The sequence below is a fragment of the Rhododendron vialii genome, chromosome 3a (genome assembly GCF_030253575.1).
Source record: "Rhododendron vialii isolate Sample 1 chromosome 3a, ASM3025357v1".
Lineage (NCBI taxonomy): Eukaryota > Viridiplantae > Streptophyta > Magnoliopsida > Ericales > Ericaceae > Rhododendron > Rhododendron vialii.
Window position 1 is genome coordinate 13,342,606 of NC_080559.1, and position 72,089 is coordinate 13,414,694.

At 37.6% G+C, this 72,089-nt stretch overlaps 2 protein-coding genes and 1 long non-coding RNA gene across 9 annotated transcripts; all 3 read right to left on the bottom strand.

Annotated features, from left to right (window-relative positions):
- Positions 1-1,438: 1,438 nt before the first annotated feature.
- On the bottom strand, positions 1,439-5,100 carry LOC131318932 (uncharacterized). Its single transcript, XR_009197834.1, has 3 exons — positions 4,624-5,100; positions 3,349-3,487; positions 1,439-3,087 (listed from the first exon to the last, which is right to left on the bottom strand). It is a non-coding gene; the product is annotated as an uncharacterized LOC131318932 (long non-coding RNA).
- Positions 5,101-12,485: 7,385 nt separating this feature from the next.
- On the bottom strand, positions 12,486-40,658 carry LOC131318928 (ankyrin repeat-containing protein ITN1-like). Of its 4 annotated transcripts, XM_058348981.1 has the most exons (8): positions 40,217-40,647; positions 36,217-36,711; positions 24,596-24,730; positions 19,914-20,012; positions 18,947-18,994; positions 15,118-15,569; positions 13,016-13,389; positions 12,486-12,886 (listed from the first exon to the last, which is right to left on the bottom strand). In XM_058348981.1, exons 1-8 carry the CDS (start codon positions 40,584-40,586, stop codon positions 12,772-12,774), a joined length of 2,088 nt encoding a protein of 695 aa, XP_058204964.1. In that variant the 5' UTR covers positions 40,587-40,647; the 3' UTR covers positions 12,486-12,771. The 4 variants fall into 4 exon arrangements, with proteins under 4 accessions (XP_058204964.1, XP_058204962.1, XP_058204965.1 ...); XM_058348979.1 differs by having other exon boundaries at positions 12,486-13,389; positions 40,217-40,658; XM_058348982.1 differs by lacking the exon at positions 24,596-24,730 and having other exon boundaries at positions 12,486-13,389; positions 40,217-40,644.
- A 2,831-nt stretch (positions 40,659-43,489) lies between these two features.
- LOC131318933 (uncharacterized) lies at positions 43,490-49,093 on the bottom strand. 4 transcript variants are annotated; one of them, XM_058348987.1, is made up of 8 exons: positions 48,969-49,085; positions 47,637-47,746; positions 47,350-47,477; positions 46,844-46,895; positions 46,608-46,754; positions 45,051-46,520; positions 44,334-44,470; positions 43,490-43,867 (listed from the first exon to the last, which is right to left on the bottom strand). In XM_058348987.1, the coding sequence occupies exons 1-6, from the start codon at positions 49,051-49,053 to the stop codon at positions 46,374-46,376; spliced, it is 669 nt and encodes a 222-aa protein (XP_058204970.1). In that variant the 5' UTR covers positions 49,054-49,085; the 3' UTR covers positions 43,490-43,867; positions 44,334-44,470; positions 45,051-46,373. The 4 variants fall into 4 exon arrangements, with proteins under 4 accessions (XP_058204970.1, XP_058204969.1, XP_058204971.1 ...); XM_058348986.1 differs by having other exon boundaries at positions 43,496-43,867; positions 44,011-44,470; XM_058348988.1 differs by lacking the exon at positions 43,490-43,867 and having other exon boundaries at positions 43,925-44,470; positions 47,637-47,751; positions 48,969-49,093.
- Positions 49,094-72,089: the final 22,996 nt, after the last annotated feature.

The window sequence follows — 72,089 nt, forward strand, 5'->3', positions numbered from 1 at the left end:
GTATATTGATTCTTACTTAGGCTAGTTAACTTAATAATGTACTGTGTATAAGTATTTTTTTTTTAAAACCCAATCAGGATTGAATTAGTTATACAATGCATTTGTCATTTGTGAACATTAAAAGTTAACACTACATAACTAGAGAGACGTATATAGTGGAGTAAAATCCATATTTGAGATTTAGCTTGTAAAAGCAATAAACCATTTGGGGTAAAATCGAATAGCATACAAAGTCTAGGGCTCATAGCGTAATAACATCATATGGTTTCAAACAAAAAGAAACAGAATACGCAGGAGGAAAAGAAAACAGAGTTTCGGTCTTGTTCTGTTCTGGTTCAACATGGGTTTGATTTTTTTGTCATTTCTAAGTATTAAAACTAACACATACGGGTACGGATATACTTAGGGAAAAGTAGGAGAGCGATTATCCTACCTCGAATCCGGCCGAAAAAGCGATTAATGGGTTCGCAGGACTTCGGGGCTGCCTCGGAATGAATGGAAGGTGGGCTGTGGATGTTTGGTGATGTAGTGATTGATTGAAAACCTGAATTTGATGTATGGAGTAGTGTTATGTAGAAATCCGTTTTTTTCTCTCTCTCTCTCTCTCTCTCTCTCTCTCTCTCTCTCTCTCTCTCTCTCTCTTAAAACTCTTTGAATGAGAACTCAAGTTCTCTCCCTTTCTCTCTTTTTCTTTCTTTGGACTGAGTAGGAAAATGGAAATGAGTAACTTTGTTTTTTTTATTTTGATTTTCGGGATATATGGGTGTGTATAATAGAAGAGAATGAGATAGTAGGGGATGGGGTGTTGTAGACTTGTAGTGAGTTCATGGCATAGAGGGAGAAGTGGGGAGTTTAAAATCTACACATGGGGTGATGGGTAGCCATATTCTCGACTGGGATGGGGGAAAAGAGGAGTTGGTTAAGCGTTTTTTTTTAGAAAGGTAAATAGAATTATGAATGTATGTACAGTAAGTGTAAATTATCAAGTACTAACATAATCATAAATTTTAACTAATTAATTTAATTAATCATTGAATTTGAATTTAACATTTCAATTTTTTTTATATACTACTTATTTATTTATTTATTTAAATTAGGATTGTTACAATATACGTTAATCTTGCTATTTTATTCTTCCACCAGAAGTAACCAAATGTTTGTTTTATTATATCAAAATACTAGTGAATGTCCGTGCTTGAAGGCACGGCGCAATGCATTTTGAATACAATTAAAATGAATTATGAAACTATTGACCACCCCCGCCAACGAAGCTGATTTATACAGGAAGATTTTGTTATCTTAAATTAGGTTCATGCCCGTGCCTAAAGCCACAGCTCAAACGATCGCACACACAAATAGACATTGGACTCACGTGCAATATATCAACCCTTGCCCAACAAACCCAACTACAAAAAAAAAAAAGGAAAAACCAAGCATATTCGTAGGAATTCCCCCTGCACGCGACGTAATAGCAACTATCCAAAATTACAAATGGGCCAGACACAGACAAACTACAACAAAGTAAAAAAATGGTCCCGCCGCCTCAGACATGAACAACAGAAAAAAAAAAAAAATGGTCCCGTCGCCTAAGATATGAACATCAAGAAAAAAAACCAGTCCCATCGCCTGAGACGATCGAAATAGATACCTTAGAACCGATAATATGATATTATTGTGGCTTTCCTACATTCACCCAATATGACTCCCTAGCAACCCCTTGGCTCTTGGAAAGCACCTTAGTGCCAAATGTGATTGCTCTGTCCAGAATGAAATAGATTAATTTGCCCATTACCTGAAAATTAACACATACAATTGCACAGTCACGTTGAACACCTTAAATAGTAAAAGAGTTCAAATAGCACAATTTTCGATAGGATTTCTAAGGAGCTAGCAAACAATTAATTTCAGGAGATAAACAATATTTACCAACCGATGCATGACAAAGTAACACATACTCAAATGAGAAAAAGGTCCAACCTTGAAACTTTGCATATCTAACACATAAAATAGAAGTCAAGATCACTGACCCTCTTTTCCCTTGCCAAAGTCATTGAGAGTCCACCTTCTGAGAGGCTTTTAATGTCAGTCATTGAGAGTCCACCTTCCTAGTGGCATGCCCGTGACTAAAGGCATGGCTCGAATGACCAGCACATGCAAATAAATACTGGACTCGCGCAATATTTCGCGCAATATTTCAACCCCTGTCCAACAAATTTAACTATGCAAAAAACAATGACCCAAGCATATTCATGAAATCGCCCGAGCCTGAAGGCATGACGGGGAGATATTCTTGTAATTTATAAGTATAGGCTAGTACTTAACTCCTGGAAAAAATGCCAAATTTAAAGCCATCTAATTCATGAGTGTAGTACGTAAAGGATGTAAAGATTCAACTTGGCACATTGATCACGATGACGCCTGACAATTTTGTACATGAATCAACCAACCTAAGATAGTTTCAATTCACGATTGAAGAAAGATAAACGACTAACATGAAATACCTACAAATTCCAATAGAGAGAACATAATTAAATGAAAGGGTCAACTTGACAAAGCTACAAAAGGGTCAACTTGACAAAGCTACAAAAGGGTCAATAAGCAAACACCAAATATTCTACTATGATTGAAGCCTCAAGGTACATCTCCTCCCATTTTGAAGCCAACAATTGAACCTACACGATTCTAGCTTTAAGTAACAAATAAATCCCCAAGGAACAATCTTGATAAGTTAACTACATCATGTAGCCACAATGATACCCAAAAACACTTGCTCTTATAGGAGAAACTCACACCATAAAGGTGACAATCATACCTTTTCTGCAAAGTATGTTGTTAAGTGTGAAGTTCATTTGTTGTGGTTTGTCGCTGTTGTGCTGTTGTTCTTGTTACTCTTTGGTCTCAAATTTGGCTGTCACTGTTGCTGCTAATGAACTTCCATATGGTGTCACTAGCTTTCTGCTGCTATTGGGCTCTTCCGTGCTCATTTCTACTGCTATTATTGCCTTCTTTGGTAGCAAGTTCATTCTTATTGCCTTAAGAGGTGTTTTAAGGTGCAATTTTAAGGTGTCAAATAGTTTTCTTCAGCTGCTGAAATTTCCATGAAAGGAATCTAACCAATCAGGTGGTTTACAAACAAAGGGACATAAAGATTAAAAAATCATCAATATCTGAAAAACTCATGCATAATTGAGAAAGTCAATCATAATTCAAAATACATAGGAGCAAACCCAAAATAATACATATTTTCCCAGTCTCCGCGTGTTACTAAAACGTAGAATGCTCAGCACAATTCTACATCCTAAATCAATGATAGAGTCTTGTTATGATAGGGCCAAAATAAAAGACTACCTGAACAAAATTGCAATTTGGTAATTGGCTGACCATTGTCATCAAGAACTCTATAGCAGCGTACCCATTCCGTAGAGGATCGTGATACGAACTTCATTTTAGGGGTGAATTTAACCTCTCCTCCGAGAAAATTCAGGACCTGATACAGTGAGAGATTTCAGAAATATAGATAGCAAGACTTACAGTTAGTTACATACAATTGCACAATGTAAATCTCGATAATTTGACATAAATATGGAGTCTCATGATTCTTTGACAAAGTAGGATGATTCCCAACAAAAAAAAGGGCAGACTATAAGTCTCTAATGATTGAGGAGAAAAATGCCTCATTTGAACTCCAGCAATCAATTTCTCCAACAAAGAACGTGCCTGATTTGAATCCAACCTAATAGCAAACGAAAAGCCCCTAATCCAGGTTGATTCGTTGTGTAAATTCTATGTTACTTAAAAGGTCTTCGTATGATGTCCCTGCTATACACCATTTTTCCCGTTTATGTGGGATCGTAAGGGAATTAACAATCACACTTGGGACAAAAGAAATCCCAAACTCCCACTCTGGTTTTGCAGCTGGTTTTCGGAGCTAAAATGGAGTTGTGTTCAGCTGTTTTTCTGCTGGTTTTGGGATTGATTTGCAGCTGAAATGGGATTGGTCCAGTGGTGCTTTTCTGAAATGGGACAGCCTTACAAACTTTTCTTTCAAAGAACCTATACTCAGCCAAAGCTAAACAATCAACAGGTAAAATAAAAACCCAAGGATATGAATTGGTAAAATAGAAACCCCAAGAATACGAATGCCACATGTAATACAGCTATCCTTCACTATAAATGCTACACTTTCTCCATCCTACAACCATCAAAAAAAAAAAGGGGAAGCAATCCAGAAAGGACTAATCAATATTGCAAGACTGTAATATGGCTAACCAGGATTGTAATTTTTTGCACCAATTCAAAAACTTCAACATGCATCCAATAAATCCTGGAAACTTTTGTCCCTTTGGATCCTAATATTTTGATGCATTGAACTTTCTAAAACATTACCTTTCCGTACATTAAAACTACCATATATAGGGGGAAAAAATGAGTATTACCTTTCAAGGAATAAACAGAAAGTGGCATTCAAACCACATTCAAAGCTCTAATTCAATATCAGCTTCCTTGTTAATTCCTCGTTAATTTTTTTTTAAAAGCAAGTCGATCAAAATTTATTAACCTCAAACATTGCGTTTCCATTCTAACACATGCAAAACGAAGACCGAGCTAAGTAGAGGATTGTACCTGGAGTTGTTGAGGAGAAGCAGAGCGGCGTCGGCTGTTCGACGAGAGAACAAGACAATGATTGAAGTAAGGCGCCCCAACGATTTACAGATGGACCTAAACCATTGTGAAATTGAAGACGGCTACAACAAGTTGTGGATTTAAGCAGCGAGATAGCTAGCCATGGCTTCAATCGGAACCCTAGATTCACATAAAACCAGGAGGTGATTGAGAGAGAGAGAGAGGCGTGGAGAAATCGCCAATGGCTGGAGAGAGAGAGAGAGAGAGAGAGTAACTAGCAGGAGCGAGCGTGCGAGAGAGAGGCACAGTCGGAGGAGAGAGGAGCAGGAACGGTGGTGGTCGATTGAGAGGGAGACGAACTGATTGACGCAGTGAGGGAGAATGGGGGAAGCGTATAACTGGATGAGTTTTGATAAGGTGTAACGGTGCCGTTTCATATTAGAAAAGAGTTACCGACTAACTAGTTAGTCGGAAATTACCCAAATACCACCATTTTTTTTCGCGGAAATTTTAAGTTTGGCGCAAAAACCATATCGTCCCCATCTAAAAATTAATTAGTCGAGAATAATTCTTTTAGTCGGGAAGACTTTTACTGAGTCCAAAAATATTAAAGTCTTATAACACACAACCCAAGCTTCACTTGAGATTTTTTTGCGCAATCAGAACCATTTATCTTCTCTAATATCATCAGTTAGATCATTCTTACTGAAATTACAGTTGATCGTTTTCCGTTAGACAATTGATTGAACAAAAAATACTGTTTTTCTAATGAATTCACGTCTCGATAAAGGGATATTCTAAACCTGATAAAGCCGCAAATTTACGAGAATAAAATAATTCAACAAGTGCAACAAAATCAACGGTCTTGATCGTTAAGATTGTCTCGTGATCTTGTAGCTACTGCAACAAGTACAACATAAGACTTAGTTGATTATCAAATATATCAAACATATATATAGTTAAGGTAACTGCCGAGTCATTTTTTATAATGATCGATTTGAACCGTTAGGATTTCACGTCTTACTTATTATAGCATTGTCACTAAAATAGGAGGTCATTTGGTATTGACGACCACATTATCGAAAGACATTTAATGTGTTCAGAGACGTTTAAGTGTTATAGTGAACTAACCGAGCCCCGCCTAAGGTATTTTTTCACGATCGAAATCATCTATCTTTGACGTAATACGAATTTGAACATTCGTACCAAGGATGAAGTTAATCGCATATGGATAAACACTTAATCGGACAACAAAATTCTTTACATTTAAGAATTTCTGTGTTGATAAAGGGGCTTTCTTGACCCGATCGAGCCAAAATTTTATGAGAATCTCATGATTACGAAGGAAAAAAAATGAGCGGTAGTGATCGGAAAGGTTGCATTGTGATCAATGTAGTTGGAACAAATATTTCGTTTCTTTGAAATTTTAAAAAAAGGGGAAAAAGTAGTTATTCCATGACTAAAATATATTTAGTCGGAAAAAATGTAATTACATTTTCTATTTTATTACATTGGGAAAAATGATATTTCCCGACTAAATTTATTTTTAGTCGGCAAACAAAACAATTAACGACTAAATTTAGTTTAGTCGGCATTATTTTTATTTCATATTAAATGTATTGAATTTTTTAATTCAGATTAAATGATATTAACCGACTAGAATATATTTAGTCGGAAAAATGTAATTTCATTTTCTATTTTATTAAAGTGGGAAAAATGATATTTCCCGACTAAATTTATTTTTAGTCGATAAACAAAACAATTACCGACTAAATTTAGTTTAGTCGGCATTATTTTTATCAATTACCGACTAATTTTTAGTCAAAATTCCCCCTATCACGCGCGAAATTTCTTCCTTCGTGCCACATGCTTAGCCACTAAAAAATAATTTTAGTTAGGAAAAATAGTGTTTTCGGCGACCAAAAATAATTAGTCGATGATAGTTTTACTATTTTCCGACCAAATAGTAATTAGTCGGCAATGGTGTAAATATTTCCGACTAAATTTTATTTAGTCGGAAATTGTGTAATTTCTTGTAGTGAGAGAGAGAGGGGGGGGGGGGGGGGGGGGGGGAAGAGATTTTGTAGGGTCATGTTGTCGAGCTTGCAAATGTGGCAGGGTTTTGCCGCGGGCAGATACGTTGGCCCGGTTAACGGCCCAATATCTAGATGGATTTCTTTAATTACTAGATAATCCTTAGAAAATAGTTTCACTGCATTGTTGATTTGAACGGCCTAATCATCCAATCATCCAAAAGTTCAATGGTTTAAATTTGTTAAAAGATTATTAACTATTAACGGTGAGCTTTATTGGGAATAGTCATTAACAAATCTAGACCATTGGCCATTGTCGATATTGACCATTGATATGCGATTGTTTCCTCCAATTGAGTTTGGAGTATAGAAAAACTAGGTCCTAATTCTTATTCCTCACTTTGAATATTTTGTCAAAAATTGCAGGCATTATTATTTAATCCTAGGATCACTGTCAACTCTCAAGGACTTGGAATTAATCTGATATGATTGTATGATTTAAAAATTATGTGTTGTATATAAAGGATGTGTTGGCTTAATGAGTAAAGAACAGAGTTTGTAATAGAGTAGTGTTTGAAAGTTTAATCTAAAGAAGAGATTTTGAATTTTATTTTGACCATTTTAGCCCTTGTGTAGTATATTTGCTACTATTTACCTTTCTTGTTGTAACATTTAAATTAGCACTTATAGACTGTAGAAGTCAACTCTCTGGGATAATTCACCTAGTAAAGACCCTGGTTTAGGAAACAACAAGCAATATACTAATAGGTTTCTTGATAAAATACACCAATAGTCTCTCAAGTAGTTTGGTAACATTTTGTATAGGTCCCCAAAGTTAGAATTCGGTGTCACATTGGTCTCTTCAAGTTTTGATTATCCGTAACTATCTATCAAATAGGTGTTTTTATCAAGCTTGTCCCTTTGGTTGAATGGGCTTTGCCCTTTGGGTGTTTCATCCAATGTTTCATTGGATACTCGATGTACTCTTATCGAGTTTAATAAAATATATTTTTTACCGAATCAGACAAAAGTTTTGATTATCTGTATTAATTGTGCTCATGATTTTTTCCTTTTGTTTACATTCCCTTTTTGTTGGGGAAGAGTTTGTGAAAATTGTTTCTCTGGAGATTAAAATAACATGAAAATCATAATTGAGAGACTGTAGATGTATTTTATATCGATTTGAGGGCCAATTTGAAATTTTGACCAGATAGATACTACTAGTAATCAAGAAAATTTAGGGATTGGTTACAAATTCAAGAACTTGGCAAGTTACCCTACAACAATATTGCACGTAAGCAATCATCAGGGTGAGCATTGGGCATGCATAAACTCATCAGCTGGCCGCTAGAGCCCGTATAATTAATACTATTACCCAAAATATGACCCTAGACCAATGAGGTATATATAAGCTACGCGTGGTAAGTAAATGGCTCCATTTTGATTGGATGTAAAATTAATGTTATGGTTTCCAATGTTTGGTTGTTGAAAAATCCGGAAAATCAATTTTTTTGGGAAAATCTTTTACCACTTTCGGCGTTAAATGAATTACCGCAGTAAATCCCGTAAGTTATTTTACAAGTTCATCCCTATTGGATTGGTTGCTTGAAAATTCTGTTCACTCTCGCATGGCCACGTGAAAACATTTGCAAAAGCTTTGCAAAGTAGAATTCTCTCCGTGTGTGCGCGCAAAGTAGGATTTTCTTTCTCACACATACACCCCAAGAAGACTTCCTCTACAAAGGAATTTTCTGAAAGTGAAATTTCTACTGCTAAAGCCCAAGATGAAGAAGCCCATTTTAGTAACCAACTAGATCAACAAGTTACTGGATACAACTTCCCAACAGTGATTGGATCTGACTGCAACTTTCGTCCATCTCAACTAAAAGGTATTGAACTCCTAGTAGATCTCAACCCAAGTCAAAGTGCCATTAGGAAAACTATAAGAAGCTAAAACTATGAAGAATGCATGAGCTCAGGTGAAAGTGTGCATGAAGACTCGTTCATTTCTAACTCACAAAGGCAGGAACAATACATGATTGAAGAGGAACTTCAGCATACCATAGAAGTAGGGACAACGCTGGGAATATAATATGTAGACACTGATGTTTTGGCCGTTAGAATATCAAATCATATAAATATTGTAATCATATCTTTATTTGATTATGATATTATATGATTCTCTGGATTCATTTTTATTGTAATTGATTATGATTTGATTGTAATTAGGTTGATTTTCTTTCCATAATTAGGCTCTCTCACCTTGTATAAATAGGGACCTCATTGTACAGTTTCATTATCGAATTCAATACAATCTTTCCTCTCTTATAGTTTACATGGTATCAGAGCTACGGTTCTTGGCCTAGCCTCTCCATAGTCACTGTCATATTTTTTTTTCCTGTCGGCAGTTGCTCACAAATCAATTCCCCCATCGACTCTCACGTGTCGCTGGTACACCAAAGCCAAATCCTATATTCCTGATTGCCCAACCACAATCTTACATTCTACCGGCCACCAGAAAAATATACTCCTAATCCTTGCATAGCCATATCATCATCATCATAATCATCATTTATCACCATATCATTTTCCAAGTTGTCCAACTCGTTTCCAAATTCAACTCATGGTTTCCGCAATCTTGCTTCGGAACCGACTGTTTCTCTTCTATGGAGCATTTTGACATAACACCGAATGTTCATTGCATCTTAGAAGGTCTCAAGCAATATCCATCATCTACACGGTTTAATAAAAGCGACCTTCCATCGGTATTTACACATATTCTATCCAAATCTGGTCTTCTCTCCAAATCTGGTATGCATTCTTCCACCGTTTTGTCTACCACCTTAGGTACATCTTCCTGGTACTTTGATTCTACATGTTGCAATCACATGACATCTGATCCTAATATTTTTTTTACAAAACCTACTGATTCCCGTACCCCACCCATCCATACTGTTGATGGATCTACGATGCATGTTACTCATGTCGGCCATGTTTCTACTCCTAACATGTCTCTCTCTGATGTTTACTTGGTTCCAAACCTTGCCTTGAACCTCATTTCAATTGGTCAATTATGTGAACTTGGTCTCACTATCACCTTTTCTTCTAACGGTTGCCAGGTACAGGATCCTCGAACAAGACATACTATTGGGATAGGCCGTAAAATTGGACGTCTGTACGAGCTCATCAATCTTCACATTCCATCCCAAATGGCCTCCATTGCTCAATCTATTGTTCTAGCTCCTCCCACTCGTCCTGTGAGTAGTTTTCAGTGTTCTATTACCACAAATCCATCAACTTCTCTTGGTGTTTGGCATTCCCGGTTAGGTCATGCTTCTTTTGGTCAACTACGAATGTTAATTTCAAGTGGTCATTTAGGATCGGTTAAAGATAAACATGTTGATTGTCTTTCTTGCCAACTAGCTAAACAACCAGCACTGCCTTTTACCAAAAGTGATTCTGCCTCCAAAAGTGATTCTGCATTGAAAAAGATGATTGAGCTTGAAGCCAAGGAATACACTCTACTCCAAAAGAACAGATTTCCTCCACTCCAAAGGGGCAGATCAACCAACTGATTCAACCTCCTGCGGTTCTAATCTCTTATAATATTTGGGATTGGGGCCCAAAGTCAATGGCTCTCCCACCCTACATGTTTGAAGATTACCAAAGAAGCTTGGGAGAATTCACCAACCTATGGATGGGCAGGCTGCCAAATATCTAAGAAGCTCAAGGAGATGCAGAAGAAGCTCGTATCGTGGAACAAGCAAGAATTTGGAAAATATTAACTTGCATGTCACTTCAACATCAAGATGTATTCTCTGCTGTGAGCATCGGTTTCAATTTTTTGCTTGATGTAATTTCCTTTTTTTGTTATTTTCTTTTTGTCATTTTCCTTTTTCTCATCTTCTTAATGAGGCTTGGATATGACTTCTAAAAACCCATGATGTACTTTTTGTCGAGTTTTAATAAAAAAATTTGCCGATCAAAAAAAGAAGATGACGACTTCCTCTACCCAATTGCACGAAGCTTGCAGAGCCAAAACACAAATGATAAGTACACACCTACTAATCCTGAACGCCACCCCTCTCACATATGGGTGGGTCCCATCCAACTATTGTGAGAGGAGCTCACATATATGTGAGAGGAATGTGGTTGATAGGTGTGTATGTAACATTCCCGAGGAAAAAATTTCTCCATCTTTCTCCTAAACATTCTCAAAATACCAATGCTACAGTATGCCGAGTAGATGAGTTATTGAGTTGTGAAAATAAAATTGGATTCCAAACCGAACACCATAAAACAAATGAAAAAATCGTGAAAAATATTTTTAGGTGTAAAACATTTTACGTCAAACCAAACATAACCTAAATGTAGCACATTTATTCCAGGGAAACGCATTGGCTCAACTCAGTCAAATTTTTGACAGCTATATACATTATAGAGAGAAACTTAATCACGGTTTCGCACAATCTCGGCCGTTCCTTTCACCAATCAATGGTTGAAACCTGCTTTTCAATTTTGACCGGTAACAATTAATTTTTATCGGTCAAAATTGGTTTTCAACCCAGACCATCCAAAACACTTTTGTATGCACGCGATTGTGCGCCGTAATCTTTATTTTTCTGTAAAGAAGTTTTTCTCTATTGTACATTAAATTAAAAGGGTCTTTTAGTGGAGAATTCTAGGAGCTTCAGGTGGTAGTAATTCATTGGCCCTCACAAAAAGATAATAAAGATTAGAAGCAACATATGTGACGGACACAAGGAATCATTAATTTGCTGGTATACTACTATACTGTGAGGTATATATCCTTTCTTTTTTATGTGAACAAAATGAAATTTTTGTAAACTTGTAGTAAGAAATTGAAGAAGATAAAGGGGAAGGAAAAAAAAAAAAACTTTCTAAGTAAAAGAAAGAAAGGAAGAAGTATTTTTGCTTAACTATGCACCCAAGAAGAAAATGTTAGGAATCAAGATCAATATATTATAAAGAATCAATTAATACTTGAAGTACATATCCCTTAATTTTTGGATATGCTAATTAGATTCTAGCAAATCCATGGACAACCAAGTAGCTCAATGCATGATAATGAAGAATATCTGTACAGTACTACAGTGGGATAGTTATTCTTAACATCAGTTCAAGTGTTCAACGTATACTTCTTTATTTTCGTAGCAGATATTGTTATGATAACCACAATTTTCGGACCATTTTTCTACCATCTCTCCTAAAATCAAATGGTGGTAGAAAGGGTTTCAATTAAGTCTTTTATGATATTCGACATTGCACCCGCAAGTCTGTTTTTAGAGCGGTCGGTGGGAATGGCATTGTGTAATCAAATCCATGGGGGCACTCCAAGCCCAACAATCTCTCTCTCACGATGACGCTCCTGCGACTCAAACCCATGACTTCCTGGCTCTGATACCATTTGTTCGGACCGTTTTTCCACCACCAATTGGTTTTAGGAGAGATGGTGGCCGGAACAGCAGTCCGACAAGTAGTATCAGAGCGCTCGCAGAAAATGACATTGTGTAACCAAATCCATGGTGGCACTCCGAGCCCAACAACATTTTTATATCATCTCCTTTACCACCTTTTTCCTTTGTTAAAGGGCGGAGAAAATTTCATTAACCATAAAATCAAAAACCGAAATCAATCCAATAAGAAAAAATATGCATTGAGATGGCCGGGTTGCCACATTACACATTTAAGAATGTGTAATGTGAAAAATAAAACACAATGCAGAAAGAGGATCGAATACCATGAGCCCATAGCCATATGTACGTAACGTACTACAAGCCCGACAACCGATGCAATTAAAGCACTGTAAGTAGAGGAAAAATCTTAAATCATTACTCGGCGAAAGATTAGTTTTATGACCTCCCAATCATAGGTGTACAATAAGTGATCAACGTTGCTATATATCCCAGTTTGTATATAGGGAGTGAAATTAAGATACACACTAAAATCAAGCAGATCGATACTAAGCGAAGAAAGATTCGCACTCAATGAGGTACACGAAACACAAAAGGAATTCGTATGTCTGGTGAAATACCATTGAACACATAGCACATACTCAAATATGGTTGAAATACTAGCTACCAAATCTTGATGTTTACCCGATAGGAGCACGATCACTCTTCTTGCCGAAAATGCCTCGGCCATGTGTGGATTGGATCATCTCTACCAGAAGAGGAAATTGCAAAGCTCCGAACAAGGTTGCAGGAATACTGGCCAATGCGACAACAGGGATAAGAATCCAGGCCTTATTGTCTCCGAATACGAGATAGAGTATAGCACCAGAGGCTACCATCGTGGATAAAATGGAGACAAATAGGGTTATGAGACCGATAACTAACCTACTGGGTAAGGTATGTAGGAAATCTTCCTCTGCGTATCGAGAAGTCAGAATAAGTAAGAACATCAATACAGAAGTTATGGATGAGAATAGGGCAAGTGCATCAGATATGCCAAAAATTACGAACGCTTTTTGCTTTGAAAGTAAGGGATGGCCATTGTCATTGTTGTTTCCACCTGGCACTGTAATAGCAGCTGCAAAAGCCATAGCGGCAATGAGGGCAGCAACAATGGTGCATGATGTGGCTGTATCTTTCATCCAATGCTGAGCCTCCTTTATCAAATCTTGGTGTGTGTTAGAAAATACTTCTGCAGGTGTCATTCCATCTGCGTTCCTTACTTCTTTGAAAGCAGAAGGTGTAAGTTTTTCCACTTCCTGTATTAGTATCAGTTGATTAGGAATGAGAAACCAGTGTTTCTACATAACTTTCAAAAGATCAATGATCAAAGGTTTGCATGTTACTTTCGAGAGGATGTCCTGATACAAAAAAATAAAAAATAAAAACTGAATTGGTGGTGGTTGTGCAATATATATGGCCATAGTAACAGTTATATATAAAACAAACTAATATATATGTTCTTGCTAGATTGTTATACTGTGCGCGACAGATAACTCATCTCGACTCTTGAGGTATGCCTGACCAAATGGGGAAGCTAATGCCACAACCTAAATGATGTAGGCATTTAAGTGTTAATAATTCATTGGCCTTTGGGTGTTCTAAGTGGTTAAATATCATTGTTCATTTTCACCAAGGGGGAATGAGGTTCTTTTTTCAACTAACCAATATACTGGCGGTTTGAATTTTTGTTAACCTCCAGGCTCCAACTAACCCATGCACTAACAAAATTAAAGGTTTTTTTTTATTTTAATCAACACTAAGAAAATTAAAGGTTGATTGGCAATTGAGGCAATTTCAAACAAGCAGGTGGGGCAGAATTAGGGGAGACTTTATAAGGGTTTTTGTTGGAGAAAGTAAAATGTGCATATGGTTTCACATGTCGTTTCTTTTTCTTTTTTCTTTTTTTTGGGTCACACGATAGATGTCTAGCTTAATTATAAGGGGATGAAGAAGGGGTACCGTTAAGTGGCATATGGGTGGGGCAAACCCAATTGGCATCAACTACCACACTAAGCACTCGCGATTCTAGAAAGACTCGAACCCTCACATTCCTTGTGAAAGAGGTGAGAAAGTGTCATTGGGCTTCAAACCCGTTGGCCCACATGTCGTTTCTGTCTTGCAGTTTTGCTTTGATGTTTTGTTTACCATATGCATATTCTCACCAAGTTTGTTATAGGTTTTGGTGTTGGAGCAATGGGGTAGAGTTAAGTGGAGGTGTTTTGTTTTATTTTCTTGTTTTCTGGTCTGTGAGTGGGGTTATTTTGTTCACATCTTGCTAACTAGGCGTTTGAGTATTTTATTGGAGATGCTTCTGTTTTCTTCGTTTAGGTATTTTGTTCACGGCTTGCTTTCATTTTCGTTTCTCCTATTGGCGATTATTTATCGAAAATTAGTAAAAAATTATTTCGTCGTTCAAAAAAATTATTTCGTCTTTCTCTATCAATGCTGGTCAACGTTGGTTGACGCTGGTCAATCTTGGGAGGAGGTTTTTGTAAATCCTGAGCAGAATGTCCTTTAGATTTTACGAAAAAATATTTATGTCCTTATTATAGCAAAAACCCTTATTATGTCCTCTTACTCAATTTGACCAAAAAGAAGTGACCCCATGGTTAGAAAAAACAACTTGATTTGATGTCACATAATATCCTATTGTTCTTAAAGAATTACAAAATTAGATTTGAATGCAACGCCCTAAAATTTCGTACTCAACCAGCATCTACATATTAGCTGAATAAGTTGAGAAAGATGTAACTGTTCTTTTATCGCAAATCTAGTTCACCACATACAGGGCAAGTAGGATTTGATGATTTTCATTGACATATATACGTACTTTTAGAAAATATGAAAGCAATCACGAGCGTCCAACCCAAGTGGTACTGCTATAAAAGTCTAGTCATAGTCATAGAAAAGCATTTCTCAATCAATTAGTAGATTGTTTTTTCTTTAAATTTCCAATACAAGTGGTGCGGAGGGAGGAAACTGACCTTAAACCATTGCAATTCTCGCTGCATCTGTAGAACTGCAACAGGGACACTGGCTTTGAGATTGATTTGTTGCTCATGTCCAAAAAGTGCAGCCAAATGCAAACCATGGTTCAACGACCTGTCTTTCAGAGGTATTAATCTCATTAATCCAGCACCAACATCCATTTGATATATGAGGTTGAACACGCATTCACGACGCCACAAAATTGCTTCTTGGAATATGAGTCGTCGACTATCCAGATTCCTAAAATAAATTGCCGCGGGAAATGCAAGAACAATCTGTTCAACAATTTCAGGTATCCCCATACGTGTTGCATTTTGCATTGCTGGCTTAAATATGCATACCACTTTTGACAATTTTAATTTTGCGATTTCCGTGCAGAAGACTTTGAGTAGCTCAAGTGCATGATGATGCTTCAGTTTCTTTTCTCGAATGCATTTGATATGTGGCACTGTGAAATCATCAACTTTTTGAGAATACAATAACATACTTTGAATGAATGAATGCTAGTCTTGTTTTCATGATTACTCAGGTGTCAAGCCAGCCACTACAAGAAAAATGAAAATTAGTGACGAAAAAGTGGCGACGAAATTTAATTTTGCCACTAAATGAGTATATTTGGCGACGAAAAAATAAATTCGTCACTATTTTGATAACTTTCGTAACGAAATAATTTCGTCACCAATTATGCCTGTTTAGCGACGAAAAAAATATTTTTGTCACTAAAGGTACCCATTTGGCGATAAAATACATTTTTCGTCGCCGAAAGCTTAAAAAATGTGACAAAATTATTTTTTGTCGCCAAAGATAATCATTTGGTGACAAAAAATATATTTCGTTGCCAAATGTGAGCAATTTAGTAACGAAATATTTTTTTCGTCACCAAATGCTTAACTTTGGTGACGAAAAATAATTTCGTCACCATTTTAACGCTTTCAATGACAAAAAATATATTTCGTTGTCAAATGGGTACCTTTCGTGACGAAATTTATGAATTACGCTTTGTCACTAAATGTATTTCGGACATAACTCTTTACTAAAATCTCCGATTGAGATAATTCAAATTGGGTTTGAACAATAACTCAATTGCCTACAACTTTCATATTTATCAAAATTGCTAATTTTAATGTTTAAAGGTCCAAAATTACATTCGAAATATATTTTCATGTTAAACATATGTGTTATATATTAGATATTTCAAATATTTACTGAAAAGTGTGTGTAGTGCAGTTGGTTGGAGCTTGCGCGAGAAACTCAAGGGACTCGGTTCGAAACTCAGCAGGAGCAAGAAAGATGGATTTCTTTTCCCATATGAAAACATCTTTCGCAACGAAAAATTTCGTCACCAATGTGACCCATCGGTGACGAATTTTTTCGTCGTCAAAAAGCACAATAAGTGAGGAAAAAAATTTCGGCACCAATTATTCACTTTTTGGTGACGAAATATTTCGTCATCAAAAGGCACTATAGGTGACGAAAAATAGATTTCGTCACTAGGTAGGAATCCTCGACAACCTTTAGTCGACAAATTTTTTTTCGTCACCTATATTATTTGTGACGAAAAACATGCAATTTGTGACGATTTTCATTCGTCACCCAATTGAATTTTTCTTGTAGTGAGCTTACGTGTACCTCGATTACTTTTTGAGAACCAATCCCATCGTCCATGATCTGAACTCTTGATAAGCCCTCAATAGTGTAAATAATATGGCTTATCCCACTCATATTTGTCACATACAAGTACATAACTTGCTTGATTTAAACGATATTGCACGAAATAGGTGTTTTTTGTATTTTCAGATAAATCGTGTGAATAAAGCGTATTTGAAGGCCATGGATAGCCCCGAGGGTGTCCAAGTACCTAAGACCACGTGGCACTTCACGACCGAGTCCCAAAAGTCATGAAAAGAAGCTTTAAAGCATACTCGGGATGTCCAAGGGTCAAGGGAAGTGAGGGAGATGCAAAGATGTTATCCAAAGCAATTCATTTTCTGACTAACTAAGGGTAAAATTGTCATATCTTTTGATGTACAAAGTATTTTTGATCCAACCACTTAGGTTAGAAAATAGACTTAACAAACCTTCCAACGGTTCGAAAAACATCCAAATCCGAGTTTGTGATTGTCCGGAGCGAACCCGTGAAGTTATGCAGAATCCAGCAAGCAAGGGGATTGATCCCCCTATGTATGGGGATCGATTCCCAAGGCCCTTCACGAACTTTCAGTGGCATTTTTGTAGTTGTTTTATAAAGGGGGTATACATAGCACCTTTAGCTTGATTTTAGGGCATTATCCATTTTTAGGACTTCTCTCTCTACCTCCCTCTCATCTTCTCTTCTCTAGCTCTCTTTCTCTCTTCAAAGGAGGAGGATTGCTAAGGTTTTGAGGCATTTTCCTTCATAAATGTTGTAAGTATACTTGTATTCTTCATTAATATAGCTTTTATTTCAAGTTTCATCTATGTTTTCATTTCTCTCTATGTTTTCCCTTGTGTTTACACCCACTATGGGTGAGTAGTGATCAAGGCTTGGTCATGGGGTGATTTATACCCCATGATTTTGGTAGTTTAATGGCTTCTCTCAATTATTGTGCTTAATGTGATTTGTGAATTGATTAAGTTCGATCTTTCTTTATGTAACAAAATCTAGAGTTGTTAACCTTTTTTATTATATGTAGGCAAGGACTTAATCTCTTACCACATATAATGCTTGGAGCTATATCACTCTAAGCGTTTGCCAAAATGCCTTAAAAAACTTGTTAAGCTCTAATCTTTGGTCTAAACCTAGAGATGTTAACTTCTTTTATTGGGTATAGACAAGTCTCTTGGCACATCCAATGCTTGGAACCAAGGCTCTCTTTGTGTTCGATAAAATACCTAAATGAGTTTTCATCCATTTTCAAATCCCATTGTATGAGTTAAACTCAATTTTCATGGTTAAATCTTCCGAGTGAGATCAAATGACTTTGAATCTCACTTGAGTAATTAAAGAGAAGCGTTGAACGGCCTAAGTTATGGACGGAGTGAACCCTTAGACCTTGCCGCTTTTAATTTCTAGACAAACTTCATTTCCAATCAAGTTAGGAGGTAGAGAGAATTTCAGTCACTCAAAAGTTGGCCGTCTTAAAGCTGAACCCAAAGGTTGGCGGTCCTAACGCTAAAAACCCTTCGTAAATCAAACCTTCCGGCCTAGCTTTATTGGATCCCTGTGGATTCGACTCCGGACTTCTGGATATTATGCTTTCAACCGACCTAGCCCTATGCTTGGAACATTATTATTTTTGCACACAATTAGGTCACAAGAAACCCCAAGAAGTTGACAGCACTTGAATGATTTTGAACCTGATCATATCTTAGTTAATAGGGAAAGACTACAATATACACTTCTTATTTGGGTGTGTATCATTTGCACCCCTAAAATGTTATGATTTGTAGAGAAAATGTTACGAATTGTATAGTGAAAAAGTTACAATTTTAGTACAAAATTACGAATCTAAATGTTACGAATTGTATTGCTAAAAAGTTGTAATTTTTTAGTATAAAAGTTACGAGATGCACCAAAATGTTATGAATCATAATGAAAATATTATGAATCGTATTGCTGAAAGGTTATGAAAACTAGAACAAAAGTTACGAAACACACAAAAATGTTATGAATATATCATAAAATATGTGCATATGGTACACACTTTTAAGGGGGTGTGTGGTAGACTGTCAAGATTAACATGTCTAAGTCAAAGACCATCAGCCAGGCCAAACTCCTTGGGGTTGAATGAAATGAATACTAACTATCATTGGTGTTAAAAGGTATGTATATTCACAGACCCTTACCAAGTTTCTCGGCGACTTCCCAAAACATAAAGTGCAATCTTTGCCTCACTGCACAATAAAGAGTCAAGTACTCAATGGATTACGTGTTCACTTCTAACCGAATTCAACATGTACTCGTACGTCTTATAAATTGTAATAATTAACTTGTGTTTTAAAGTTTGTGCCAGCAACAAGCTTTCCACATTTACAAAATCAACCTTTTATATAGCTCAAGTATCTCCCATAAGAAACAAATTAATTAGCTCATAAATAAAGGTATTCTTTTTTGAGGTTCTATGATTGTTACTTTTTTTTGTGAAATTCCTAATTTTTTTCTTGAGTTATTAATTTGGTATGAGTAATTGATCCTACCTTTCCTCCCATCAAAGAAAGATCTTGCCCACTTAGTATTTCACATGATTTTTGCATGTGCTTGCACTTTGAATTTGTTATTTATTAATAATACGTATTTACAGTTAACACTCGTAAATTTATATTTCATCCGTCTCTTTTTAAGTGTCATATATTTCATTGTGGGATGTTCCTAAATAAGTGTCATTTTGTAAAGTTAGTGGGTAAAAGTTAGTACATTTTTTATTTTGTCCCTAAAAGTAGATTCACTTTTGAAAAGTTTGATGAATAAAAGTGTAATGATGATATCTTCATAGAGGGTAAGTATGAAAAGTAATATTTTGGAGGTACAATTATGTTGACTCCTAAAATTGCGTGAAAGTCAAACTGGAACACTTAAAAATGGACGAAAGAAGTATATCACAAATTGTCTTTTGTTGCCTATTAGCGCTTTAAACAACTATTGTGGTTGTAAGGATGGAAGATGTCATCCTTATAACAATTTTGTCATTCTTTCCCCGATTTCTCCGTTTAATCTCTTTCTGATTTTTTTTTTTGGAGTATATGACACTAATTAATTATTACTATTATTTTCTTGGCTGCAGAAAAAAAAACGTAGGCATTGTCATAGCCAAACCAGAGATGCAGCAATTGTCAGGACTCTCAATGTCTCCTCTTCTTCTTCCTCCTCCACCATTATGGCGGTTCGCAATGCTTTCTGATTTGATTGGAACTCCTACATGTGATGCAAACATAAAAATAAAGAGTTAGCTCAATGATGCTATAAACTGCATTTTGGGCTTTAATTTTGTCGATAAACTTAGATTTGCTGAAGAAAAGACAGTATGCATCTTCCCCATTACTAGGGCTTAGGGGGAATCAGCCAAAAATCGTCCCCTATAATCTTAAAATCAGAGTTACGCTGTACTCCCCACTAACTTAAATTAATGTTACTCACCCCAAAATAAAATTTATCTTAAATGTTTAGCACTCGATTGAGGTTGGGAAAATATGTGGTGGTTGTGTGGCGTATGCAGTAACGGTGATCATGGAAAATATGTGGTGGTTGGGTTGGGTTCTGAAACTTTGTTTGCTCGTTGTGGAAATAATTGTAAGGGTAAATTACATTAAACCCCCTCTAACTATCATTCATTTCCGAGTCGCCCACTTAATCTTTAAACTCAGACACTTACCCTCCTTAAAGTATGTGAATCCAAAATAGAATGGATGTCGTTAACGGAAAATTCACATTTACATTTCTACCCTTTAGCCTAACCAACACATCATCATCTAACTACAACCTATGCCAGAACTCTGTTACCTTCACCAGAATCACCACAACCCATACTCAACAAAATTCATAAAAGCAAAACCCTAAACTCTTTCTATGAAACACCAAATCCTTGAATCGAAAGCACAACCGATCTGGTGGGAACACAAAAATGTAGGAAACGAGTAAAGTCTCTTTGTTTCTCTTCAATTCCATTTCTCAACCAATCTACCTACCTCAAAAATTAATCCAAAAATCAAGAAGAAGAGCCTATCCATTCACAAATTCACCTTCTGCAGAAAAAATTACATACATATATACACACACAGATATATATATATATATATATATATATATATATATATATATATATATATATATATAGAGTCCGGATCCAATAAGGGATCTCTTACGGTACGGGACTCCCTTTTTCCGATCGAATTGCGACGATCCGAGCCGGTTAAAGTGTGTAGAACATGATTTTAAGGGTACGCGCGAGAAATCAGCAAAAAAAATGATCGGAAAGGGCTTGATTTGAGCAGTTTTTTACTGAACCGTTCAATAAAAAACTGTTTGGATCAAGCCCTTCCCGATATTTTTTTTGCGGATTTCTCACGAGTACTCTTAAAATCACGTTCTGATTACTTTGAGCGGCTCGGATCGTCGCAATTCAATCGGGAAAGAGAAATCCCGCACGGTAGCACCGTGCGGGATCCCTCATTGGATCCGGACTGCATATATATGGAGAGATAGAGGGGGTGGGGGAGGAGAATAAACAAGACTCTCCCTCTCCGACCACAAATCTACGAAGCAGGACTCTTGTGCAGCTCCACACCACCACACTACTGCCTCGAAACACCAACTCGCCGCCGCCGAAGACTGGGGCCGCACCATCGTCAACTCTCATACGATTTCTTCGCCGAAAGCGTCGACCGAGCTTGTGATACAATGAATTGGAGCCATTTCGTCATCAGTTGTGTGATGATTGGGTCGGAATTTTAATTCAGTATCAATGAATTGATTGCTAGTGTTGGACTCGTAATGATAAGTATTTTTTCTGTAAAAGGGTTTTGATCAAGTCAATAAATGGAGTAGTTTATTTGAGTTTTTTCAAAATTCATATTAACTATTCAAGACTTCAAGCTTCTGCTCCTATATATATGCGATTATTATGGGTGTTTTACACCACTATCATTCTGGGTCACACAATGTATTAATTTTTTATCTAAACTATTTGTTAATGTAATTGGCAATTTCCGGATGCGACAAATCGTTAGAGTTTGTATTTATTCATTTTCCATTTGGGTTTGGGAGATAATTTTATTTTGTCTAGATTAGATACTCCGCCCGTTGGTTCAAGAGTTGATAACAAAGGCCGTGCCGTGCATTTTGCTTGGAAAGGTATATGCATCTCATGTGCATTTAGCTTAATATTTTTTCATGCATCATTAAAGGTTTTCAATGTCTTAATCTTTTATGAAATATCGTGTATGCACTAACCTTATATTATTGGCCTTGTTTTATTTGAAGGAAAATTTTGTCTAAGGCCTTTTAAGTGCTTGCGCCTTAGTAGCGCCTTAGCGGCACCTTACCAGACTAAGGCCCTTGCACGCGTGTTAAGAGAGCCTTAGTAGTGCCTTAGCCGAGTGAGGCCCTTGTGCGCGTGCTAAGAGCGCCTTTGTAGGGCTCTCCAGGATTTTTCTTGCTTGGTCATATATAAGCTTGTTTTTCATTATTCTAGGGTATACAAGAGTGATATAGCCCACTTTAGAGAGAGAAAACATTATCTCTTTTGCTCTTGTGCTTTCATTTGCATTTGGATGATTTGAATCTAGCATTCAATCATCTTTGTTCAATCTAGAGAAATACTTTCTTGATTTATGTATTCTCTCTAGTTTGATTCTTTTGCATAAAAATCTTCACTTTACAAAATCCATACTTTCATGCCTATGATACTACTTGGCCGGATGATACCGGAGCCATGGTGAACGGAGATCGAGGTGGTGGCTATGGGATCAAGAAGGAGTTCAGGGAGCTACATCAAAGTGGTGGAGTTAGGGTAAGCTTTTGGGGTAAAGTTGTTATTCCTCTCTTAGCACTTTGTAAACCTTTTGATCTATAGCAATTTTGGTAGTTAGGCCGTGGTTTTATGCTTAGGGTGTGATTGACCCTAAGTAGTTTTCACGTATATCTCGGTGTTTACGTTCTTTAGATTAATTGCTTTTAACTTATATTATTAATTTGGATAGAATTGGCATGGAGTTTGGATAGTAGCTTGAATTGTTTAAGTTGGTGGTTGAATTAATTTTAAATTGGTCGTCCCATTCACCCCCCCTCTGGGACTTTGTAGTGCATTAGATAATTTCACTGTTCATCTTGTAGCCTGCAGAAGAGTATTTAAAAAATTAGCTTAGCTTCACCTAATATCAATAGGTGTATCAAAATTTAAATTTTGGTTTATAAAATGGAGGGCCATAGACAGTTTAACTTAACAAAATTTAAATTTTGGTTTATAATAATAAACGCATGATGGGGTCCACAATGGCTAGCAGTGAAAAATCCACCATTTCCACCGCCGGCGGGAAAAATTTAAATGGATGAAAGTTGAAGAATCTTTACAAATGCATGTGTATATCATTTGGGAAGCAGTACTGTTCTTGCTTTTTTCTTTTCTTGATCAAGGAAGACAGGATATATGATTTTTTCTTTTTGATCCGCAGGATATATGATTAATTCATCCCCAAATGTTGTAGGGTATTTTTGTCAAAGAATTTTGGTTAAACATGTCATGTGCTGATCACATGACATTTTCCATCCTAAACCCTAACATATTTTCAACGGAAGGTGTTAAATGATAAAATCCAAATACATTAAGGAGGTTAAGTGTCTGAGTTCAAAGTTTAAGGGGGAAACTCGGAAATGAGTAATAGTTGAAGGGGATTTAATGTAATTTACTCTAATTGTAAAGAGTAAGGAAAACACCTAAATACTAAATACTCTAAAAAAAATTTAAACAAAATTTTCTTCTCTCTTTCATACAAAACCAAACAATGATAAAAGGATTATCTTTTCTTTTCCCCCATTTCTCAAACTCCAACACTTGTTCGCTGCCAAGGGCTAGATCATATTGTTCAGGAACAGGCCCAACTTGAAGTGCATTTTGGTTCTGAGACTGATTTATGTAATTTAAGGTTTATTCGGCTAGTGTAACGTTTTATTCGGCAAATGCAACGCCCGAGCGTCTGAGTCTGATTCTGTCAACGTTTTTTAAGTTAAAATGATCCAGGCCGTCAATTTTATAAACCAAGATTTAATTTTTGGTATACCTATCGATATTTGGTCAAGTTGATTTTTTACTTACATGCACTATTTTGTGCGCTCTACAAAATGAATGATTCAAATATTGCAATAAACTGTTGATGGGACCCACACATGACAAGGGTGTAAACTCCAAGTTTACAACTTTACTGTAAACAAGTTAATCTCAAAATAAAAATACTTATACTTTAAAAGCTTTACTTTTCGATTCTTCTTGTCGAGACGAACCAATATTATATAAAAGTTTGGCATAAAATTAACGAACACGAAAAAAATTGAATAAGGACAAAATCCAAATTAAAGTTGTTGTCTACAAGTTTTTGGTCGGTGAAAACACCCTTTATAGAAAGAGCCATACTACTTCCACCGACCAAACCCATACCGATGGGGTACCGAAGGGCATGCATGGCTCACTCTGGGTCCTGCATGGATGATCTAAGCCGTTCAATAATTTAAAAAAAAATCGAGTGGGCCTGCGATTACTAGATTCTGAAATCTGAATAAAAAAAAATAGAAGATTGAATTGAGCATTCACACATATCAAATTGAGTTGATTTCTCACGAGCCCACTCGGGAATTTTTTTTTTTCAATTATTGAAAGGTTTGAATCATCCGTGCATGACTCGAAATGCGCCCCACATGCCCGTCAATATCCCATTGATATGAATTTCATCGGTCCCCTTAAAGATTAAACTTATAGAAACCCGAGAGATAGGGAGGGAGAAACTAACCCAAATAAATTAAATTCTTCCAGAAGTTGAAGGAATTTCCACTCGGAAACGACCCCTTTCTGCGAAGTTCTTCAAAAGGAGTGGGGTCCACGCTTGCCAGCTCAGGTTTTCGCTCAAGCAAAGTTAAAGCAATGTCTGTAGAAGCATTGATGGTAGATAACAGTTAGGCATTCAAATGTTGTTCTACATTTAATATGGGGTGCTAGGATTCCGGATATGCATTGAGCAAAGTTACTATTGAATTGCAGTCAACAATTTCAGCTGTCTAAAAGTATTTAAAATAGTCCGAAAGAGTTTAAAATCAGAACGCTGAGATAGATGTGGCTACAATTTTGTAGTAACTTTGCTCACTACAGGGTCCCCTGATCCGCTAATTTTATAGAAAGTAAGAAAGAACATCTCCAATTAGAGTCCATCTATAGCACATCAAAATTTTTGTGTATGGTTCTACATCTTGAATACTTACAATTGCACTGGAAAACTTAGCACTCCATATAGAATACTTACCGCAACTCATTATTGGGATACTTACAGTAAAACATTATGGAATACCAAAGAAAAATTCCTCCAACCAATAATTTGACATGGCATGCCAAGTAGATAAATTAATATTTGAGTGAAGTCCAACTAAGATGTCAATTGTCTTTTCTTAATAGAAAATTTTGTGGAATATGATAAATTTGGTGTATACGTGCAAATTTGGAAATTTATCATGTGCGAATCCCGAAATTTCTTGTATATATGCGGATACCAATGTTTATCAAAGAAACCAACTATTTTGTTTTCTGTATTTCAGTTGTTGTAAACTTATTGTACTTGAACTGCTTTATTGTGTATGTTTATGGTAAGTTTTGTAGAGACCCGTAAATTTCCTATTTAATTTTTAATATTTATAGTAAAAGAAAATAAAAGAAAAGAAAAGGACGAAAATGGTTTAATTATGAATGTGGGGGTCTTTTGTGTAAGGAGTTGAAAGTTATGGGGTGTTGGTGTAATTTGTGCATGTGTGCACGTGTATACCAGGGAAATGTTTTCTTTTTTTTTTACTTTCATTTTCCATTTCTTATCTTAGCTCTCTCCCGATCTCTCTCACTCTCTCACCCAACCACCCAAAAATCCATACCAATCAACTCCCAAACCATCTTTAATTTGCATATTCGAGCTTGTATCGTGTTGGACAAAGTTTGGTTCGGAGTATTTTCGCTTGATTTGAATTCCGGAAGCTAGGGTTTGCATAATCTCTTTGATTCCGGTTTGGATACTCGAGGTAGGGAATTCTACCTTTCCTTATATGTTATTTGGGTTCTCTTATGTCTTGTTTGAGTATTTCCATACTTTGTTTGAGCTGATATTGATTGTTGTTTGGTCTGGATCAAAATCTGTTATCTGATGAAAAATCGTCAAATTCTGGATTCCTACCGGTAGGCCCGTCCGTTATACCGGTAGAACGCTGTTGTGTTGCTAGAAAAATTAGCTTCCTACCGGTAGAACTTTTCTCCTACCGGTAGCCTGTCTCAGATTTTTCCTCGTGCAAAAATGGTGGCCTTTCTGTTTTGCATTTGTACCGGTAGGACTTATTCCCTACCGGTAGGATTGTTAATTTTTTTCCCACCTACCGGTAGTATTTTTATCTCTACCGGTAGAACTCTTACCAGCTGAAACTTGCACCCACTGTTTACAATTCCTACCGGTAGCTCCATGTTCCCTACCGGTAGACCACCAGTGAAAAGCAAAACTTCTCCTGTACCGTTCCACTTTTCTTTTCCAAGCCTAAATGCCTTTCCAGGGGCTACAATGATTTGTTTATTATATATGATGATGGCTTGGGTAAATGCATGGTACCATGATCATTGAGACATCCAACTTGGTTTTGTCCGAAAATGTAAATTCTTTTGTTGAAATGTTAAGGATGAGCTTCGAATTGCGCAATGTTTTACGAACGATACACTTGAACTTGCAAATGACGCGCGAACATTCAGGGCCCATCGACGGGTGGGTGCCTGGCAGGGGATATCAGGGTCCCATAATTAGCCTGGCAGGAGCTAATGCTCAAAATATTTTTTTCAAGGCCTAACCTTCAAGGTGGGTGCTTGGCAGGGGATATCGGGGTCCCAAAATTAGCCCGGCAGGAGCTTCGGCTCAGACACATAAATGACACGACATGTTGAGACACGATTTGAACGGATATGATTTATGGGTTGAATAAAAGAAAATTTGGAGATTTTGGGACACTTGTTCATGAAAGTTGTGCTTCCTCCGTTGTCTTGTGATCTTTTATCATTTGTTCATTCGTCTCGCTCATTTGCATATAGAGTTTGCGTAGACTTTTCTACTGGGCTAGTGTAGCTCAAGCCTTATATTATTTTCAGGTGCTAACCCGGAACCCTAGCTTGCATTGCTTGGCGTGCTTGGAGTGTGGTCATTATTTTTGAAAGCTAACCGAAGGAGTTACTTATTCATCTTTGTAAATTTATTTTGAAAGATGTATTCGTAACTTAAATTGTAATTCTTTTGATTTGGAATATTGTAACCCTTAATCCTCCTTCGACATTTGATACTTATGTTGATTTGGGGCCGTTGAGCCTATATTATAATATTTTGGAAACTTTGTGAATTTGGAAGCTTAACTAAGGAAATGAGAACACAGTGATCTTTTGGGTACCGTACGGATATTTGTGAGTATTTTTATTATGTAAATCATTTATAATTATGTTTAAAATCGAGGACGTGACAACTTGGTATCAGAGCATAGGTTTAGAACACCTAGAGACCATGGGGAGACGTTTTGTCTCATGGGTTCAAAATGTCGCGCCTTCTAACATAATTTGTGCATGCTTGTGTGACTAACATTCATGTGATTACTTGGCATTGCATTTTCGTTATCGTAGATTGTCGTAGAGTTATTAACCTGTGTTAGGAAGTTAAGGGCTTCGACCTCATAGTAATCATGTGGTTAATGGTTTCTTTTCTTATATCGTGTAGTAAGATGCCTCCGAAGACCCGTGTCAGACTAGTTGGGGCTGGAACCCGGGGTGGTCGAGGCCGTGGTCGTGGCCGTGGGGTACCTCTTGAGGACGAGGTTAGTCAGCATGGGGAGAACCCAGGTGGGAACCCGGGGGCTGGGGCCGGTCGAGGTGCAGGTGTACCTCCTGCTCAGAACCAATTTGCTAGGGATCTCGTCGCAGCACTTACAGCTGCAAATCTTCTAAACCAAGCACCTAGGGAGAATGTTGAGGATCGAGCTATCGTGGCGATGCGAGAGTTTAGCCGTAGAAACCCTCCAGTGTTCGATGGGACTAGTAGCGACCCTTTGGTAGCGGACCATTGGCTAGCCCAAATCCGTAAACTTTTCAGAGCTCTTAATATCACAGAAGATAACATTAGGGTAGGTATCGTGGCGGTGCAACTAGTTGGGGAGGCCGGTGAATGGTGGGAATCCGTTCTTGAAAGCAGGAAAGACGCAAGGAGAGCGGCAAGGACCGCGGCTCAAGTAGATGAGCCAGACATTGAGAATTTGACATGGGCTGAATTTGAGGCGTTATTTGAGGAGCAGTATTTTCCAGAAACTAGCCGTGAGCAATTGAGGGACCAATTCGAAAAGTTAGAGCAAGGAAGCATGACCGTGTCGGAGTACGCACAAAAATTCCAATCTTTATCTCGCTTTGCGCCAGAGTTGGTGGCGACGGAAGAGAGGAAATGTAGACGCTTTGAGAAAGGACTGCACAACACCGTAAGGAGGATGGTAATGGTACAACGCAAGACAAAATACGCCGAGGTAGTTGAGTGTGCGAGGAGCATTGAGATACCGAAAGAGGCGCAACGTAATAGAGGGGTTTGGGAACCACGACAACCAACCGTGAACACGAGTTCTTCATCGGGGAGCTTTGGAAGCCAAGGGAGGAAAAGGGCAAGGGAACCATCTCAGACACCGCAGGGTAGTTCGTCGAACTTTAGGTCGCAATCTTCTTCTTTGGGGACTCGGAGTGCTTTGTCTAGACCTCCAACCGTGTGCTATAAGTGTAATCAACCGAGACACGTTCGTGTTCAGTGTCCACACATTGACAAGACTTGTTTCGTTTGTGGTAAAGCGGATCATTTCGCAAGGAGTTGTCCTCAGGGGTCGGGAGCGCGCAGTGAGTCAGGTTCTGTGCAGCAGCCGGGAACGGGGCGTAATGTGGGCCAATCGTTTAGGGGTACTCAGAGGCAGCAGCAGCCTTACTTTCGTCAGACTACGTCAGCTCAGAGTTCCGGGGTTGATAAGGGAGCGAGTTCTTCCGCGCCTGCTCAGGGTTCTGGTCAGAGAGGGGGTTTTATGCAGGGTCAAGGTACCCAGGGGCGAGTTTTCAACATCACTTCTGCTATCCCACCTACCACTTCTCAGGCTCCGGAAACTTCTGTTGTGAGGGGTACTTTTCTTTTGCTCAACTCATTTGCTAAAGTACTCTTTGATTCTGGAGCATCGCATTCTTTCATTGCTACATCATTTGTGTGTACTTTGGAATTGGAATCGGAAACTATTAGCCCTCCTTTGTTTGTCGAGACACCTTTAGGGGGTAGAACGCCTCTTGATCGTATTTGTCGAGATTGTGAGTTGAATATTCGTGATCGTCGTTTCGTGTTCGACTTCATCGTTTTGGGAATGTCGGGGTTTGATCTTATCTTGGGGAAGGATTGGCTATCCATGTTTCATGCTACTATCGATTGTTTTAAGCGTCGAGTTCGTATTTGTCCACCCGAAGGTCCTTGTTTTGAATTCTTTGGGGAGCGTCGAGAACCATTGGAACCTTATTTATGTGGGCCTCGTGAGCTAGGGTCGGTTTATTCATTGTTGGCGAGTTTGACGTTAGATGAGGATGCCTTCATGCGTGGGGAGTTACCCTTAGTGGTTTGCGACTTTCCGGATGTATTCCCGGAAGAGTTACCTGGTTTACCTCCCGAGCGAGAGATTGAGTTCACCATTGATCTACTTCCCGGTACCGCTCCTATCTCCGTACCTCCGTATCGTTTCGCACCTGCCGAATTGAGAGAGCTAAAGACTCAGTTACAAGAACTGGAGAACCTAGGATTCATTCGTCCAAGTACGTCTCCGTGGGGAGCACCGGCTCTTTTTGCGCAAAAGAAGGATGGTTCACTCCGTTTGTGTATTGACTACCGTAAGCTAAACCGAGTCACCATTAAGAACAAGTATCCTATGCCTAGAATCGATGATTTATTTGATCAACTTCGGGGTGCCACTTGTTTTTCTAAAATCGACTTGAGGTCCGGTTATCATCAATTGAGGGTTCGTAGAGAGGACATCCCTAAAACCGCTTTCCGCACTCGTTATGGCCATTATGAGTTCGTTGTTATGCCTTTTGGACTAACGAACGCTCCAGCTACATTCATGGACTTGATGAATCGTATTTTCCGTGCTTATCTTGATTGCTTCGTCGTCGTCTTTGTGGATGATATTTTGATCTATTCGCCTACGGAAGAGGAACACCAAGCCCATCTCACCATCATTCTTGAACTTTTGAGAGAGCACCAGCTATACGCTAAACTTAGTAAGTGTGAGTTTTGGTTATCCGAAGTTAAATTCTTAGGCCACGTGGTTTCGAAGGGTGGAGTGTCTGTTGATCCAGGAAAGATAGAGTCCATTATGAATTGGCAGCGACCAAAGAACGTATTCGAGATTCGAAGCTTCTTGGGTTTGGCTGGGTACTACCGCCGTTTCGTTTTAGACTTCTCTCGTTTAGCGGCACCACTGACTAGATTGACACGTAAGGGGACCCGATTCGTTTGGAGTGACTCGTGTGAGACAGCCTTTGAGGAGTTAAAGAAGCGATTGACTACCGCGCCGGTTTTGATTGTGCCCGACCGTGGAGTTGGCTACTCTGTGTATTGTGACGCGTCTAAGGAAGGGTTGGGATGCGTGTTGATGCAGGCGGGACGAGTGGTAGCGTATGGGTCACGACAGTTGAAAACACATGAGCGGAATTACCCGACACACGATCTAGAACTTGCAGCCGTCGTATTTGCTTTGAAAAGTTGGCGTCATTACTTGTATGGTGAGAAGTTTGAAGTCTTTTCCGATCATAAAAGTTTGAAATACTTATTCTCTCAAAAGGAACTTAACCTTCGTCAACGCCGTTGGATGGATCATTTGGAGGATTATGACTTCGAATTACAATACCACCCGGGGAAAGCGAACGTTGTGGCTGACGCATTGAGTAGAAAACCGACACATCTAGCGAGCCTAGCGATTCATGAGTGGAAAGCAATGAACGACTTGGGCTCCTACGCCATGCACTTTGAGGAAGTTCGGGAAGGGGTCACGTTATGCAACTTGACGGTACAATCGACTTTATCGACGAGAGTGATTGAGGCCCAGCAACATGATGAGGAAGCAGAGGAACTCCGTACTAGATTCCTTAGTGGAAACGCTCAAGAAGGGTGGATGATTCACGCCGACCGAAGCTTGCGCTATCAAGGAAAGTTGTTCGTACCCGTTTCGTGTCGGGAAGAAATCTTACGAGAGTTTCATCATTCTTCGTTAGCCGTTCACCCGGGAGGAACGAAAATGTATCATGATTTGCGTAGACAATTTTGGTGGTCCGGAATGAAGAGGGACGTTGTGATTTTCGTGTCCAAGTGTCTCACGTGCCAACAAGTGAAAGCCGAACATCAACGACCCGCGGGGGAATTGCAACCATTACCAGTGGCCGAGTGGAAGTGGGAGCATGTGACCATGGATTTCGTTACGGGTTTACCGAGATCGCCAAGGGGGCATGATGCTATTTGGGTAGTTGTGGACCGTTTGACTAAAACCGCTCATTTCCTACCCATTCAAGTCACCGATTCCGTTGATGCGCTTAGCCGTTTGTATATTCGAGAGATCATTCAACTTCATGGGATTCCCGTGTCCATCGTGTCCGATCGAGATCCGAGATTTACCGCACGTTTTTGGCAGAGTTTACAAGCTGCTTTGGGCACTAATCTTCTATTTAGTACCGCGTATCATCCTCAAACCGATGGGCAATCCGAGAGAACGATTCAGATTTTGGAAGACATGCTTCGGGCTTGTGTGATGGATTTCCGGGGTAGTTGGGAGGACCACTTGCCATTAGTTGAGTTCGCGTACAACAATAGCTATCAATCTAGTATCGAAATGGCACCGTATGAGGCTTTGTATGGAAGACCGTGCCGATCGCCTGTGTGTTGGACCGAATTGGGAGAGGCTACGTTTGTAGGACCGGACATGATTAAGGAGACCTCCGAGAGCTTGAAAGTAATTCGTCAACGCCTTAAGGAAGCTCAAGAGAGAACGACCGAACAAGTGAAGGTGATTCGCCAAAGATTGTTAACCGCGCAAAGCCGACAAAAGAATTATGCCGATCGTCGTCGTCGCCCGTTGTCATTTGAAGAAGGGGATCATGTATTCCTCAAAGTATCGCCGCGTAGAGGTTTGTCTCATTTCGGGAAAAAGGGAAAGCTATCGCCGCGTTATATCGGGCCGTTCGACATCATTGAGAAAATTGGGGAGGTTGCGTATCGTTTGGCTTTGCCACCAAGGCTATCGGGTGTTCATAATGTGTTTCACGTGTCTATGTTGAGGAAATACGAACCGGATCCGTCGCATGTGTTAGAATGGTCCGAACTCGAGTTAGAGGCCGATGCGTCTTATGGGGAAGAACCGGTCCGTATCCTAGATTCGCGCGACCAAGTGTTGAGGGGTAAGACGATACCGTTAGTGCGAGTCTTATGGAGAAGTCAGGGTAGCGAGGATCAAACTTGGGAACGAGAAGATGAGGTTAGAGAGAAGTATCCGTATTTATTCCCGGAGTAACCCAAAGTGAGTACTTAAGATTGAAGTATTTTGATGATTTAGCATGTTGCATAATATTTGTGATTGAGGTTTTGCATGCATAGGTGATATGTGTGTTAGCTAGTTTTGGCTTGGAAAATTTCGAGGACGAAATTCCTTTAAGGAGGGTAGGATGTAGAGACCCGTAAATTTCCTATTTAATTTTTAATATTTATAGTAAAAGAAAATAAAAGAAAAGAAAAGGACGAAAATGGTTTAATTATGAATGTGGGGGTCTTTTGTGTAAGGAGTTGAAAGTTATGGGGTGTTGGTGTAATTTGTGCATGTGTGCACGTGTATACCAGGGAAATGTTTTCTTTTTTTTTTACTTTCATTTTCCATTTCTTATCTTAGCTCTCTCCCGATCTCTCTCACTCTCTCACCCAACCACCCAAAAATCCATACCAATCAACTCCCAAACCATCTTTAATTTGCATATTCGAGCTTGTATCGTGTTGGACAAAGTTTGGTTCGGAGTATTTTCGCTTGATTTGAATTCCGGAAGCTAGGGTTTGCATAATCTCTTTGATTCCGGTTTGGATACTCGAGGTAGGGAATTCTACCTTTCCTTATATGTTATTTGGGTTCTCTTATGTCTTGTTTGAGTATTTCCATACTTTGTTTGAGCTGATATTGATTGTTGTTTGGTCTGGATCAAAATCTGTTATCTGATGAAAAATCGTCAAATTCTGGATTCCTACCGGTAGGCCCGTCCGTTATACCGGTAGAACGCTGTTGTGTTGCTAGAAAAATTAGCTTCCTACCGGTAGAACTTTTCTCCTACCGGTAGCCTGTCTCAGATTTTTCCTCGTGCAAAAATGGTGGCCTTTCTGTTTTGCATTTGTACCGGTAGGACTTATTCCCTACCGGTAGGATTGTTAATTTTTTTCCCACCTACCGGTAGTATTTTTATCTCTACCGGTAGAACTCTTACCAGCTGAAACTTGCACCCACTGTTTACAATTCCTACCGGTAGCTCCATGTTCCCTACCGGTAGACCACCAGTGAAAAGCAAAACTTCTCCTGTACCGTTCCACTTTTCTTTTCCAAGCCTAAATGCCTTTCCAGGGGCTACAATGATTTGTTTATTATATATGATGATGGCTTGGGTAAATGCATGGTACCATGATCATTGAGACATCCAACTTGGTTTTGTCCGAAAATGTAAATTCTTTTGTTGAAATGTTAAGGATGAGCTTCGAATTGCGCAATGTTTTACGAACGATACACTTGAACTTGCAAATGACGCGCGAACATTCAGGGCCCATCGACGGGTGGGTGCCTGGCAGGGGATATCAGGGTCCCATAATTAGCCTGGCAGGAGCTAATGCTCAAAATATTTTTTTCAAGGCCTAACCTTCAAGGTGGGTGCTTGGCAGGGGATATCGGGGTCCCAAAATTAGCCCGGCAGGAGCTTCGGCTCAGACACATAAATGACACGACATGTTGAGACACGATTTGAACGGATATGATTTATGGGTTGAATAAAAGAAAATTTGGAGATTTTGGGACACTTGTTCATGAAAGTTGTGCTTCCTCCGTTGTCTTGTGATCTTTTATCATTTGTTCATTCGTCTCGCTCATTTGCATATAGAGTTTGCGTAGACTTTTCTACTGGGCTAGTGTAGCTCAAGCCTTATATTATTTTCAGGTGCTAACCCGGAACCCTAGCTTGCATTGCTTGGCGTGCTTGGAGTGTGGTCATTATTTTTGAAAGCTAACCGAAGGAGTTACTTATTCATCTTTGTAAATTTATTTTGAAAGATGTATTCGTAACTTAAATTGTAATTCTTTTGATTTGGAATATTGTAACCCTTAATCCTCCTTCGACATTTGATACTTATGTTGATTTGGGGCCGTTGAGCCTATATTATAATATTTTGGAAACTTTGTGAATTTGGAAGCTTAACTAAGGAAATGAGAACACAGTGATCTTTTGGGTACCGTACGGATATTTGTGAGTATTTTTATTATGTAAATCATTTATAATTATGTTTAAAATCGAGGACGTGACAAGTTTTTTGTTTCAATATTAGAAATTTATCAAATTTCACTACAAATTTACTAAAATTTTAACAAACATGCAAATGAATGGACACAATCAACCATGAACGCAAAATCAAAAATAACAAATTTATCAAATAATTTTACAAATGCCCCTTACGATAAATGTACCATAAACGCAAACAAAAGTAAAAAAGATATTTTTTCTCCTTATAAATTTGTATAATATGACGAAATCCAAAATTAAAAATAACAAACTTATCACACAAAAAATTTATCACAATTCTTGAAATTTATCTCATTCTGAAAGAGGTAAGGTAATAAATAGAGCATAATAAATGTGCGGTAATAAACGGATATAATTAAGGAGAGTCTTTTTCTTTTTTTGGTTAGTGGGATATGAGGAGACTTTGATACAATTTCAGATCAAAAAGCAACCCATAATGATGCCATGAACTAGACTATAGGGGCTGCATTTAAAATAAAACTTTAATTTTCTCTATTTAATAATACTAAATGCTCACCATATGCAGAGCTTAGCCAAAAAAAAAGACCCAGCATATGTACAGAAGTGGAACAACGACATTTTTCTCACCCACATGTAGAATATCTCTCTCTAGTGGCTTCCTTAAGTAAATAACCAGAAAACTATTCCCAAAAAAAAAAAAAAAAGTAGCACGAGCACGTCGAAAATATAAAAAATGATAGAATCCAGAAAAACTTTCTAGGAAAATCTCCATTAAAGAGAAATGGATTGTCCAGATTCACTGCGAAAACAAGGAAAACCTACCGAAATATAGGTATACAATAGGGAAAACCTTGGCTAAATTATTGTCAGTATATTTGATTTTCTTTCCTGAATTTTTTTTTAATGTGCATTAAATTTGTTCATTAGAGCCGAGATGAATCCAAAATATACAAAAAAGTAAAAAAAAGTAAAAAAAAAAACACTATAACAAAAAAAATTGAAATATCTATTTAATTGTCTTTAGTGTGATCTTACCTAAACTTTTGTTGATTTTGGTTAATGTTTTTATACTCTTCTAATTATTTTCGTTGAGACAAGTTATTGAACTCAATAAATTCGACCAGATAAATTTGACATCTCATCTGCATTGAAATGATGTGGTAATAGTAATTTTTGGTATGCTAATAGTAAATCATGGAGTGACACTAGTAATTATGGCATGACAAAGAAATGGAATGACAATTCCTTAATTTATTTTTTTAATGGAATGACAATTCCTTTACTAAGGTAAATAGTGATTTCATTTCATTTGGAATGAACATTCTATGATCATTTAATGGTGAACTAAATATGAGAATAAGTATGTCATTAGAATGATCATTCCATTCCAACTTTGATTCCATTGAATCAAACATACGCTTTATATAGAAACTTTGTTTTGAAAAAACTAATTTGAGTAAAAACTCATGCATCCTTAATGATCATAACAATTAAACTACTACTCCCTCCGTTTGAATTTAATAGTCCTTCATTATTTTTTTTTGGGTCAAACGGAAAATCAAATTTAATAGTCCTTGGTTCAATAGTAATCGGATAAAAAATGAGTTTTATTTTTAAATTGATAATGAATTTTATATCAAATATGGATCTTGTTTAATAGATTTAATAGATCTCAATTAGTTCTATAAGACAATGTTTTCAAAATTACATAAAACATAATAAATTATATGATATAATCGATTGAAAAATGATACGAATTCTCAAAAATGACTATTAAATCTGGACAATGAAAGTAATAATACTCACCATACAGTTCACCCGATGCAAGATCACGCAGATATAGAGCACCAGTTTCTTCCGCCAATAGAATGTCTTTTCCAGTGATTCCATGTAAATAAAGAACCATGTCTCTACGCCCATATCGAGCAGCATAATGGAGAGGTGTAAATCCTTCTTCGTTCAAAACATTTGGAAGAGTAATCGAGCTTTTGTTGACTAACATTTGGGCTTCCTCAATGGTGCCACAGAATGCAGCCCAGTGAAGGGTTGTCCAGCCAAAGTCGTCAACTAGATGTTCAACATCATGCGGTGTCATCTTCTCCAAAAGCATCCTCACAAAATGGGTTCTCCCCCCAGTCTGGATGGCGACATGAAGTGCTGTATGGGAGAACGGGGTGATGGCAGCCCTAACAGCAACTGGATCCTGTTGTATTATTCTCGTTGCTTCGTCCCAGTCCCCCTTCACTACAGCTTTGTGCAGGGGCAGATAACGTGTTACCCTATTCTCTTCTTCTTCGTCGTCTGCAAATGAAAGCCTGCAGTTATATAGGCAAGTGGATTACATTGTATTACGCACAACGTGTAATAACAAATACTACCATACTGTTGTTACTTACCAAGTGGATTACAATGTATTACGCACGACGGGCAATAACAAATACTAGCAGCTTTTCTGTGAGAGGCAAAAAGAGGAATTTTGAGATATCTCATTTGTAACCCTTTGGGCATCAGATTACTTTTGAATAGTGAAACTCTCCTTCGTCTAACTACCCGTGGAGTATGTATTCATTACCGAACCACGTATATCTCTGTGTTCTCTGTGATTGCTCTCTCTCTCTCTCTCTCTCTCTCTTCTGTAATTACAAAGCAATTAATCACGTCCGTTTAAGTTTGTTAACGCTTCCGCACAACAAATACTGTCTTAAGTTCCACTTGAGCTAAGTTCGATTCCTAGCAACCACTTTTACACCCCTCTTTTTTTTTTTTTTTCTCTATTATTTTTTTTTGGATCTTTTGGTTTTTCTCCCAATCAACAATATTACGAAATCAAATTACTAAATTACTTTGTTAGAAATTTTAGATTTAACAAACACAACATTAATGTACAAGTGATATGTTATATTTGATTAAAAACAACTCATAGTTAAAATAAATTGAGCGAGCTAACACGATTTTTTATTTTTATTTTTTTCCATACAAATCTTAGTTAGAATATGAAGCAAACTTTCTTTTTTTCTTTAAAAAAATAAAATCTTACAATATGTAATAAATTGAGTTCCACTAAGAGCATTTTTGGACTGTTGGAGCTTTTTGACCTTTTAGGTTTTTCGAGAAAGATCATTCTCCTCACGTATATTAACTAAAAAACCCAAAAAAAAAAAAAAACAACCACGAGTTTGCGGAATGGACTCCAAGTTCTTAATTGGATAAGTAAAGTACAATGACTCAATTGAAGAATTTGTTTCAAAGAATGCAAAGATAAGTTATTTTCTACGGTAAGACGTGTAACTTTGTGACACAATTTTGAGCACGATAATCTCCCAAATCATTGGATGCACGTCAGCTCACATGTATCAAACTAACATGAGTAATGTTATACAATGCTAAGAGCGTCCGCAATGGGCGTGTTATATTTGTGTGTCAAAATGTTTGTAAAGATATATGTTGGGATAAAAAATGGGTCACACAAGTGTGTGTTAGACATTGCTAACTTAGGAGTGTGTTGGTATAAATATGAGTACCTCAATGGGTTAGTTAGGATTGAGTTATTTTTTGATATTAACTCTTTACAATAATGTCAAAAGAAACAGCTTTAAAAACTTACAACGGCATTTCTATTTGACATTCATGCTTGAGCGAAATGTCATTCAAATTTTGGTGATCATGCAGAAAAAAGCTATGGTACACAGGGTATACCGTATATCTAAATTATGACAATTTGTGATTTTCATTATGCCAATTTTTGGTTTTCTAATGCATATTTATGATGCTAGGTACGACTTGTACTTTAAAATTTATAGCAGGTTACCCATAATTCAAAAATATTGTTATTATGTAACCATAAATATTCGTACCAGAATCCATAATACTTGTACCCCAACCAAATATATATGTACAATATCAAAAATTAAATAATGATACCCACAAATGTTATAACAACACCATAAATTGGCATTATCTTATCACAATGAGTCGTATAAAAAATTCTTTAACTTGTATGATATTCTGTAACAAAATCAAAATATGTCGTACTAGAATCAACAATTGTTATACCCAAGCCAAAAATATTTGTAAAATACCACAAATTTTATAAAATAACCACAATTGTTATGATAATACCTAAAATTATCATTTTCTTACCACAACGTGTTATATCAAAAGAAAACATATGTAAATACCACAAATTATATAACAAATCACAATTGTTATGACAATACCATAAATTGTTTCTTACCACAACGTATCGTACCAAAGGAAATCGATTAAAATATTCGGTAATAAGACCAAAATATGTCGTACCACTATCAATAATAATTATACTCAAGCAAAATACATGTCTACAAAATCAAAAATTCAGTAACAATACCATACATTGTCGTTACCTTAGCACAATATATTGTATGAAATTTAAACTAAAATTATTTTTAATTTCTGCTACAATATTTTTTTTAAATTTTAAATTTTTGCCATATTATCTTAATTTTCAATTCCATTCATATTATTTTTTTGAAATTTTAATTTTTTCCTATATTATACCTCAAAAATTTAAACTAAAAAAGAAATTCTCGCTCAAAATTTTCATCCAAGAAATTCACCAAAAAATAAGTACTATACCCAAATTTTTTTAATACAATTGCAATTTCCTCTCAAAAATACTTCTCGAAATCAAATTCTCTCTCTAAAAAATTTAATCCAAAAAACCAAAATCCCTCCAATTTTTCATGGATAAATGAGAGTTCACTAAAAAATTAATTATTCAACTGTCTGAAGATAAGGATTTGGGTTCGACCTTTCAGGTGAAATGGGTTGAGTATGACTGTCAAAAGTATAACCAATTTTAACTTCAATTTTGTTTTTTAATTTTTTGTTAGGATGATCGATCGAAAAACCGTTAGGAGATCAAGTCTTACGATATTCAACATTGTTACTAAAATCAAAGATTATCGAATATTGACAAGTACGTATGAGAAGACATTATTATTTAATAATGTCATGTTGATCAAATTCAACTAAAAAATTGATCATATCAAATAGTCTAACTTTATTGGTTTATTAAATTAGTTTTAAATTATTTTATTGTTTTCATAATTTTAAATTTAATAGTTTAGAAAGTAAAAAAAAAAAATTCCTAAAAACCCCAATTTCTAGTCCACCCAAATTAATATTAGACCACATTTGAAAGTCCATTAAAGATAGAAGAGAGAGAAACTCGACAATAGAATAAGTGATGACCGGTTAGATAGGTTGTCCTTTTTTCAATTAAAAAATTGAACGGTTAAGATTAGATTATCTCAAATCTAAAGGAATATATATAGGGTGCGTAAGGTACACACTTATTAAGGGGTGTGTACCATAGGTCTACCCGATCATGCAATTTAAAATGTTAGTCCATTTCAATATGTTTAGTCAACACTTTGTTTAGCTGTGATGTGATAGAATGCTGAAGACTTTGATTAATAACAAAAATATAGAGAAAATGCATATATAGAAAAATAGATAAAAAAAAAACAGAAGTAAGTTTTCAAAAAAAGAGTACTGGGCATGTATGTTTTATGGTTAAAGTTTGAATTCATAGAGATGAGACTCACTTATTGTTTGTTAGCTTGTTTGTCAAACTTGACACACATGTTAACATACTACTAGATTTAACATACTCTTAACACACAAGCATTGTGGCACAAAAAATGCATTTTTATTTGTTAAGTCTTAACACACACAATTAACACACTAGTTACCAAACCCAAGTCCAATACTCGAACAACTCAAATCAAATTAAAACTTCTTAAAAAAAAAAGTAATTAATTACCATATTGCCATAGAGATGAAGTCGGAACGAACATTTTCTCCAAATTTGTCCACAATTTTCGAGCGGTTTCCAAGCCCAACATGTCTAGGCGGATATCTTCGGTGAGGGTTGCCAGTATCCATCCCTGTACAAGATTGTCTGATCTCTTCCGGGCCTTGTAGTAATCTTGGTTGTCAATTTCCTCCTCCTCTGTGCCATCGATGAAACCAATCAAACCTCGCTTCTCGATGAAGTCCTCCATCAATTTCTTCCACTTCTTGTAGTCTCTTTCAGACAACAGCTTGGGGACGAAGTCCAGGACGTTAAACACTGTCGGGCATGGGTACTTCTCAGTATGGGAACTAGTATTGATATTGCTTGGGGAAGCCATCGATGCGTGTGTGTGGATGTATGGAAAAGTATTTGGATTATAGTATTCGGGGGCTTGAGGAATCCATTGATGTGTGCGCGTGTGGATGTATGGAAAAGTATATGGATTATAGTATGGACAAATTTTTCTAGTCGTTCTTTCGGTTTCAATTGCAATCAAATAAACCGTGTAGTTTGTTTTATGTACCAAATTGGTAAAATCGTTTACTCCATGACTGAAACTAACGGAAAAATTGATTTTAGTTTCAAGGCTCTTTTAGGGTGTCCATTAAAATGCCTTAGAGCCAAAAATCTATTATGACCATTTAAGATAAAATGATCAGAAAAATAAAATCTTCGCACCGGTTCAAGCAGATTGAAAATTGAAACATTTAATTTTTTAACTATATATTTTAATATATAAACGGTGTAAAAAAATAAGCGTAATATAGTAACTTTACCCTAATGGAGAGAAAGAAAGGCTGCCTCCGGAGAAAATTGGATCGCAAAAATAATCCTCCTTCCATAAAAATTGGCAAGCGCTTGCGTTTTATCTTAAAATCATCCTCCTTCCATAAAATCATAATGGATTTTTACACCATTTATATATTAAAAATATAGTTAAAAATTAAGTATTCTAATTTTCAATCCGTTTGAACTAGTGCGAAGATCTTATTTTTCTGATCATTTTATCTTAAATGGTCATAATGGATTTTACACCGTTTATATATTAAAAAATACAGTTAAAAAATTAAGTGTTCCAATTTTCAATCTATTTGAACCGATACCAAGATCTTATTTTTCTTATCATTTTATCTTAAGTGGTCGTAATGAATTTTTGACTCTAAAGCTTTTCAATGAGCATCTTAAGAGAGCCATAAAACTAAAACCAATTTTTCCGTTAGTTTCATTTATGGTGTGAATGATTTTACCAATTTGGAACATAAAACAAATTACAGAATTTATTTGGTTACAATTAAAACTGGAGAGATGAAATTGAGACAACTATAAAACTGGATGGACGACTACAAAAATTTGCCCTTATAATATTCGATCTCTCCTTACTGGTTTAGACGTTGTTGTGCAATACATGCCATTTCATGACCGGCTATTTTTTAAACTTCTCGATCGACCCTTTTAGTTCTGTGATTCTTTACTTCCTTCCGTAATTCCTTGTGCATAGTAGGAGTACTTCTCTTTTCACTGTTGTGGTGGTAGTATTATGGTTTATATCTCGGGAAAATGACAGCCCAGGACGTGTTTTAATAATTAATATCCGCCTACGACAAGTTAAGAACAATTATTAATGCTGAAAATGTCTTTGATGGGTATTAATTATCAAAACACGTCATTGACTGTCATTTCCCTTATATCTCTCAACTAGAGGTGTCAAAAAGACGGGTTTGGGCCAAACTGGGTAAGTTATAAGTGGGTTGGGTCTTTAATAGTTCATTGACCCATTTAGTCCCGATTAGTTAGGAGTTCAATTATCCATACCCAACCCAACCCATTTTTTTAAAATTAAACTCAACCCGCCTATTAACCCAATTAAATTAAAAATGACTAAAATACCCATATACACTGAAATGACCATATCACCTTTGTACATTTAAATGACCAAATTACCCTTGCATATTAAAATTACCATAATACCCTTATATACTAAAATGACCAAATTATCCCGTATACTAAAATTACTGAACCAAATGGAGATTTTAGCAACCCCCCCCCCCCCCCCAAGTCAGTCATCCCTGTTCGGTTAAATAAGCTATTCAAAAAAATTCGTATTTGTTAGTTTTTCGTTAATTTTTTTGGAGGTTATTGCATCGTCATGACAAAAGAAATTTAAAAAGTAAAAAAATTACAATCGTAACCTAATTTTTTTGAATAAAGACAAAAATAAGCCAATAAGTCAATTTTTTCGTCTTTATTCCAAAAAAATTGGATTTCAATAAAAAAAATTTACTTTTTAGATTCCTCTCGTCATAACGATGCAATAATTCCCAAAAAATTGACGAAAAACTAACAAATACGAAAAAAAATTAAATAAAGACAAAAAATAAGCCAATTTGCTTATTTAGCCGAACGGGGATTCTCTCTCTTAACTTTCAGCACGCACACACACATACACATATTATATAAACCTCGCCAAAAAAATTTGCTAAGATTTCACGTTAAGTATTATCGAAAGTCCTTATTTTATTTTAAGATTATTGATTTTCCCTTTTTATTATTAGTATATATATATATCTCCGTCGCCATCGACTCGAGAGCACTCAGAAAACCTCCGCGCCTGATTTCCAGTCCCTGCTTTTCGTTCGTTCCAGAAATTACTGTGGTAGTTATATTTTTTTTTGGGAAAATGACGGCTCAGGACATGTTTTGATAATTAATACCCGTCAAGGACATGCTGAGAACATTTGAGAACATTTGTTAATATTGAAAATGACCTTGGAGGGTATTAATTATCAAACACGTCCTTGGCCGTCATTTTCCCTTTTTTTTTTTTGGTAATGTTCATGACCTATTGGGCATTTAAGTTTACCCAATTGAAACCCAACTAATAAATGAGTTGGATTGAATCTATTTTTCAATAGATGGATTTAGATTTATTAATAGATCTGGGTTTAATTTGTCACCCCTACTCTCAACCTTCCCTTTGATACTTTGGTCATGACGGTGATACGAATTGGATTGCCCGTGCACTTTTAACACGGATGAACAACATCATCATCATATCAACTTTACTAGTGGCAAACATCATCTTATCAACTTTACTAGTGGCAATGCACACGCTTCGAACAAAATTGTCGTGCCCATCGTTGTCTTTCTTGTTTTTGTTTTTGTTGTGAACTTTGGCTTTAATTATTTGGACAGGGGCTAAAGTTGGCAGCCTCCTCCACCTTAGCTCAGGGCCGGTCCTAGTTCCAAATTTGTTTCCTTTATTGTTTTTGGGCATAAATCTCTTTACAAACCAATAATCCATACAACTCCTGAAAAAATAAGAAAATCTCTGAATCCAGATAGCATACTTATAATAAGCAGTCTCTGAATCCACATAGCATACTAATAACTGATTACAGGGGATGGAGAGATGAATATCTTCCAAATCATACATTTTTCTTTAGGCACCAAATGCTACTTCCTTCTCATTCTGCATAAGAAAACAAGTTCCTGGCCATAACTGACTCAGGCTGCCGCTGCTCTGATCATCTGCTGTTGTCTTCATCATATTCTTTTTACAGTGTCGCCGTGGAAAGAAACAAATCCCTCGCTTGCAAGGGTATGAAGTGAATTTCGCAGCTGGAAAAAAACATTCAAGCGGAACCCATCAGTACACAAACAAAACTCGCACTCACAGGAGGGAGAGAAAGAGAGAGAGAGAGAGAGAGAGGCTATGTTATGTGGACTATTCTAATATGAATGTAAGTATCTGTGTCGCATACCCTGAGTGATACCCGGCGATTAGGGAAGGGTGTAGCATATGCGTTTGGCACGTATCCACTTTAGACACTTGGGACATGAAGATCATACATGGAGAAAGAAGCTCATACTTGTTACAAACATTTCTAACCTTCCACACAGATGGGACATGACGATCATCTATGTTTTCAATTCTACTTGTTAATTTTCAAGCGCATTTCTCAATCCTTTATAGCATATTACATAACAACATTCAAGTTCTGAATAGAAATAAATGTCCAGGGCGTATCACCATATCATAACATAGGAGAGAGGAGGCAAACCACTAAAATTGAATTCAATGCACCTCCAACAATCGAGAAGAAGGTCCTCCAATCTGCAACTTCTCCGTAATTACATTGCGAGTTGCTGATAACAGATTTTCTCTTCTCATCCTTTCACTCATGGAGACCCCAGTTGTAATGAGATCCATATCAATGGTTCCTGGTAAAGAAAACCTTCATAAAGGCTCCGTTTAGTTGATGGGAATGCTATGTGGATAATTAGTTCCCTTGAAAAGTGAAGTGAGGGGAAGTAAAGAAAAATAAAATTTATTTTCTTGTGTGCGTTCTCTTGACAGAAATCTTGCAGGAAAACAAGAAATCCTTCATTTTGGCAAGACCTATTTTGCAGGAAAGTGTTTCTCAATAGGAAGTTGAAGTTGTGAATCCTACAACTTTTCTAGTAACTGAACACACAGAAAACCACATAAAAGTTAATTTGTCCATCCTTTTCGTGCAACTGAACGGGCCCATAAGGATCCTACTCAAGCAAACAGCATATAGTTGGAAAGAGCATGTGAAGACATAGCTACAGAGTCATGACTCAAGGACTGCTAAATGAGAATCATATGATTCATGAGTCAAATATGCAAGGCACAACTTCTTCAATAAACTATCAAAGAAAACATGAGGCTCATGTATCACAACTACATGGCATAAAATGAAGGAAAAAAAATGAATGGAAAACCGGGCACATGAGCTAACCGTGAACCCATGGCTCCCAAAGGTGTGCTTGCATGTACCTGATTCCAAGTCCCATAATTTGAGGACTTCCACATTTCTGCATGTGAGAAACATCGTGTTGTCAGGGCTCCATGAAACAAAAGACACTGGGTTGTGGTGGCTTCGTTGTGTGTTTCAACGTCAACTTACCATCTTCCAGCACCTTGAACAAAAAAATGCAGAGATCTTGAGGTGCTATGACTTATCGAAAAAAGATGCGGTTCGAAAAAGCGGATAAGTTGTAAAAAGCACGAGAGTGTTAGCCCAACACTTAATCAACCCGATTCCAATGTGTGCATGCATATTAATAAGAATTTGAAATCTAACCTTCCAAAAGAAAGTTGATACACCCAACAAAAAACGTCGATATCCCATGATGGTTAGACCACATACCGCTTTGAATTTTATCAAGTGGTTAGGTCAAAAACCAGTGAGTACATACAAGTTAAATTCAAGTTCACCTTCCTTTTGGCATTCATACTCTCTAAAGCATGCATGCATACTTTGTGTATAACATTCGAAAGAAAAGATGAGCACACACAAGTTAAATCCAAGTTCACTTCCTTTTGGCATTCATACTCTCTAAAGCATGCATGCATACTTTGTGTATAACATTCGAAAGAAAAGATTGGGATGGTTCTCCGTCCAATAAGTAAGCATGCAATAATGGGAATGAGCTAATGTCCAGGCTCCAGAGCAACGAGCAAACATACATAATCATGGAAACAAAGCATGCCACAATAAGGAAACCAATTATATCCTGCTCAACATATGCTAAGAGAAGATGCTGCAGTAGAACAGGTTGTGCCTTGTGCATATGCGTATAACCAGGAACTATAAGTCTATAAGGCGTTCATTTTTCTCAGCCAATGTCACAAGTGAGACCAGAAGATACCAAAGCATAAGATCCCTAGTGAGTGGGAAAATTTCAAACAAGCAAACTCATTCCAACTAATGTTGGCAACTGTGGGTCCATCTAGAATGCCAAAATCATATGGGTAGCATGATTTTAATCTACATTTCAAGTCCAAAAAACACCTTAAGTTTCTATTTTCCATTTCGTGTCGAATAGAGTGGTAACTAAGCTTCGTAGTCTTCTCTTGCTGATGCAGAATTGACTATTGTGACTGTGGTATTAGGAATTACCCCACTGGGGAAAGGCAGATCAGGTAAGCAGTCAATTGTTTAAAAGTCAGCCGTCAGCCCATTTTAAGTAGTTGATTTCTGGTACTGGTAGCAGCATGCTCACACAACATTTCCAGGGAAGCACAAGAACACAATATCTAGCACAGTATATTTCTAAAGAAATATTCATCTCATATCTTCTAAAATATTGATTGCAACTACAAGAAACTGAAACAACAGTAAGTTTGTGTGCCCACTAGTTCAAGAAGGTTGTTAACAGACATCTTGTGCAGGTGCAACTCTTCTATGTTTAAACCAGAAGTTGACAGGTCTTTTGCCAGGTCTTCACACACTAAAAGAAGTGCCTAACATAAAATACCAGTTGATGAGAAAATGTAACGAAATAGAATACAACTTTGTCAAAGAGAAATTATAAAACTGTTTGCTCAGACCTTGAGATAACGTTGAGGATGAACATTTATAGCTTCAGGCATGTAAAAGGCCAAGTTCAAAGGTACACACAAACTGGGGACAAGATTTTGGGTAGCATCTCTATCAAGGGACTCTGTTTTGCAACAGGGGAGAGATTTCTGAGCATTCTACTCAATGAAACAAAAAAGGGAATCATTAATGCATAAGTCATACTTCGTAAACACTGCAGGACTAGCGGAAGTTTAAAGGAACATACATCAATTAATATGTTCAAATGCTTCAAACTGATTGCTGGTCTCAGAATGCCTCTGTAAGTGAATAAACTTTGTCTTAAGGCTTTGCATATCGAGTGATTCTCATAGAAAACAAAAATTCAAAACCAACCCCCAAGGGTTCTAAACGGATTAACTGGATCCCCAATGAAAGGAACACAAGAAAGCACAACTACCTGATGGTTTACTCAAGAACAAAAGAAAGCCAGTACAACTTATTTTGCTCAGCGAAAGTTAGTATTGTTAGAATAGTTAGAATAGCACCTTGGAGGAGTTGAACTCCTGACCTCCTTACTCCTAGCACCTAAGTGCATCCCCCTGATGTCGTTGGGCCAAAGGCAACTTATTGTGCTCTTTTCAGTGGCGGCATAAGACTTTCAGAGAGGAAAAAAAAATGAAGCACTAACAAATGAATCGAAAGCTGACAGTAGGCACCAATATTCAGGACAAAAGAGACAGAAAGAAATGCCACAAGAAAGAGAAAGCAAACCTTCTCCTAAATATGAACCTATTAGAAGTTTCAGCAAAATCCGGAGTTTCTGAGTCCAATTCTTTGGACACCACTGTTGCTTCAGCAATGCCAAAAAGCTTTAAACTCTCACTCCAGCACTCTGCACTCTGCCAAAGAAGCTTAACTGCTAGAATCAAACTAATAAGCCCAAAAAGAATCCAATCTGGAACATAGATATCTCTAATAAAAACTAGGGAAAATGATTAAAAGTAAAACCTAGTAGGATAAGAATATATTGTATGGGTACGAGATGGCTAGATGGGAACCTTAAGGGGAATATGGATGAAGGAGCCCTCCGGCCATTCCAGATGCACCCCCACCAATGCCGATGCCAACTTCATCATAAATGTCAATGCACATGGGCAACTCCTTGGGACTGTGCTGCAAAGAAATGAACCCACAAATAACTTGTATCAACCCCTATTCTTATGAGCACCAAAATTTAGCTTAACTCTTTAACATCCTCAGATCGACCTCAGCAAAGAAGATACATCAAATGCAAAGTTAATTTTAGTGACCAATAATCAGACCATAATTTTGGACTGTGCATTAAGTATTCAAATCAAGAATATTGACTCTATTTGAGCCAAGTAATAAAGAATAACTAACTGTATCTTTTGTCATCTTGAAATGGGGAAAACTATTTATTTATCTTTTGAAAAGTAAATGGGGAAAACTATATACTGACAGAGAGATCGTAAACAGTTAGAAAACAGATTCATAACTACTGATTCCACCTCATCCAGTCACTCCATTTGAAAAGGCGAGTTTAGGTAGTAAAGAATGGCACACACTTATCTGTCGCAAACTACTGAAACTCTTGACTTAAAATTCCATATGCATGTCTTTATCCCCTAATGATTTTAAACCTTCAACCAAACCTTCCCTTGCCATGCATCTTCAATATCAATTGCTTTACAAGTGTATTGTTCCCAACCTACATTATTCAATCATAAGCTAGTCAGCAGTCGCGCAACATTACAGCAAGTATCAAATTTTGTATGCATCATGTTAATCACGGGATTGTAAGGAGCCTGTAAATTTCCAATTTTGATTTGGATTTCTCATTCTAAAGATGTTTTGATTATGTTTATTGTATCCTTCTTTAAAGTGTTGGTGCTTCTTAGCTTGGGAAAGCACCTATGCGGGTGTGCACTTCGAAGACGACGAAGAGTGCATTGGAGAGTGCCAAGCGTCAGAGTTCGCCGAGAGTGGTGTGAGAGAACCCTTGAATTGGTTGTACGTGAGCAAATAATGTGTTATGTTCATAATCAAATAAAAGTGTTTGTGTTCATGGTATTCCGCTGTTGCACAATCTTCCAACCAAGATCGATTTTCAGAAAATGTATCCATCTAAATTCTCCACTAAAGAAAGCGATGAAACCAAACTGAAGATGAATTCACGCAGAGAAGATGAGATCGAAAGCCACCGTCTAAACCTACTGCAGAAACTGATCAAATTACAGACCCATCAAACCAAAGTAGAAAAATGGCAAGATTAAAAATTACAAACCAAAAATCAGGTCCTCCGGAAGATGTTTGTGTTTAGAACCACAAGAATAAAGTAGTAAACACAAGAACCAGAGACAGTGGTATACCTGAGTCACGAAGAAGTGGTGGTTCCAACCGGCCGAGCCCACGCGAACAGCCATGGCAAACCGATCGAGGAGGGTGGGCAGCCATGGCGTGGTGAAGCTTTTGTGATGAGGAAGTCGGTAGAGATGGCCTAGTGCTAGAAGTTTTTTGGTGAAAGAGTGGATGCTACTTTTGGAAGGACCCTTTATGCTAAAGTTGACTCTATTATTTGTAATGGGGATTGGAGATGGCCTAGTGCTAGAAGTTCTCTGGTTGGGGATATTGTTGCTCAGACTGCCCATGATCTTGTTCCTCATACTTAAGGAGGATATTGTTGTCAAGGAGGATATTGTTGTCTGGCTTTTGAACCCTACTGGGAAATTTTCTGCTAAATCTACATGGTTTGAACTTTGGTCGCGTGCTCCTGAGGTGGGTTGATCCTGTTTGGTTTGGCATAAGTTCTCAGTTCCTCGTTGGTCATTTTATTCAGTGGGTGGTTTTTCTGGGTCGTTTGTCAAGAAAGGATAGATTACTGGCTTGGGGGTGCAGGCTGATTCACGTTGTATCTTATGCCATGGTGGTCAGGAATCTCATTTCCATCTGTTCTTTGAATGTCCCTTTTCTGCACTGGTCTGGTGGCAAGTTAGGGAGAAGTGTGAGGTGCCCCCTCATGGCTGGGATATGGCCTCTGAAATTCAGTGGGGGTGTTGAACTGTAGATCCTTGTCGATTCAAGCCACCACATTCAAGTTTTGTTTGTCCGCTTTGATTTACTATCTTTGGAGAGAAAGGAATTCTAAAATCTTTCGACAAGTTGGCAGTGATCCTTCTTCAGTTGTGGCTTTGATCATTGGAGAAATCAAGGCATGTGCGTGCTCTTGGAGGAGGATGGTGAGATGACATGGCAATTCTAGATTTTGTGTTAGATGGAGGTTCTCGAAGTCTGTCTTTAATTCTGCTTAAGTTAATTTTTTTGTTAGTATCTTGGCCAGGTTGAGTTTGTTTTTGTTGTTTGTACTGAGTTCTCAAGGCCATCTCTTTGAGTGTTGGGCTTAGTCCCTTTTATAATATCAACTGGTTCCAAAAAAAAAAGTCGATTGGAGATCAGGCAGTTTCGAATGGAGATCGATTTCGCCACAGAGGGAGGAGAGAGAGAGAGATCAGACAGTTTCGAATGGAGATCGATTTTGCCACAGAGGGAGGAGAGAGAGAGAGAGAGAGAGAGAGAGAGAGAGAGAGGGAGGGAGGGAGAGGGAGCAAGAGAAACGATGATGGAGAAGTCGCTGCCGATCTACGGTTGGAGAGGGGGGGGGGGGGGGGGGGGGGGGGGGAAGGAGAGTCTTACACGTACATGTCTCTTTCTGCAAATCTACCTCGAGTACGCGTGAAGATGTCAGAGAGGGGCAAAAAGACGAAATCAACCCTAATGAAAACTTGGAATACCGGCCACTAGAAGACAAAAATAGGCAAAAAAAATTGGGACACAACCAGAATATTAACGAAGTCCGAAAATCCAATTTAGTCATTTAGAAATTCGCCAAATAGTGCTAAGGTCCCACCACAGAACAAGCAAAAAGACAGGAATACCCCTGAGCAATGAACGTGAGGCACAACTGTGGGAGGATAAAATTGGAAGTAATTGCACATTTTGTCCAAGAAACAAACACTCTTGCTTGCTTTGTATTAAGGCCGCACGGCAGGATTAAGTTGTACCAAATACTATATAGTAGTATATCAGATGTTTCCATCTTTATGTATATCTCAAATTCGAACAGCTTTACGATGATTTTCCCTTTAGGCAATTTTCCTGGATATATAAGATTGATAAAGTGGTCTCAGCCTCGGTTACACGGGATCGAGTTCAGGAGTTGTTTGTGCCTTGGGGCACATTAGGCCTTAGTTCCCAAAATGGATTTCATCCTAATGATCTTCATAAAGAAAATTTGATCTCCATCGTCCAAGTTACAAAACTCGTCAAGTTGAACTTACTCTGTAAAATTCTAGTTAATCGGATATTTTTAATTATCAAATATCTCACCTTACTACCTTAGTCAAGTCCTAAGTTGATCTCCATACCTAGAAAGAAAACTGTGCTTATTAGCGGAGAGCCAAAACTAAGTAATTTTGGCAATACAACACTGTCACTTATAGGTGCAGTCTGCCCTATATACCAAGTCTAAGACAGGAGGATCATTTGGTTTTGATCAAGATAAGCGTAGGCCCGTTTAAAAGTTCATTCAGGCAAATAAGCAAACAGATTGTCTGAGTCGGATAGATGAAGAAAAGAGAAATATACGGGGAGGTTTTTTCTAAGTAAAAAGAATTATTTCTGTAATCTTTATAAATGATTACAAAGATTAAAAGGATCAAGAGAAATATATGTTTTGTGTAGAGACCTGTATTTTCAGAATTTGTTTAAAGGTTTGATTAATGCTAGAATATGGAATAAATGAGAGATTTATTGGATCTAGTTGATTTGGGGTCAAAGTGGTAGAATTGAAAGTGAAGGGAGTGTAAGTGTGATTTGTGTGTGTCCTAGTATATATGTGTGTGTGAGTGTGTAGAGGATTAAAAATCCTCATATCTCTCTCTCTCTCTCTCTCTCTCTCTCTAAGCTCAAAACCCTTGGCAATCAACTTCCATTCCACCTTTCAATCGTAGTCTCGGGCTTGTATTTCGTGGTTTTCGCTTGGAGGAAGCGCTCTCGGTTGATTTCAAGGCTTGGAGAGCAAGGACTTGTTCAAATCAAGTGGGTTTCGATCCTTTACTTGAGGTAGGGATTTCTTACTCATTCTATGTGTTTATGAGTTGATTTATGCTTCAATCATGCCTTAGATCGAGGTTTGTTGTTTGGGTTTCGTACTTGAAAATCTACAGAAAATCGCCCCAAACTGTCTGGGGATCGATCCCCTTGCAAGGAGGGATCAATCCCTCTGCAATCTAGATTTTTACCCCCTTAAGGGATCAATCCCCATGTAATGAGGAATCGATCCCCCGTGTCTCTGGACAACTTTTTACCACTTGTGTTATCTTGATTGTTTTGACCCCCGATTACTTCTAACACCATTAGAACACCTCCAAACCACTTCTAAACTTGATTGTTCATACCTTATGTGATTCTTTAATCAATCTATCTCCTTTGACTCTCGTTGTACGAGAGGAACGTGTCAAATCCTATAAGTATGGTATCTATTCGTTGTCTATGTCTTAAAATGAGTATGTGGACATTGTGGCATGATATGATAAACGATATAGACATGTTAGGTGCTATGACATGATGTGGCGATTGGTGAATTGGAAAACGTATCGTAGAGTGGTTTCTGATGTCATAGTCTATAAGGTATATCGTGGGGTGCTTAGTTGGTTAATTGGGGTTTGCCTAATGATCCGGATGAGAATAGGATAACTCGTATCCTCGTGATTCGTCTCGTTGATCTTTCTAAATTTCTTTGGTGTTCGTTCTATAAGATTCTAGTTTAGAATCTAGTAGGTGGTGCGTCGTAGAGTTATTTGTGGGTTCAATATGTGACGAAGAACGTTATGATATATTTAGAGGAATAACGTGAACTTGCGTATTTGTCAATGTATAATGCGGCATGTTTACAATGTTTGTATTGCCTCGTATGATGATGAATGAAAGAATGTGACTAAGGAATGTTGTTTGCTTGTATATAGATTAATGGTGCATGTGTGTGTGCGTGAGTTGGAAATTTGAATAGGGGAGTCCCGCAACGCATAGGGTGGAGACTCAAAAGGGTCCCGCAACACATGGGGTGGTAATGCGGAGACCCAAGTGGAGAGAGTTCACTGTAACACATGAGATGGTAATACGGTTGAATTTCTCACGAGATGAAGGGTGGTATAGTGACATCTGAAGTACATGTTAGTTCTTGAATTATTTGCTACTTGAAATTGCGATTATTGAAAAAGGAAAAAAAAAACGATGGATTCTATAGAGGTTCTTGAAAAGAAAGGATTTGGATTTTGGAAAAAAGATTTTCAATAAAAATCCACCGGTATTCATGGGCAAATCAACGGTTTTCAGTATTTGGGCACAAATCAACGAAGCTTGACCCGTTTGGGTTTTGTATTTCTCTAAATCATTTGCAAACAAAGAAAATGAAGTTTTATGGAAACAGAGTTTGATTACTGCCAATGGACAATTGAGAAAGAATGAGGTATTAGTATGAGGAGTAATGAAATGGTTGAGTATCTATGGTAGATTTATTTAGATTGAAGCGAGTTTAATAATGCTTCTGGCTTAACATGTGAATAGTTAGATATATATATATATATATATATATATATATATATATATATATATATATTAGTCCTTATCCAGTGAGGGATCCCGCACGATTTTATCGTGCGGACCTCGCTTTTCCGATCAAATTTCGATGATTCGAGCCGTTCAAAGTGATCAAAACATGATTTTAAGGGTACCCGTGAGAAATTAGCAAAACAAATAACTGGAAAGGGCTTGATCGGAGCAGTTTTCATTGAACGGTTCAGTAAAAAATTGCTCAAATCAAGCACTTCCCGGTCATTTTTTTTGTCGATTTCTCACGGATACTCTTAAAATCACGTTCTGCACACTTTGAGCAACTCGGATCATCGAAATTTGCTCGAGAAATGGGAGGTCCGCACGGTAGTCTTGTAAGGGATCCCTTATTGGATCCGTGGTATATATATATATATATCGGGGCGGTTCCGGAGACACTTAAAAAAACCCTCCCAAGTTCCAGATCGAATTTTGATGATCCGAGCCGCTCAATGTAATCAAAACGTAATTTTAAATGTGCCTGTGAGAAATCAGCAAAAAAAATAACCGGAAAGGGCTTCATCCGAACAGTTTTTTATTGAACTTTAGTGAACGGTTCAATAAAAAACTGCTCAAATCATGCCCTTTCCAGTTAGTTTTTTTTGTCATTTTCTCGCGGGCACCCTTAAAACCATGTTCTGAACACATTGAGCGGCTCGGATCATCAAAATTTGATCGAAAACTATGAGATTAAGATTTGGAGGGATTTTTTAAGGGTTTTTTTAAGTGTCCCCGGAACCGCCCCGTATATATACAAACAAAACTTCTAATAAGGGCGCCCTTATCGTATTACGGTAAGGACGTCCCTTTTTTGACCAATTTGCGATGATCCGAGCAAGTCAATGTGTTCAGAACGTAATTTTAAGGGTACTTGCTAGAAATTAGCAAAAAAAAAATACCGAAAATGGCTTAATCCAAGTAGTTTTTGTTTGTATTTTATCAAACGGTTCAAATAAAAATTGCTCAAATCAAGCCCTTTCTGGTCATTTTTTTTGCTGATTTCTTGCGGATACCCTTAAAATCACGTTTTGAACACATTGAGCGACTCGGATCATCAAAATTTGGTCGGAAAAGAGAAGAAAAGGGAAAGCCCTTACCATAATATGGTAAGGGCGCCCTTATTAGAAGCTTACTGTATATATATATATATATATATATATATATATATATATATATATATATATATATATATATATATATATATACTGTCCGTCTCCCGTAAGGACCACCTCATTTTAATAAAATGCGGACCTCTCTTTTCCGATTGAATTTCGATGATCCGAGTCGCTCAATGTGTTCAGAACGTGATTTTAAGGGTATCCGCGAGAAATCAGCAAAAAAAATGACCGGTAAGGGCTTCATCCAAGCAGTTTTTGTTTGTTTTTTATCGAACGGTTCAAACAAAAACTACTCGAATAAAGCCCTTCCCGGTCATTTTTTTTGCCAATTTCTCGTGTTACCCTTAAAATCACGTTCTGAACACATTGAGCGGCTCGGATCATCGAAATTTGATCGGAAAATAGGAGAAATAAGGAGGTCCGCATTTTAACTAAAATAAGGACTTCCTCATTTGAGACTGACTGTGTGTGTGTGTGTGTATATATATATATATATATATATATATATATATATAAATCTTCAGGTAAGGACCTTAAAATGAGGACCTTATATGCAGATCTCCTCATTTCTCGCCTTTCCCGATCAGATTTCGATGATCCGAGCTGCTCAATGTGTTTAGAATGTGATTTTAAGGATACTCGCGAGAAATCGATAAAAAAAATGATCGGAAAAGGCTTGATTTAAGCAGTTTTCGTAACGACCCTGATTTTTGGTAAATAAAAATTCCGTTAAATATTTAAATTTTATTTTCATTTACTCGGATTGCTTTTAAAATTTCTTTTAATTTCTAATAATTCGTCATAATTAGATTTGAGACTTATAAAATTATATCTTTTCGCACCGAATAAATCTAGTCATTTTCTAAAGACAAGTATGCTTGTAGAAGCATTTGTATATTTTCTTAGTAAGTGAAATAAAATTTTTAAATTGTATTTCTTGGCTAGAAATTTTACTTGGCAAGCAGAATTAGCTTCCAACCGATTAGTTAGGGAAGTCTAACTATCACTTCGTCTAGTTACATTCTACTAACCTTAGAAGAACCTTTTCAACCCCCTTTGAACCTTATGAACCTTTTAGACCTAGGAAGAGAATCATTGCACTTTTTTGACTTTATTTCTCATCATTACATCTTTCAAGTATACCTTTTCTCTTTACCCATTGAACAATAGTTGTTAGGGAAATTCTTACCCTTTAAGTAATAGGTTTTGTTTCAACCATTTAGTTAGGCAAACCTAAGTACCAATTGACTTAGTTACCTTTCCCTAGCATTTAAGAACCATTGGACAAAGATAGTAATCATGATACTACCAAAAGTAGCACTCATAGCCTATTTTAATCATGACTACTTAACCATAGACTTACTTTCTTGGAAATGGTTAACCATTGGTCCATAGGATTACTTTTGGAAGCCTAACCCTAATCATTACCTTCCTTAAGACCTATTAGGGCTATTTAGACCTAAGTACATCTAGATATATATGATTGCTAGGGGAAATGTTACCCATTGGATAATAAATGTTAGGAGAATTTTTGTCCCTTGAATAATGAAAGCTAGATTTGCTAATATGTTTATATATTTGACAAGACAACTCATGCCATCATTTTGCTTCCAAAAGAAGCAAACTTAGCTTTGTCATGCATGCATGCAAGCCTAAGAAGAATAATCTTGAACCTAATTCCCCTCCTAGACTTACTTTCCTAGATTTTTTTAGATGTATATATATATATATATATATATATATATATATATATATATATATTATTGAACAAGAGAGAGAGAGAGAGAGAGGGTGAAGTGTGTGCATGTGTGTGTACACTTGCACAAGCTACCTCTTTAGCCCTATTTTAGCCTTAAGTCCAATTGACTAGACAACTCATTCTAGTCAATTTCTAGCATAGAATCCTAGCCCTGATCATCCTAGATTTGATTCCAAAGTAGCCTTTAATCATCCTAGAAATTGACTACAACCTAGACCTATGAATGACTAAACATGGAAGGCTATGCCTTAACCTAATCAAACCCTACCCTAGGCTTGTAAGACTTGCCAACCTAAACTATGATCACCTAGATTTACCTAGAAAGCCTAAGATCCTACTTGATTTTATAGCCTTATGCCTAAAGATTGGATTTGACAAGTCATGGAAGGCTTTCAATCATGATTTGCCCTTTTAACCATTGGACAATATTTGCTAGAAAAAATTTTATTCATTAGGTAATCGAAGTTAGTTTGGCTATAAATAGCACCCCATCTTTGCCATTCAACTCACACCTTCACCCATTCAACTTCTCTCTCTAGAATCCTTGTGTTCTTACTTTATTTTTCCTAGTTCTTCCTTGTTCTTGAGTTCTTCCTAAGTTCTTCAAGAAACTCATTCTAGGCCGCCACTAAACCAACACTCAACCACCCTTCGATCCATAAAGTTTAAGTAGTTTAGTCAAGATCTAGTTTCGAGAGAAACATTTCTCTTTCGAAGCTACCGGAGGCCAACCATAGGAAGTTAATTCGCCTGACGTACTGTAACGCCCCGATTTCTCAAGGGATTTCGGAAACATTAACCCTAAAATACATTGAATTTTACAAACTATTAGGCCATTATTTATCCTTATACAAAAATTACAATTTCAAAATAATACAAAAATCTATGTACATTTATTTAACAAAAGCAACTCTAGAGCGACTCTAGTTTCGACACGAAATTCCAAGCAATGTTGGCCCAGACTCCGTTTCAGGGGTCCCACCTGTATCAACTGCTCCACTGTGGAATCCTGCACACTCTGGCAAATTGAACGCCGAAGCAAACGATTTGCCAGGATACAAACGTATCCTGAGTGATAATTCACTAAGTAGAAATCCTAAAACCCAATACCACAATACGCAGATCAACAATATAATAATTCATAATACACCGAAGGTACAAAATAATAACACATCGTCTTTTTCTTTACTATCCATCATCTTACATGTAATCTAAGGATTCTCTCCGCGAGATCCTTTCCTCCCACATCCACTAACTACAATCGTCTCATGGGCCCACCATTCCTCTTGATTATCCTGCACCAGGGTCCTAGGTGAGCTCACCTAAGTTATGTACCGAGCATGTTCTCACTTAAGACCATAACAGGAGGATCGAGTCATCCCATGACGTATCGTACATTAGGGTCGGACATCCACTACACCACGCTAACTATAACCGTCTCATGGGACCCATTCTCTTTCTCAAAGAGAAACTTCCCATGATGTATCATACATTAATGTCTCACTAACTATAACCGTCTCATGGGATCCATTCTCTTCCTCAAAGAGAAACTTCCCATGACGTATCATACGTTAGCGTCTCATTAACTATAACCGTCTCATGGGACCCATTCTCTTCCTCGAAGAGAAACTTTCCATGACGTATCATACGTTAGTGTCACAACACCGGGCCCCTCAGGTAACCCATTTCAACACAGGGCCCCATAGGTTACCCTTGCCATCGCCATGGCTCAATTCACAATCTACACAGTATTCACACTTTCAACACTTTATCATTTTCCATTTACTTATCATCGTCTACATGATTCACTACTCGTAACCACCCCGAGAACCTATTTGTCCAATCTACAGCCACAACAAAATATCACACGGTTCAACATTTCATCTAAAAGAACTAACAACACATAACCATGCGATAAAATTAATCCTGTCATAGAATTAATCATGCGAGTAACAAAATAATATTCAGTCAAACAATTAATTACTACACTTAAAATTAAGTCGATTTCTCTCGTTTAGAAATTTTATAAAACATTTCTATTATTTAAACATTTTCTTTAACTTAAATATTATTCATAAATTTTACAACTAATTTTTATTGGAAAATACTTATTACTAAATTTAGTATTTTTTAACTATATTAAATATTAATATGAGATTTTTATAACAACAAAATTATGCGAGGCTATTTTAGTCAATATTTATTAGAGTTAAAGATTAACTAATATATAATCTAAAATATTTCTTGTTTACAATCTAAATAAATTTTTACTAGTAAAATATTCTTGTGAATATTTCATAAACATTTATCTACCCCAATAATTTATTAAACACGTAAACGTCCACTCAAATACAAATCAACAATGCATCATCAATAATAATATCACAATCAAACACTTGTTAAACGATCACAAATTTTCACAGGGTATAATACTAATCATTCCAGCATAACCGGACTGAATTTTAATATAAATAGGACTAAAAATAAATTAACAATTTAACAGCAGATCATCATCTTCAATAAACTTTAAATCTAAGTCCTAACTCCATTAAAATGCAGATTAAGGTTTCGGGTTTCCGAAAAACTACCTCAAACACGATTCTAAGTCCGGATAAGTGTTGTACGGTGTCCGTAGATCACCGTAGTGGTTCTGAAATCTCGAGGCAGCGTCCGGCGGCACTCCAACAGGGCCCGCAGCAGCGGTGTACCCACGGAACTCACGGTGTGCACACACCTACGGTCACAACTCTCTCTATTCTAGACTCAACAATAGAATTAAGAGTGAAATAATATACTGGTGTTCAATTTTTGAATTTATGTGGGTATATATAATAAGAGAGAATAAGATAGCAAGAAGGTGAGAGGATAAGTGTAAAAGTGGTGGAATGAGGAAGAAGAGTGATACTAATAACGATAAAAAGATAGGGGACAAGTGCCACATTTGGGGGGGGGTTTCAATTCTAATGTATGTGGACGCATGTATGTACATGGTGAGAATGTATCTAGACGCGTGTATGTATAGGATGAGAGATAGAGAAGTGGAGAGTTAGTTTGAATAGAGTTCTACTTAAGGTTTAAATAGGAAAGATAAGACTATGAATCACTGATTCCCTGTATATCTAAAGTTTAAATACATATCTTATACAATAGTGTAAATAATATCAATTGTACACATAATAATATATTTTAATTATTCAATCTAATTAATTATTGAATTAGAAATTTAATAATATAAATTTGTATTAAAAAAATTTTGGGTCGGAAATCCGGGTCGTTACACGTACACATTCTCTACGTAGTCGCCACTACCGCCAAGAAGAAAGGTAGAGTCTCATATACGCTATCTCTGAGTATACGTAGAGTTTCGTTGTCCACCAACTCCAAGTATAACGTATAACCGTATGTTGGAAGTATAAGTAGATTCTCCGTATATAAGGTAATCTATTGCTTAAAATGTTGAAATGCATGACAGTTAATAACATATTTTCGATAATGGAAGTATGTACATGTTGGAATAATCGACTTTTATCATAATAAACACATGTGTTGTTTTGAATTTCCTACAAAGGAAGAAAGAACGGTTTAGCGAAAGATAAGACTTTATCGTTGATAGAAGTATTCATATTTTGATCTTTGAATGATTATGAGCATGTGTTATGAATTGTTTGCATTACTTGTCCTGTTGTAAATCATAAGTGATTTTCACTCCAAAGGCGTCCCGTACATATGGCGTTATGCTTTAGGTGGTGATTTGAGCATGATTTGTAATATAGAATTGGATAATCTTGCTAGTTTAGTTTCAAGATTACAATGAATGATTTATGATTATGTATGTGAAAAGTCATACCGCGGAGTTGTTGCATGAAAACGAGACACGGAAATCGAGAAAGTAGAAACATGGCACCTAGGGTGTGTTATTGGCAAGGTATGTTTTGAAACCGCAATGTGGCTGGATGTGGTAGCCCATTGTATATAAGAAAACCAGCAATGTGGCTGGACTTGGTAGCCATTGTGTGGATTTGTGGAAACCACAACGTGGACGGACTTGGTAGCCCGTTGTGTGAATGAAAACTCTCAATGTGGCCGGACTTGGTAGCCCATTGTGTGGATTGTGAAAACCACAATGAGGCCGGACTTGGTAGCCCATTGTGAAGATTGCCAATGGAGTCGGACGTGGTAGCCTCATTGGTAATATGGCTTGGTTATCCGCGGAGAGGAGCCAATGCAAAGTTTTGTGTGCCAATGGGAACCCGGTGCGACGGAACCATTGTGAGGATATTTGGGAGACCGAAACGGCGGAACCGAGGTTGGGTGTGTTAAAACGATTTTAGAAGTATTGATTTGGTAAATGAAAGGTGAAACTAGTGACACGGTCTACGAAATATTGCGTAGGAGAAACTCAGAAATCATAGACACCAACGATAGTTGATTAGCGAATGTGGATGTGTCATTGTTAATTGTTTTTGTTAGATATGCATATACTTCATGGAAATCGTTAATATTCTGATCTAATGTGTGTAAGTTAAAGGGTTAGTGGGTATGGATTATTCTATTGAGCTCTCGTAGCTCATGGTGTTACCTTTGGTGACCCTGACATATTATACTGGTGGCGACGCGGTATAATGGGTCAGACTTTGTAGATTATCAAGGTGAGCTGTACACCACCTTGGAGGCCTTTGGAGCTGAAGAGCTGGCTAGGATGGAGGAGCAGGCAGAGCTGTAGTTAGGAACCCTAGTTTCCCTCCCTTTTGTAATGAAAGTATTCTCATGGAGGTTATGATGTAATAATGAGCCAGACTCTATTTAGATATTCAATAAAATTGTCTTTTTAACCTTCCCGAAATTCGGGGCGTTACAGTTTTTATTTGAACCGTTCGAGAAAAAACAAACAAAAACTGCTCGGATGAAGCCATTCTCAGTCTTTTTTTTTTTGCTGATTCCTCGCGGGTACCCTTAAAATCACGTTCTGAACACATTGAGCGGCTCAGATTATTGAAATTCAATCGGGAAAGGGTGGTCGCATTTTATTAAAATGAGGAGGTACTTATAAGAAGGGGATATATATATATAAGAGGTCTAGAACGCTGTAGTCATAGTCTGTTTGTTTATTGCCGTGAGTCTTTGTTTCTCATGATCGCTTATTGAAACTCATTCCCTCTTGGTGCATACTTCATCGCATTATCATATAGCTAGGGTAAAGATTTCTCTACTGGGCTAGTGTATCTCAATCTATTATCATTTTCAGGTATCTCAAGGTATTTGACATGGAGTGCTTTGAGTGCATGTTTGATTTCTTCGTTTTGAAAGCTAACAAGGGAAAATTACTTGGCATCTTAGTAAAACTCTTTCGAAAATGTAATTGTAATTTCAATTATGTTAATATCATTTTGACTTTGGAATCTTGTAAACTCTTAACCCTTTCTTTCAGTGCTAGTACTATGACAATTTGGGGCCTTCGAGCCGGAGATAAAATCTTTGAACTTAACCTGTGATTATACGAAAGAATTGTCTTTTGGGGTATATTTGTATTAATGCGAGGATTTCATTTATCGAAAGTCATTATTATTTATGTTGAAAATCGAGAACGTGTGTAACGACCCTGATTTTTTGTGAATAAAAATTTCGTTAAATATTTAAATTTTATTTTAATTACTCGGTATTACTTTTAAAATTCCTTTTTAATTTCTATAATTCGTCATAATTATATTTTAGTCCTTTAAAATTATATTTCTTGACTAGAAATCCTACGTGGCCGGTAGAATTAGTTTTTAACCGACTAGTTGGAGGACTCGGACTACCAATTCACCTAGTTACTTTTTCCTAACCCTAATTGGACCATTTTGACCATCTTTGAACATTGTGAACTCCTCCTAACCCAAATGGAACCATTAGGCCATTGGAGGTAATCATTATACCCCATGACTAGTCATTCAAAGTCATACCTATCATCATTATTGTAGAGACCCGGAAATTTCGTTAATTATTGAAATGATTGTAAAAAGGGCAAATTTGGAAAGTATGGTTTATTTGGTGGATATTTGATTTTAGGACCGAAGTGAAAGAAGTGAGATTTGAGGGTGTGTTGATGTAATATAAAGATATAGGGGTATAAGTATGTGTACGTGTGTGTAGGGAATCATTTCATTCCCTCATTTCTCTCTCTCCCTCACGTCTCTCTCTCCCTCACGTCTCTCTCTCTCTCTCTCTCTCGCTCCTTCACTCAAAACTTCACTTAATCACCCAAAAACAGCAAGAATCAACCTCCCTCCGGCCTTGCAATCTCGTTCCTAAGCTTGAAAATCCTTGGGTTTCACCGGGTAAGGCTTGAATCGAAGTTTTGAGGTTCGAAGAAGCTAGGGCTTGCTCAAATCTTATAGATCTTGGTTATCATCGCGAGGTAGGGATTTCTTTACCTCTTTTATGTGTTTATATATTCATTTGATGCAAGTATTGATCATTGTTTGTCTCCCTTGGTTCATTTGAAAGTTGTCAGAAATCTGCAGAAAATCGCCCAAATCGCATAGGGATCGATCCCTAAACTTGAGGGATCGATCCCCCCTTTCATTTCTGGTCCATCAAGCCCAGGGATCGATCCCTGGTGATGGGGGGATCGATCCCTCCCTTCTCTGGAATTTCTGCTCGTCTTTCGGGTTTCAGCCCAATTTCAAATGGCCATAACTTTCTCGTCCGATGTTAGATTCATACAAATTTTATATCGATTCGAAGGTCTTGAAGTTAGCTTTCCATTGCCACCAAAATAATCTAAAGACTCTAAGTAAAAAAAATGTTATGGCCATTTGAGTGGGGGTGTATCGGTCCCTCAACATCCATTGGCTATCCCTAAGATCCTCGTGCTATCGTTTTGACTTCCTATGATTAGTGGATGTTATTTTTGACTCATTGGCCTTCCGTTAGTAAGGAATAAATAATAGTTTACTTGGTTTAAATGTCAATAAGATGCAACTTGCGAATGAATGATTGTTTGTGAACGTTGGTGGTATATTGTGATATTGTTAGCATGTCGTGACATACTTCATGAATGATTGTGGATTTTGAAAAGCTTTAACTTGTATGTTGAGTGAGGAAATAGTTGTTTAGGATGATGGTCAATTTAGGAAGTCTCGTAACGCAAGGGGTGCTAATACGAAGACTTAGATGGTCTCGTAACGCATGGGGTGGTAATACGGTGACCTTAGATGTTGGTGTACACCGTAACGCTAGGGGTGGTAATACGGTGACTCTTGTAGTGCTATGTGGTAACGCAAGGGGTGGAAATACCGATGGTGAAGATTAGTGATAGAAAGTCATGTCGAACCGTAGAGTTGCTCGAGTCTTGTGAACAATGTGGTTAATTGGTGATAGTGGCAAGTCTTAAAATGATTGTTGTGAATGATTGGCATCCCTTTGAAATGATTCCTATTTATCGATTGAGTTATACCTTCATGTTTTCATCTCTCTGCACTCGTCTTCATGTTTGCACATAGAATTGGTAAAGATTTTCCTACTAGGCTTGTAACTCAACCCAATCTTTCTTTTCAGGTTCAAACGCCGGGCAATAGGATGCATGTATCGTGTGCTTGACAGTGAAAGACTTTTGGGAGCTAACTTTGCTTTAGTTACTTAATCATCTTCTGTAATTGACTTTCTTTTGGTAAATATTAGTTTGTAACTATTCATTATAGAAATTCATTTTGATTGAACAGTTTGTAACTTAACGGTTTGATCGTACAAGCACTTAAGATCTATTTGGGGCCCAAGTGCCAAGATTGTAAAATTTCTAAACTTGGGGACTTGTTTGTAAACTAAACAGGCGGGGCAAACTCTTTTGGTTAACATATATGATATGCGAGTCTTTTTTATTGAAATGTATTATTTAATTAAGTTAAAAATCGAGGGCGTGACAATTATCTCTTTAACCATTGGTTAATAAATGCTAGGGAAATTTTTATCCCTTGGACAATAGACATTTGACTTGCCAATGTGTGTATGACTTGGACAAGACAAGTCATAGCCATCATTTTGTTTCCAAAAGAAGCAAGCCTAGCCATGCCATGCATGCAAACCTAGGGTTATAGCCATAAGCCTAATTATTCTAGGGTTACTTTCCTAGATACATAGTACAAGAGATAGAGAGAGAGAGAGAGAGAGAGAGAGAGAGAGAGAGAGAGAAGGCCGAGAGAAGGAGGAGAGAGAGACAGGGAGAGGCCGAGAGAGGGAGGGAAGAGAAAGAGATGTGTGTGCATGTGTGTCCTTGACTTGTACACTTATACAAGCTACCTTTTTAGTCCTATGTAGCCATAAGCCTATTTTCTATTTGCCAACCCATTTCTAGTCAATTTCTACCATAGAACCCTAGCCCTAATCATCCTAAATTTGATTCCAAAGTAGCCTTTAATCATCCTAGAAATTGACTACAACCTAGACCTATGAATGACTAAACATGGAAGACTATGCCTTAGCCTAATCAAACCCTACCCTAGACTTGTAAGACTTGCCAACCTAGACTATGATCACCTAGATTTACCTAAAAAGCCTAGGATCCTACTTGATTTTATAGCCTTATGCTTAAAGATTGGATTTGACAAATCATGGAAGCCTTTCAATCATGATTTGCCCTTTTAACCATTGGACAATATTTGATAGGGAAAATTTTATTCATTGGGTAATAGAAGTTAGTTTGGCTATAAATAGCACCCTATGTTTACCATTCAACTCACACCTTCACCCATTCAACTTCTCTCTCTAGAATCCTTGTGTTCTTACTTTGTTTTTCCTAGTTCTTCCTTGTTCTTGAGTTCTTCCTAAGTTTTTCAAGAAACTCATTCTAGGCCGCCACTCAACCACCCTTCGATCCATAAAGTTTAAGTAGTTTAGTCAAGATCTAGTTTCGAGAGAAACCTTTCTCTTTCGAAGCTACCGGAGGCCAACCGTAGGAAGTTAATCCGCTCGACGTACACATTCTCTCCGTAGTCGCCACTACTGCCAAGAAGAAAGGTAGAGTCCCATATACGCTATCTCAAAGTATACGTAGAGTCTCTTTGTCCACCAACTCCAAGTATAACGTATAACCGTATGTTGGAAGTATAAGTAGATTCTCCGTATATAAGGTTATCTATTGCTTAAAATGCTGAAATGTATGACAGTTAATAACTTATTTTTGCTAAAGGAAGTATGAACATGTTGGAATAATCGACTTTTTCCCTAATAAACACATGTGTTGTTTTGAATTTCCCACAATGGAAGAAAGAACGGTTTTGCAAAAGATAAGACTTTATCGTTGATAGAAGTATTCATATTTTGATCTTTGGATGATTATGAGCATGTGTTATGAATTGTTTGCATTACTTGTCTTGTTGTAAAGCATAAGTGATTTTCACTCCAAAGAAGTCCGTACATGCGGCGTTATGCTTTAGGTAGTGATTTGAGCATGATTCGTAATATAGAGTTGGATGATCTTGCTTTTTTAGTTTCAAGATTACAATGAATGATTTATGATTACATATGTGAAAAGTCTTACTGCGGAGTCGTTGCATGAAAATGAGACACAGAAATCGAGAAAGTAGAAACATGGCACCCAGGGTGTGTTATTGGCAAGGTATGTTTTGAAACCGCAATGTGGCCGGATATGGTAGCCCATTCTGTGTAAGAAAATCTGTAATGTGGCCGAACTTGGTAGCCATTGTGTGGATTTGTGGAAACCGCAACGTGGTTGGACTTGGTAGCCCGTTGTGTGAATGAAAACTCTTAATGTGGCCGGATTTGGTAGCCCATTGCGTGGATTGTGAAAATCACAATGAGGCCGGACTTGGTAGCCCATTGTGAAGATTGCCAATGGAGCCGGACGTGGTAGCCTCATTGGTAATATGGCTTGGTTATCCGCGGAGAGGAGCCAATGCAAAGTTTTGTGTGCCAATGGGAACCTGGTGCGGCGGAACCATTGTGAGGATACTCGGGAGACCGGAACGGTAGAACCGAGGTTGGGTGTGTTAAAACGATTTTGGAAGTATTGATTTGGTAAATGAAAGGTGAAACCAGTGACACGGTCTACGAGATGTTGCGTAGGAGAAACTCAGAAATCATGGACACTAACGATAGTTGATTAGCGAATGTGGATGTGTCATTGTTAACTGTTTTTGTTAGATATGCATGTACTTCGTGGAAATCGTTAATATTCTGATCTAATGTGTGTAAGTTAAAGGGTTAGTGGGTATGGATTATTCTATTGAGCTCTCGTAGCTCATGGTGTTACCATTGGCGACCCTGACATATTATACTGGTGGCGACGCTGGTATAATGTGTCAGACTTTGTAGATTATTAAGGTGAGTTGTACACCACCTTGGAGGCCTTTGGAGCTGAAGAGCTGGCTAGGATGGAGGAGCAGACAGAACTGTAGTTAGGAACCCTAGTTTCCCTCCTTTTTGTAATGAAAGTACTCTCATGGAGGTTATAATGTAATAATGAGCCAGACCCTATTTAGATATTCAGTAAAATTGTCTTTTTAACGTTCCCAAAATTCGGGGCATTACAGTTTTTATTTGAACCGTTCGAGAAAAAACAAACAAAAACTGCTCGGATGAAGCCTTTCTCGGTCTTTTTTTTTTGCTGATTCCTCGCGAGTATCCTTAAAATCACGTTCTTAACACATTGAGCGGCTCGGACTATTGAAATTCGATTGGGAAAGGGAGGTCGCATTTTATTAAAATGAGGAGGTCCTTATAAGAAGAGGACTCATATATATATATATATATATATATATATATATATATATATATATATATATATATAAAAGTGGTCTAGAACGCTATAGTCATAGTCCATTTGTTTATCGCGGTGAGTTTTTGTTTCTCATGATCGCTTATTGAAACTCATTCCCTGTTGGTGCATACTTCATCGCATTATCATTTAGCTAGTGTAAAGATTTCTCTACTAGGCTAGTGTAGCTCAATCTATTATCATTTTCAGGTATCTCAAGGTATTTGACATGGAGTGCTTGGAGTGCATGTTTCATTTCTTCGTTTTGAAAGCTAACAAGGGAAAATTACTTGGCATCTTAGTAAAACTCTTTCGAAGATGTAATTGTAATTTCAATTATCGTTAATATCATTTTGACTATAGAATCTTGTAAACTCTTAACCTTTCTTTTAGTACTAGTACTATGAAAATTTGAGGCCTTCGAGCCGGAGATAAAATCTTTGAACTTAACCTGTGATTATAAGAAAGAATTGTCTTTTGGGGTATATTTGTATTAATGCGAGGATTTCATTTATCGAAAGTCATTATTATTTATGTTGAAAATCGAGGACGTGTGTAACGACCCTGATTTTTTGTGAATAAAAATTTCGTTAAATATTTAAATTTTATTTTAATTACTCGGTATTACTTTTAAAATTCCTTTTTAATTTCTATAATTCGTCATAATTATATTTTAGTCCTTTAAAATTGTATTTCTTGACTAGAAATCCTACGTGGCAAGTAGAATTAGTTTTTAACCGACTAGTTGGAGGACTCGGACTACCAATTCACCTAGTTACTTTTTCCTAACCCTAATTGGATCATTTTGACCATCTTTGAACATTGTGAACTCTTCCGAACCCTAATTGAACCATTAGGCCATTGAAGGTAATCATTATACCCCATGACTAGTCATTCAAAGCCATACCTATCATCATTATCTCTTTAACCATTGGTTAATAAATGTTAGGGAAATTCTTATCCCTTGGATAATAGACATTTGACTTGCCAATGTGTGTATGACTTGGACAAGACAAGTCATAGCCATCATTTTGCTTCCAAAAGAAGCAAACCTAGCCATGCCATGCATGCAAACCTAGTGTGGGCAACGTGCCCTTGGAATTTCCGGATTCCAAAACGCAAGGGCCCAGATCGAGGGAGCGCGAGCGGGGAAGCAAGCGCTCGTAAAATACAGAGTCGCCACTCGGGTTTGAAGGTCCGACACCCAAGGAACCGTATTTCGAAGCACTTGCCGTGTCGTTTGATTTGAAAAAGTTTAAGGAACAAGTCCGTCATAACCATATCTGGGTTCGGGAGCCAGGTTACAAGAGGGAAAGGGTTTTATGGCACCCTTCTCGCCCAATCCGGAGATCGGTCTCTACTTCGGCATTTGCGAAAAATGTTTGTTTGCGATTCTGTTTCATTAATCAATTTTTAGCCAATTAGGGCGGGCCAACAGTTTAACGGGAATTAATACTGTAACATGTTTGCAGGATGTGAATGATAGCATAGATGGATAGAATGTTAAAAATGAAAAGTGGGATAAAACCCAACACTTATGATCAAAACACCAAAACGGGGCTTTGTATGAGACTAGCGCAAATGATGGCCAACTTGCATGCGTGGACTGCATGCAAATAAACCATCGCACGACAGTCCCATACACTCGCGCGAGTGTTGATGCCTCACCACCAGTTTGAATTTTACCCCCTTCTGGGCTCTGGAAGGACCAGTGCAAACCAAGCAGTTTATATGTACTTAAAAGTAAATAATATTACAAAAGGCAGCAATAACTTAGGAATACAACCCCTAAACAGTGGGGGTGACTAAACGGAGGCCAAGACCAAGCTGCCCATGCAAGGGCAGTCTCTAGAAATCAGCAAACCATAGCGCGATTGAGTGAAATACTCGCGCGAAGGTTCTGACTGGACTTCCAGGAATTGCTTTGCATGCTTAGGGCTCTGAGACACGTTCAAGAGCATTCCAAACCAAGTGAAATTGTAAACTAAACTAAACTCTGATTTTTAACATGCAAGGCAGTGAGCTAATACTAAAAAAAAAACTTGAAAGTGACTATGAACATGACAAGAAACTTAAAGACCAACATCCCTTCCCCACGTGGTTCAATCTCATGCAAACAGAACTGTCGCGCGAGTGAGCAAGACCAACGCGCGAGGGTTTAGTTGGCCACGGCTTTTGAAACCTTGCTAGCTTTAGGGCCAAGACTGGTACTGATTACCAGCCATGACCCTGCTAGCCCCCCTCAGGGGTCTAAACAGTAAACAGAAAAGTATTATACCTTTGCTTGAGTGTCTTGAGAATGGCTTGAATGAGGTGGTGTGATTTGGAAATGAGTGTGTAGGAGTGATTTGGAATGGAAGAAGTGCTTAGGCCTATGTCTCCTTCTCTTACTTTGACAATTTTTTGGTAACCCTTTTAGATGAACCATGGGGGGGGGGGGGGGGGTATTTATAGAGGGGAAGGTTGGTTGGTGGCTAAGCAAGGCAATGCAACCAGCCAACAAGGCTGGTTGCAATTACTTGGTGGAGAAGTGGGGTGCCAAAGGTGATGGGAGAGTGGGGGAGAGGTGGTGCAAATGGAGCCCCCCAGTCGACGAAACGGGGTTACATAGGCCTATAGCCCTCTGATCACCACGCAATCCAGCTGGAAATTAGTGAAAATGACAGGTGTTGACCATCGCGCGAGGTACTGGATGCTTCGCGCGAATGTCAAACTAACCCCACGGGGGTCAACAGTCAAAACTTTGACTTTGACCTCCACCTGGCAAATGAATCATCGCACGAGGGACCCAGTGCATCGCGCGACTGTCAAACCTAAGGTCCAGGTTTTGGATTGAAGGGTTTCAGGGCTAAGGATGGGTTCCACACACGCCAAACTCAAGCCATTTCATGTTCTCAAGACTGTTTTTGACCTGATTCATCATCGGGGAAACAAGAAACCGAAAAATGAAGTAAAACGATCGAGAAATCAGATTGGGGTGTCTACACCTAGGGTTATAGCCATAAGCCTAATTATTCTAGGGTTACTTTCCTAGATACATATATATATATTTATATATATGTATATATATACACATACCTACATACATAGTACGAGAGAGAGAGAGAGAAGGCCGAGAGAGGGAGGAGAGAGAGAGGGAGGGAGAGGCCGAGAGAGAGAGAGATGTGTGTGCATGTGTGTCCTTGACTTGTACACTTATACAAGCTACCTTTTTAGTCCTATGTAGCCATAAGCCTATTTCCTATTTGCCAACCCATTTCTAGTCAATTTCTAGCATAGAATCCTAGCCCTAATCATCCTAAATTTGATTCCAAAGTAGCCTTTAATCATCCTAGAAATTGACTACAACCTAGACCTATGAATGACTAAACATGGAAGGCTATGCCTTAGCCTAATCAAACCCTACCCTAGACTTGTAAGACTTGCCAACCTAGACTATGATCACCTAGATTTACCTAGAAAGCCTAGGATCCTACTTGATTTTATAGCCTTATGCCTAAAGATTGGATTTGACAAGTCATGGAAGTCTTTCAATTATGATTTGCCCTTTCAACCATTGGACAATATTTGCTAGGAAAATTTTTATTCATTGGGTAATAGAAGTTAGTTTGGCTATAAATAGCACCCCCCCCATTCACCATTCAACTAACTCCTTCAAATCCTTCAACTTCTCTCTAGAAAATCTTTGTGTTCTTCTTTGTTCTTGAGTTCTTCCTAAGATCCTTAAGAAACTCATCCTAAACCACTCTTTCGATCCATAAAGTTTAGAAGTTCTAGTCACGAAGTAGTTTCGAGAGAAACCTTTCTCTTCCGAAACTACCGGAAGCTTAGCGTAGGAAGTCACTTCGCCCGATCGTCAACTTACTTTTCCATAGCCGCCCTACCGCCAAGAAGAATAGTAATACTTCGAACCGCTTACTCTAAGTCTACGTAGAATACCTCTACTTAATTACTCTATGTATATTGTATCTTGTTTGTATATCGAAATGCACAGAAGTATTCATATTTTGATCTTTAGGATGGTTATGAGTATGTATACATGAATTGCTTGTATTACTTGTCTTGTTGTAAAGCATAAGTGATTTTCACTCCAATGGCGTCCGTACATGTGGTGTTATGCTTTAAGTGGTGTTTTGAGCATGATTTAGTTGGATGATCTGGCTTGTTTAGTTTCAAGATTACAATGAATGATTTATGATTACGTATGTGAAAAGTCCTATCGCAGAGTCGTTGCATGAAAATGAGACACAAAAATCGAGAAAGTAGAAACATGACACCTAGGGTGTGGTTAATGGAATGATGTGTTTTGCAAAAGAGAAATATTTTGAAAACTGCAATGTGGCCGGACTTGGTAGCCCATTGTGAGGAGTGCGTGTGTAAAGTATTTTCGAAAAAACCAATGGGAACTCGGAGCGGCGGAACCATTGTGGTATACTCGGGAACCCGGAGCGGCGGAACCGAGGGATGAATTGTGGTTTGGTTATCCGCGGAGAGGAGCCAACACAATTGGTTTAATGATTTTCGAAAACCCACATTGGAACTCGGATCGGAGGAACCGTTGTGAGGATACTCGAGAACCTGGAGCGGCGGAACCGAGGGTTTTGAATTGTGGATTGGTTATCCGTGGAGAGGAGCCAATGTCAAATTCAATGTCTTTGTGTGCCAATGGGAACCCGGTGCGGCGGAACCATTGTGAGGATACTTGGAGATCAGAACGGCGGAACCGAGGTTGGGTGTGTAAAATGACGATTTTGAAAATGTTGATTTGGTTAAATGAAAGGTGAAACTTGTGACACGGTCTATAAAATGTCGCGTAGGAGAAACTCAAAAAAATCATGAACACCAACGTTAGTTTGGATAAGCGAATGTGGATGTGTCATTATTAGCTGTTTGTCAAATATGCATATATTATGTGGAAATCGTTAGTATTACGGTATACTGCTTATAACTTAAAGGTTAGTGGATATGGATTATTCTATTGAGCTCTCGTAGCTCATGGTGTTACCTTTGGTGACCCTGACATATTATACTGGTGGCGACGCTAGTATAATGTGTCAAACTTTGTAGATGAACAGGGTGAGCTGTACACCTTGGAGGCCTTTGGAGTCGAAGAGCTGGCTAGGATAGAAGAGCAGGCGGAGCTATAGATAGGAACCCTAGTTTCCCCTCCTTTTGTTGATTAAAAGTACTCTTT

Excerpts from the sequence above, each read along its gene's own strand:
- LOC131318928 (XM_058348979.1), bottom strand. The coding sequence starts at position 40,586 with ATGGCTTCCCCAAGCAATATCAATACTAGTTCCCATACTGAGAAGTAC. Across the intron at positions 36,712-40,216 it reads TTCATCTCTATGGCAATATG|ACGACGAAGAAGAAGAGAAT; the intron begins GTAATTAATTAC and ends TTTCATTTGCAG. Across the intron at positions 18,995-19,913 it reads TGACAATTGCTGCATCTCTG|TGAGGCAAAGATTGCACTTT; the intron begins GTTTGGCTATGA and ends TTTATTGTGCAG.
- LOC131318933 (XM_058348987.1), bottom strand. The coding sequence starts at position 49,053 with ATGGCTGCCCACCCTCCTCGATCGGTTTGCCATGGCTGTTCGCGTGGG. Across the intron at positions 47,478-47,636 it reads TCATCCATATTCCCCTTAAG|AGTGCAGAGTGCTGGAGTGA; the intron begins GTTCCCATCTAG and ends CTTCTTTGGCAG. Across the intron at positions 46,521-46,607 it reads ATCCTCAACGTTATCTCAAG|GCACTTCTTTTAGTGTGTGA; the intron begins GTCTGAGCAAAC and ends ATTTTATGTTAG.